The following is a 72089-nucleotide window of genomic DNA, read 5'->3' as shown; positions in this document are numbered from 1 at the left end:
TGAGGCTCATGAATTCAGTTCAAAATTATTCATCATCAACATGCAAAATATAAATATAACTGTCACAAATAGGAAAGGGAGCAGAGAAACTTGCGTTGTCTCCGATATTTAGCGCACTAGTAGAGAAAATTCACCTTTCCGGGTTAAACAATTCCACGGGTATTTCTAAAATAATAAATTACATCAAAATATTTTAGTATAAGTATTTCAAAATACAACCTCTTATAACCCTTAAATTGTATTTTATTTTTATTTCAACTAGCGTACAATTTAGAAAAATAATCACCTTCCCAATATAAGTAGCATTCCATGTCGATTAATTTCTAAGAATAAAATAATCATTCACCCAACTATTTTAGCAGTACTAGAAAATAATTATCATTATTAAATTCATACTATTCTGAATTATGCTTATCTCGTCTGCTAGGATTCCAAAAATGTGCGTAAAGAAATAACAAAATTTTATTCTATTTTTAATCCCCCTTTTGTTACTCACACCCTCATTTTATCTAATTCCAATAGTTATTTAAATAAAATTCACCTAGTATTTTTATTTATTATAATCATATACTCTTTTTAGATTTATTCCAAAATTTACTAATAATACTACACATCTCCACCCCTTTCACTTTATTATTATTATTATTATTATTATTATTATTATTATTATTATTATTATTATTATTATTATTTATCTTTCTTGAATTTACATTTAAAATAAATATTTAATTAGGAAAAGACCATTTTACCCCTCCTTAATCATCTTCCTCCTTCCTTCCCCACCATTAATTCCAGCGAGCCACCGGCCAGATTCCGTCACCGGTGACCGCTCCCAAGCATTCCCCTCCTTCTCTCTCTCTCTCTCTCTCTCTCTCTCTCTCTCTCTCTCTCTCTCTCTCTCTCTCTCTCTCTCTCTCTCACCATTTGGCTCATTTCCCCACCATTTGATTCAATTTTACCATGAAAATGATCCTCTCCTCGAGCCCAATCGATCCCCCTTTCCCCTTCATTCTATCGCGGCCCCCCCTCCCGACCTCCACGTCGCCGGCCGGAAGTATGTGGCAGTGGTTCCGCCATTCTGATGGTTCTCCTCCCTCAATACTTACATCAATCTCATCCTCTCTTCGTCCTTCTTCTTTCTCTACCCATCTCACAATCAATGCTTCGCCAAATCAAAAAACCAAAATTATGGGTTCAAACCCTAATTTAATTGGGTCAAAATTACGCAACGTCAACCCATTGCAAATACCCATCTTCTTAACATTTACAACTATTATTACCCATTTTGTCTTAATTCTATACCAAAATATTGATTATATCTTAAACTAAATAATACTAATATTCTTACCCAAATTAAAAATAGCAATTAACAATACAATACAACACAATTGTCATTCATTTAATTAATTAATTCAAAGAATAAATGATCAAAATCATTATCTAATAAGTAGTAAAAATGGTTCCTTTTTGGTAAGTTTGAAAATGACTTGATCAACACCTTAAAATATAGGTAATTAGTGCTCCTCTTATTCGATATGTAATGTAGAATCTAAAATCCAAACTTGATTAACCACCAAAAATCATCTCCTGATTATAGATATTAATTAGGTATTTACGGGTTACAGATTTTGGGAGAAACTTTAGTAAAGTGAGAACGAACTCTAATTCTCAATTTAAGATATTTATACCCCTAAAATCCTACTTTTGCTAATAAGGACCCTTACTTACTTTATTTAAGGGTACAAGTATAGTTACATATTTAATTTTAAGGACTAATCTTGTCTAAGAAGCATCTTCTCCCTTATAAGATAATAAAAATATATTTAAAGAAAATACCTTATTCTTTTTGGAAATAATATTAATACAAAAAAAAATCGCTCAAATTATTTTACGAGGTTAAAAGCATTTACTCTTCAAACATTCAAAACCTTTTTAAGAGGATAAAATTTATTTATATACATTATTTTAATGAAAAATTCGGTTCCACCGAATTAAATAATAAAATGAAAATAATAATTAAAATAAACAAGGCCCGCAAGGGTTGGCTCAGTTGGTTAAAGAGAGAAAAATTATCCTCTTGGTCACAAGTTTGAATCCCACGGGAGGAGAATTTATGATTATGCCTCCTGAGCCAGAGCCTGTCGCTTAAATGCGGTTTATCTTGGTTCACGTGGTTTGCAGGCTATTGCGTGAGCCCGTAGGATTTACCCAGATAGCGGCCGCGGGTTACCTACAATAAAAAAAAGAAATAAAAATATTAATTGAAATTAAATGAAATAATAATTAAAATAAAATTAACTAAAATCAACATTATTAATCTCTGAAATCATTTTGACTACTTCATCAAATATTAATCAAATAGCGATATTATCCAAATAATTTATTTACAGGATACGAGAAAAATAATAATAGTAGATTACGAGAAACTAACATTACTTTAAACTCGTCTTTCGGTCAATTTTTAATTATCTAAAAGAAGAATTATTCACGTATCCTTATTCAATTTACTCCATTACAAAATCTTCCCCTTGACTCGCTAAAATTAATACTAATACCATAACGAGTAACCAAATAATAAAATAATGAAAGAAATCATATCTTATAACTAAATTAGTCACACGCGCACTATAATTTATCAAAAATAATAGGAGTAGTAAGTAATTATATCGAAACAAAAGAAAATAGATCATACTCGTATTCTCAGAATTTAATAGGGGTTTACCCTCTACATATTTAAATATCAAGTATCTAGACCTGGCAATTCGGATAACTGGTTCAGTTTCGGATCGGTTCAATCTCAGATCGGATTTACTTTCGGATTATGATATATTTGAAGATCATTCGGATCAGATCGGATGTGATTCGGTTCGGGTCTAATTCAGATTAAAATCGGATAAAATTTGGATTAAGATCGGACAAAATTTTGTTCGGATTAAATTCGATTCAGATATTTTCGGAACCTAACTTATTTATTTTTTCAAATTTTGAGATTTAAAAAATATTTTTATTTAATTTAGTATTTTTAATATAATATAATGTACTTTTACAAAAGAATATGATAAAAAAAGTATGTTATCATAAACTTAAAAGTGTTTAAAGTATAAATTTTGCTTATTTCGCGCATATTCAGTTCAGGTAATATATTATTCAGTTTTATTCGGTTCCAAGTTATAATCGGATCTTGTATTTCGGATCATTTTCGGTTAAATTTTCATTCAGGTATTTTTCCGATCGGTTTAAATCGGTTTTCGGATAATTATCGGATTGTATGATTCAGATCTCAGATCAGATCTCGGTGTCAAGAATTTCGGTTCTGTTGGTCGGATCTAGACCCATTTTTCCAGGCCTATTAGTGTACGAACAGTTTTTTCAAAAGAATATTCGTATTTAATTAAAAACCTTCATAATTTTTTAATAGGGGAAATTCAAAAAAATTATAAGGCAATTCAAAGTTTCATAATTTTCAAAAAAAAATAATACCTAAAATGTATTTAAAAACATTGAAACGAGTCCTTAAATTTATAAAACAATTATGCAAAAACAAAGACTAGCCAAATAGTTTAGTAAATCATCATTTCCAAATATATAAACTTTAAAACAACTAAAAGATTTTCGTTATAATAAAATAGTGAAAAAGTTTGAATAAAAAAAAATATGTACTTGAAAGAACCATAAAAAAATTGTCGTACAAAGTATCTCAAAATTAATTTTTTTATGAGAGTTATGGTTTTGTCATACCAAAATAAATGCATTGCAAACATCATTTAATATCTATTTTTAATTATATTAACAACTTTAAAAAGGGATTACAATACTAACAAAAACTCAAAATATGAAAATAATTATTTTACTTATAATATATATTAAAAAAATGTGTACCGTACATACGTTGCAACTGTTAAATATAAATTTAAACGGTTTTGATGATATACATATTACTCAGAAATTAAGTTAAAATTTATATATTTTTAAAATTTAATGCAATAAACAAAAAATTAAATTTTTATGTAATATATTGTTAATGGATTGAACAAATGTATTCTTATTTTACATAACAATAACTTGAATATTTTATACGATTTATGCTAAGTACATGTTACATAAATTAATATATAGTATTAACTTAACCTCCCTCGAACTAGATTACTAGACCTAAATAAAAAAAATTGTTTTAGAATTTATAAAAGACATTAAGGAATCCATCATTTTAAAAATATACAAAAATAAAGCATGAATAACCGTTGACCATGTGCTTTAATGTATTTATAAAAGCTCATAAACAAATTCTAATAAAACGGTTTTTAAAAAGGAAACTACCCACAATGTGCTCCATTGGCGTCGATTATTGTGTCCATTTAATTACATTGTCTGTATAACAAATTTGTCAACTAACTACTTACCCTTTTTTGAATCTTCAAAGAGAACATATACAGACGAGTCTGTCGAAAGCAACCACAAGATGTGTGATTTGGTTTCAGCATCGATGAAGACAACTAGAAGCTTAACTACCAAGAAACGCCTATTAGGTGACACATACTCCATTCTTTTTCTTAGTTTTTATATAATTCATCATGTTATTTTCAATTGTTCTTCTAATTAAACTATTGGAATTTATACAATTTTGGAGTTCTTGTATTTCTATTTACGGTTATTATGCATAAGTATTGTAATGCATAGGTTTGGGGTTTCTTCTAATTATTCTAGTAGATTTTGATTGTCAATGAAAGTCTAGCCCAAATCTTTCTGATTTGCATGAACTATAATTTGCATGAACTATGCTACATGTCCTAAAATGGTAGTAATAGTCTTTAATTACATTTTTTTTCTAACGAATACTGACTTGCATGTAGCAATTAAGCTATATCCATGATTTTAATTCTTTAAATTGATTGGTTCTTTAATCAATTTTACCCAGATATTGCTGATCCATAAAAGTTTTGTGATGTCCAACTACTGTTTTACATCAGGTACAAGGAGCTGAACAAATAATGCTTTATGGTTAGCAATCAACGGGCTCATTTGTCAATGTTTGTATTTCTATAATTCGTGGTTGTATATGACATATAAAATAATATATATTTCTGATTCTATCAGGAGAATGTGGCATGTTCTTCCGAGTAAAATTAAAAGTTATTGTATATATGTTGATCCATCATGGTCAAAAATGTTTTAAGCCAATGAAGATAAAAGAGAAAAAGTTATCGGCTGGTTTCAAAGATTTGACATGAGGAATGTGAAGTATGCATTCTTTCCCCTCTGCTTGTGGTAAGTGACTAATCATCAAAGTAAAACATCAAATGTAAGACTTTTATGTAACATTTTCTTTAATTCCGCCAACAAACATGAACCATTTGGTGTTGGTTGTTGTCTGTAATAAAAGATTATATACAAGAAGCAATAAAGAACAACTCACTATGACATATTTGGTCTCCTTAAATGGTTTTGTTAAAGCGTACGTCGAAAAATTCATGTAAAAGGTAGAAAATTATAACTTGTACATTATTAAATTGATATATATGCAGTTTTTTTTTAATATTTTTTTAAATATTACTGATTTCTTTATTTTTTCACAACAATAGTGTTCTTCGCATGTTGTACAAGGGGACAATGCCTCCCGATGTTAAATTTGCAACCCCACCGGTATGCTTGTATATACTTATTACATAATTAGTCGTAGTTGTCAACCTCTTCACATAAATAATGGTTCTGTGACCAAACAATCCCCAGGTGTCAGGTCAAGTGGATAACAAAAAATGTGGTTTTTTTGTACTCTATTATATGACTCTGTTCTTGAAAATGTTGCCAGAAAACTTCAGTTATGTTCTTGGATATCCACTATATGTAAGTTTACGCTTGATATCATGTCTTTGTTGTTTTAACATATAATTTATTGTTATAGTGTATAATATATAATATAGATAAACAAGAAATGGTTTACAATGATTGAGCTAGACGGCTTCCGAAATAATCTGATGAATATATTGAAAAAAGCTACAATTTTTCATTTGTGTTTACTATATGCTTTTTCTACTAAAATCTCCTTATAACTTTAAATTTTTCCGTATATAGATGATTTTACAATTCCAAACAGAATAGGGAATCAAATTAATGGTTTTGATGTTGATTTGGAGACAATTAAACTCATACGCCAGTGCCTGGGATTAAAAGGTCATTTATTTTAACACATATACAATACATTTTGGAAAAAAAATAATATTAGGACTGACATTTCAAGTATCGTAATGAAACCAGATTCGGTAGATGATGAAGATGTTCTTCAAAACATCGAGGAGAGTGAAACAGAAGAATTATGTGGGGTATGGTTATTAATTCTTTGCAATTTAAAGTTACTGTCTTATCTGATGGACATTGTTTTTAATTGTTTTAAAAAAATTAATCTGTAGGGGATTGAGATTTTAAAAATCAAGAGTGTTTCTGAACAAGATGAAGATGAAGATGAAGATGAAGCAGATATTTCTGGAGATGAGATTTCTGGCGATGAAGCAGATGTTATTGGAAATACATCATCGAAGAAAATGAAATTCACATATCCATATTTGAGGATGAAATTTAAACAAGATTTCCTAACCATGGTTTCGGATAATCCTACCTCGAGCAAGAGAAAGTGGGTTATTGCGACTGGACTGGAAAATTTACTTTACTATCGGATTGATACGTATCCTCTTATTCTCGGCTATAAACTGGTAGATAACCTACAGAAGGAAAAAGGTATACTCATTATCTATTAATGGTGATCGTGTCATTATCACTGAAGATAATGTTCATACAATACTTGGCCTTCCAAAAGGTCCAAAGAAATTTAGGTTTAAAAGGAATGCGGACATAATCAAGCCATGGAGGAGGCAATACCATGATACAGATAAATTCTTTAGGGTTCAGGTTGGTTCTGTTGTGGAGAACCTTATTGCTAACAAGATTGATGACTTGAATTTCAAGTTGAACTTTCCCTATTTGTTTATAACATGCTTAATTGAGTACCCTGTTAATTCTTATGTCAGAAGTAAACATATACGTTTTACCGGTGATAGAGACCACATGGAGAATTACAATTGGTGTGCCTTTCCGATAGATTGTCTGAAGAATGCAAAAGAACGGTGGTCTCATGATCCATCCACGGTTCACTACTCGAGATCATTATCATTCCTTGTGGTATGCACTCTGTACTAGATTGTTTACATAATTTTGAAAAAATTAATGTGTTTACTCTTCAATAATTATTATTTTTGTTGATGCAGTATTCTTTTCTCTACTTTTTGAAAAATTACAGTGTTGGCTCTTCAATAATTATTATTTTTAGTGGTGCAGTATTTCTTTCTTGAGAAATCAATAACCAATCAAACTTTCCAGCGACACGCCACGCCAAAATATGTTTCCTGGTTAGGCTACTCTTTACCCAAAATACAGGCTTATCTTGTTAAAATAGATGCTCCTGAGGAATCTGGTCTGGCCACCAGGAATGCAGATTCAAAAGAATTTATGTCATGTATATTAGAGGTAAAAGTGTAATATATAATAACTATTAAATTTCAGATAATCTCATGTATTATAAAACTGATAAAAAACTATGTGGTCTCGTAAAACTAAACAGGTTTCTAAAGATGAGGAAGAAGAAGTAATTAATGTTAAATTCAATAATGATGCAAACGGGATGACAAGAAAATGTTCTACTAGAGGAAAGGTAACGATTCTATATTTTAATTTTTTGAAAATTTAGAATATAAAAATCAATGCTACAATCTAATTAGTTATTTTGTTCTATGTTTTTGCTGGATTAGTTGATTTTTATTACATATTATTTTTCTTATTAGTTTTTTAAACTTATAATACAACCTACACAAATAAATGAGTTGTATTTGTCAATCTAAAAAATGAGTTAATGAAATATAAGACAACATCTTTCTATTTTAAGTTATTTATAAATTTGTCGTATACTTGTAGGTTATGACATGTACATTTGAGATTAATGAAACCAATATTGTTGTACAGAAAGATATATGTCCAAATACAAGATCCACCGATATAAATAAAGAGGTGTATAAAGATTAATTGTTATCTCGGATTAAAATGTATTAAGTGGTCAACTGAAATACACTTTCAATTAATTTATGAATTTCTTCTTAATTACAGGTTATTAGTGACACAAATGAAATTAATGCAGAGTATACCGTCAACGAGAGATCCAAAATTTTAATTTCAAAAATTAATTTTGATTGTCGTTAATACAGAGGTACATAAACAATACAAAACTTAGTAAAAAGATTTAGCAGTCATTATTTATTAATTTTTGAATAGTTATTCAAATGTGTAAGTGATTGTACAATTATATTATAAAACTCTTTTACGTAATTTGCAGCCTATCAAGGATATGACAATCATGAATGCAACTTTCAATGAAGCAGTGAATAATGCAAATATAAGTTCAGACACAATTGTTGGAAACCGAGAGGTACAAAAAATGAACTTTAAAAATATATACATGCATAAGAGAATTATTAGCAGAATTATAAAAGATTATAATGCACCTGAGTAATATAATAAAACTGTGCTATAATAGCCAGATGTAGTATTTATTATTAATGTACCTTATGTTATAGATATGAATATGACAAAAAAAGAAAATGATGACAAGATTCTAAACATTTAATAAAATATACTTATAGAATCCTAAAATGTCTAGATTAGTGTGAAACTACTTTACGACGTGATAATTATCTAAGCGAATCCACAAATATTAGGTTATTCAAATTAATATAGGAATCTTATCTTAATAGAATCCAATTAGTAGTACAATGTTGTAAGTTATCAAAGTTGGAATCATATAGTTGTAGGGAATCTAAGTAATATATATCAATGGATCCAGTTTAAATAAAACAATCCAAATTTATACGTGAGTATAGAGTAGAATGTTAATTAGTACCTACCAACGTTTGAAAAATAAATGGATAACATAAAGTTAACTAATTTCAAATAAAGATTAATAACATTAACAAGTTTGACCAAATGTATTTGTCGTAATCATGATTTAGTAATAGATAATTTGAGAATCCATATGTTTAAGTGAATATGTAATTATTTATCAATTTTCAATCAACCGAATCCAAATATATATGAACAGGGGAATCTCACTGTATAAAGCAATCTATCTTAGTTTATAGTATTGACCTTAAGCATCATAGTGTATCACTATAATAACGAACTTAATCAGTTGGGGATCATTTTGTACAATCTTTTAGCAGTCATAATTTAGTTTAGACGTAATTTTTGGAAATGAGAGGTACAAAAAATGAAATATAAAAATGTATATTGCATAAGAGAAATATTGGAAGAACAAAGAATTTAGAAAATACTTTAAAGTTAATAAAGTGTATATATGCATAAGAGAATAATAATGTTTATAGTTTAGTGAGACAATATTTTACGACATAATCATAATCAAAGTAAATCAAAATTTATTAATTAACTAAACTTTTTTTAAAGAATCTGAGTTTAATAGAATTCAATTATGAAAGTTTTTAATGCAGCTGCGTAACATAATAGAACTGTGTTATAACCGGATGTAATTTTATTTATTAGTGTACCTTATGTTATAGATATGAATAAGATAATTATTAACAGAATATATGACAAAAAATGAAAACGATGAAAAGATTCAAAACCTTTTATAAAGTATATTTATAGAATCCTAAAGTGTCTAGTTTGGTTTGAGTCTACTTAACGACGTGATAATTAGCTAAGCGAATCCACAGATATAAAGTTATTTAAATTAATAAAGGAATCTTATTTTAATAGAATGCAATTATTACTAAAATACTGTAAGTTAACAATATGGGAATCTTATAATTGTAGGGAATCTAATTAATATATATCAATGGATCCAGTTTAAGTAAAACAATTCAACTTCATACGGAGTATACATATGAATGTTAATTATTACGTACCAATGTTTGAAAAATAAATGGATAAAATAAATTTAACTAAGTTCAAATCAAGATTAACAACTCTAACACGTTTGACCAGATCTGATTGTAGCAATTATGATTTAGTAATGGATAATTTGAGAATCCAGATGTTTAGGTGAATATGTAATTATATACCAATTTTGAATCAACAGAATCCAATTATATATTAATAGGGGAATCTCATTGTATAAAGGAATCTATTTTAGATAATAATATTAACCTTAAACATCAGGGTGTATCACTATGATAACGAACTTAATCAGTAGGGGATCATTTAGTACAATCTTTTAACAGTCATACTTTAGTTTAGACGCAATTGTTGGAAATCGGTAGGTAAAAAAATGAACTGTAAAAATGTATTGCATATGAGAAATATTGGAAGAATAAAGAACTTAGACAATACTTTAAAGTTAATAAATTGTATATATACATAAGAGAATCATAATGTTTATAGTTTAGTGAGACAATACTTTACGACATGATTATAATCAAAGCAAATCCAAATTTATTAGTTAAACTTTTTTTAAAGAATATGAGTTTAATATAATCCAATTATGAAAGATTTTAATGCAGCTGCGTAACATAATAAAATTGTGTTATAATAGCCGAATGTAGTATTATTTATTAGTGTACCTTATGTTATAGATATGAATAAGATAATTATTAACAGAACATATGTTAAAAAATGAAAATGATGACAAAAATCAAAACCTTTTTATAAAGTATAATAATAGAATCCTAAAGTGTCCAGTATGGTGCGAAACTACTTTACGACGTGATAATTAGCTAAGAAAATCCACATATATAAGGTTATTTAAATTAATGAAGGAATTTTATTTTAATATAATCCAATTATTACTACAATGCTATAAGTTACCAATATTGGAATCTTATAGTTGCAGGGAATCTAATTAGTATATATTGATGGATCCAGCTTAAGCAAAAAAATCCAAATTTATAAGTGAGTATACAATAGAATGTTAATTAGTAGGTACCAACATTTGAAAAAGAAATGGATAAAATAAATTTAACTAAGTTTAAATCAAGATTAACAACTTTAACACGTTTGACAAGATCTGATTATAAAAATCATGATTTAGGTGAATATATAATTATATACTAATATTTAATCAACATAATCCAATTATATATTAACAGGGGAATCTCACTGCATAAAAGAATCTATTTTTATATATAGTATCGACCTTAACCATCAGGGAGTATCACTATGATAATAAACTTAATCAGTAGCAGATCATTTAGTACAATCTCTTATGTAAAGTATTGTTTCACTAAACTAAAAACATTAACAGAGCAATGAATTTAGACAATACTTTAAAGTTAATTGTTACGACTGACATTTTGTGTAATATTAATTGTGAACTCCGTATAATATTAGAGTCGATTATAAATATACTTATTGATTTTACATTTGTGTGAATGGAATTTGCTGCATTATAAATTGCTATATTTAAAATATGAATTTTTTTTCAAAGCGAATGTTTTATTAATTGCTCTTTTATTTTACTTATAAAGAGTATTTTTTACCATGGAAAAATTATCTTTTAAAAATTATTTCATTCACAAATCACAAAATTGATCTCATTAAATTTCTAAAAATCCAAGTTATTTTATGGTACAATTTTTATAATTTTTGAATTTTTATTTTATTTTATAAAAGTGAATCTTTGGAAATTAGTTGTTTAGTAATTAGCAATTTACATGAATACCCTTATATGAAAATACCCACCAATTCAACTTAAAGGGCTAAAAAGACAATTCCAACCCCACTAACTCTCATTTTACTAGCCAAATTACCTCTTTGTCCTTGCATGCAAATTTACCCAACTTTTGCTAGAAGGTTACTCTTGTCAATTACTAATTCCACTCACATTTAGTCTAATCAAAAGCATAAAAACAAGCACAAGTATAATGATCACTTCATTTTCACTCCACCACTTCACCCTCCCCTTTTCTCCTCCCTCACCTTCTCGGCTCCTCCCTCTCGGCCTTCCCATAGCTGAAGCCCCACCCCCTCTTTTTCTTCATTTTTAATTCAAGCATCTATCTTCCATTCAAGTAAATATTACTTCCTATATCTTGATCTTTCATAATCCAAAAAGTTTAGAGTGAAAAACCTATGTTTTGACCTTGCATGGTGGTGTTTTGTTAAACTCAAAGTGAACACCTTTGATTCTTGTGAATCTAAGGTTTTCACCATGAGTTATATTATCATAGGGATGAGAATGGCTAGACATGAGTGTGTCACACTTATGTAAATGTTGTTTTCACCCTAATCCATCCGGCCATGACTTGTTAGGAGCCGAATGGATGGTGTTTTGTTGCCTTGTTCAATTTTTGTGTGTTTTTGTGATAATATCATGAATTTTGTAGTAAAAACTTGATAAAACCCTTTTCATGCTAAGTGATTATTTAGTTATAGCCTATGTTAGGCTTTCATGTTGATTTTATGATAAAATTTATTATGGAAATCATATGATTTTGACTAGTAAAATTCGAAGGCATGCATGCATGGAATAAACTCATGATTTTTGAAAGTTCTTGATCATTTGGATTGATAATTGTTAATAGGCTTTAATTTCAGTTGAGTTAAGATATTGATTTTGGATTTGTGCTCCTTGATATGTAATTCTAATTCGAATATATATATAAAGGATATAAGTTGTTGTTTTCAAAAATTTGATGACTTGTAATTAGTGTAGTGTGTTAACTTTTGTTTTTGCTATGTTGCACCTTAGGTAAGGATGATCTCCACTAAGACAATATTGAGTGTATGAGAGTTAGTTTAGTAGATCCTGTTGGTTGAGGTTTGGTTTGGGTTTTTGGTTAATGTATGATTGAGTTTGTCAAGTGAGAATCATGGTGAAAGGAGAGCATTAGATTCTGCAGAAAATCAATTTGGTACCATGAGATTTAGAGTGAGATTTGACCTTGTCATTGTTGTGCACTTTGAGGCCCAAGGCACCAGAAGCTAGAATTAGGAATATACATTAGGTTTTACGTGTTTGTTAGAGGTTTGTAAGTCGTTTGGTTAGGTGCACAAGTGGAAACACAAAATCTTTCCAGCAGGGGACAACTTTGTTACAACTTATAAATGGGAAGTTTTGACCATGTCATAGGTAGGCCCTCATTAGGCCCTATTGGGCCTTAGTTAGAAGGAGTGTCAGAGGAGTTTTTCCAGCCATAGTTCATAGGATTTGAATTAGAATCATGTGTCATAAGATAATTCAAATCAGAACCCTTTTCTGCCCAGAAAACAGGGGAAATGTGGACTTTAAGCTTAGGCCTAGGGAGGCCCAAGATAGGTTTTTGAGCCAAACTAAGTTTGGGAGTTGACTTATGATCAGAATAGTCTAGTGTAGAAGTTTTAGAGGAAACTTGAAGTGTAAGAGTGTCATAAGCACCCAAGAAATCATAGATGTCATCCTGAAATATACTATAATGAGCACATTCACTTATCACATAGTTTTAGAACACTTATGAGTGAAGATTTGGTTGACCACCATAGTTGAAAGTAGCTTAAAGCCAGTAAAGTGAAAGGCCCAAGTTAGGGTCAATAGGAATTGGATGGTTTAGTAAAGGCACTTCGAGTTAGGAGGCCAAAATTTGGAGTTTTATCTAGTTTAGCGACCAAGAGACTTAGGTAAGTGGAGTGAGATCATCTAAGCTTAGTGATGCAATATAGTATGTGTTATAGTATTTTGTATTTAAATATGGTATATGAGCATAAGTGGCTATGTGTATTAATATACTTATAAGGTGTTTGTAAATATGTGTGTATATAGGCCTAAGTGCCATTGTGTTTAATTTTGGTTTGCAAATAGGTTGAGTTTGTGAGAACATATTATAATGAGGTTATTATTAATCGTGTAGGATCTCGAGACGAGGGTAAACTTGCCATTAAAGTTAAGTAAAGCTTCCGGTTGCTCCCACCTGCCAGTCAAGTCAAGCCTTTCTCAAGGCAAGTGATTCAACCTATCTTTTGTTTACACTGCAAGTGTGCGATAACTAGTTCTTATATATGATGCGAGTATTCTAATTCACCTTGATATACATGAACCAAGTGGTTTCAAATCTATCTTTGTATTATATGAAAATGACATGAACCCTCTAGTATTTATTGCAAGTAGTTAAACTTTACTTGAAGATTGCTATGCAAGTAAATCGAAAGTCATACCATGCTAGTATACAAAAGTAATTATGATGTTGAACCATGTGCAAGTTATACCCAGTAACCTTGTCTTGATACCTCAAAGTCAGTTGTTCCTTAACGATTGTTCATAATTATTTGATAACCCTATCCTTACCCTAAAGCATGATACTCTGTTGTACCTTGAGCTGATGCTCACTTTCTCTATATTTTTATACCTAAATCTTATCTGGAACCATTAATGATCACCTTCTTTATATTTTAATACCTATGTCTTATCTGGAACCATTACCTTGGACCAAGTTTGACTTTGTTCCTTCATACTATCCGATAACCTTGCTAAATCTCCTTGTCAAAATCCTTGTATATATAAACCTTGCAATTCTCTTGATAAAGTATAGTCTAGTTCATCATGGCCTTAAAATTTAGTGGACCTATTCCCTGTGCTTCAAAGTTGATCTAGAACCCTTGATAAAAATGCTTACTGTTTAAGAAATTAACCGTCACTTGGCATCAGTTTTTAATAAAATAAAAAGTTAAAATTTGATTTTCAGTCCCAAAGGGGGACAAATAATTTTCTTTAGATAGTGGATCTGGACTGAGACGCAAGTCCTTTCCGCTCTTAATTTGTAGGCTTAAAAGTTGCCTAGGGATCCCATTAATGTTCTAGAACCCAGCGAGGTTCGGGATTACTTCGCGGTTGATCACCGGCTGTAATCCGTAGCGTCATAAAATGATTTTTGATAAAGAAATGGTTTTGAATGGTTTTATTACAAATAAATGATGCCATCACCCAAAAGTTTATCCCTTGTTATTATTAGCTCTTCCTTCACATTGTTAATTCCTTTATATTGATCTGTGTATTATTTTGTATAGCACTTGTTGAGCATTTGGCTCACTACTTGCTTTCACCCTAATATTACAGCTAGCAGATATGGTTAGATTCAAGCAGACAGCGCGTAAGACTTGTGATGCCGATGCGTATGTTCGAGCTCAGGTAGATTAACTGATCGGTTTGTGTGAGGACTCGATATTAAAAATCGGGTTGTAATAGTTAATAGTGTTGGGCTGTTCCAAACCCTAAACTGTAAGATCTTGGATTCAGATGTATTTACTTTCTTTTGTTAGCTATTATAATAATTTGTATAATATATATTGTTAAGTCGGGGTGTGACAGGTTTTGGTATCAGAGCTACGGTTTAGAGTCCCTGGACAGCCCAAATAGGTTATAGGATATATGTATAAGTTATAGGATATTATGCGAGAGAGTAGGTTAAGTGGATCTATCATTAATACTCCTCTTATATATATATATATATATATATATATATATATATGTATTGTCTGTCAGCAAAGGGCGCATTCCTCATCATCCTCTGGGCCGACTGACACAATTGCTTTCTCTGTGTATGCTGAGTTGAGGCGCGAGTTCGACATGCTTCAGGGAAAGTACGACCGACTATTAGACCGATTGAAGAACGTGTATCCGGACAGCCGAAACTATGAAGGAAAGCCTAAGGAGCTGATGACTGTGAGACTTGAGACTTTGGTTCAGTAAGTCAACGCTAAGCTTGATGAGATGCCATCACACCGAGACCGTACCAGCCAGTATATCATCTAGATGGTTGCAGATGAGCTCCAGAGTATTGTGAAGATGCTTCGAGAGGATAAGACTACCAAACCCCGTTCTGACGGAGTGGATCCTTAGTTCTTTCCATTATCTACCTCTCATATTGTTGTATTATTGGACTTTGTAGAATTCCCTGTTGTTTCCTTTAAATAAGCATGTTATTCCTAGATTCAGACTTTATTCTAATCTTGATATACCTTGACCTTAAAATTTCAATTATTATGCACTATCGTTTTATTTGCTTTCAATTGTTTTTACACCTTTATATGCATCACCCTTATTGTTTAATTTGAAACCCGACCTCATATGTGAACAAGAATGCCATGTGACACCCTACCCTCGAATTTTCTTATTGTCCATACCTGTTTTGATATAACTTTTATGCCACCCAAAAAGAAGAACCTAACAACCACATCTACCACAGATCCTAATATTCTTCGATTACTGGAAAACTTACAACAGAAAACAAATGATATAGCTCAACAACAAAGAACTCTTCAACAATAATTTGAAAACCAAGATAACCGGGATTCACACCAACCACCTGATCCACCAGTGCCACCTCGACAAGTTGTCACTTTCAAGGCTTTTATGAATGTGAATCCACCTGCATTTCATGATACCACTGACCCAATAATAGCTAACACATGGATTAATGAAATGGAAAGAGCTTTTGAATTGGTATAGTTAGGGGACGATCAGAAGACACCATATGCTACTTACTTCCTGAAGGGAGAAGTCATTTATTGGTGGGATTCAGTGAAAGCTATGGAGGAAAATCAGCAAGTTTCTTGGGAAAGGTTTAAGAAGTTATTTCTGGAAAGTATTACCCTAAGTACATGCAGAAACAGATGGAGCTTAAATTTCTTGAATTGAAGCAAGGGAGTATGACTATACCAGAGTATGAGAAGAAGTTTACAGAGCTGTCAAGGTTTGTGACAAAGTATACCAACAGTGAGGAGGAAAAAGCAAAGAGATTCCAACAAGGGTTAGAGTCTTGGATCAGAGATAGAGTGGCTATGTTTGAGCTTGATACTTATACAGGAGTAGTACAGAAAGCTGCTCTGATTGAGAGTAATGGGATGCAGTCAAGAAAGGAAAGGAATAACAAGAAGAGGAAGGTTCCATTTTATGGAGAAAAGTCTGAAGCTGGAAGCTCACAAGACAGGAGTGTGAAAAGGATTGGATTCCACAAAGGCGGAAATTTTTAGAAGAAGGGAAATTTGAATAAAAGACAAGAATCAAAGGGGAATAACCAGGCAAACCAAGGGCAAGTTGGAGAAAATAGATTTCAGAGATCAAAATGCAAGCATTATGGAAAAAACACCTCGGAGTGTGTAATAAGCTGAACATGACATGCTATAGATGCAACCAGAAGGGACACTTGGCTAACGAGCGTAAGATGCCGAAGCCGGGAGTCACATGCTACAAGTGTGGAAAGACTGTACACATAGCTAGGGAGTGCAAGTCAACCGGACCAGTCAAAGCTTTGATGAACGTGGCAAGTACAAGTGCAAGCATGCCCGCTGAGGTATTGGCATTACCTCCACCACCTACAACCATTTTGCAAGCAACATCAAGGACATTCAATTTAAAAATGAAGGACGATGTTCAGAATTCTGAGGTGATAGCAGATACACTTTTATTAAATAATGTCGAAGCTAAAATATTGATTGATTCTAGAGCGACGAGATCTTTTATATCAGAAACTTTTGTTGATAAACTTCAATGTGATAAAATGGCTATGAACGAGGTAGTAAATGTGGTAATTGCGAATCAGGAGAAGATTCATGTGAGTCAACTCTGTCCTAAGTGTGAGATTGATATTTCGGGGCATAAATTTTCGGCCGACTTGATACTTTTCAAGTTGGGGGAGTTCGATATAATCTTATGTAACGTCTGGGAAATATTATGTAATTATTTTTCATAATAAATAATTATTATGTGATTTTTATGTGAATTTTGGTGAATTATTTGATGATAGATAATAATATTTGGATGTTTATTTCTGATAAAAGTGAGATATTTTAATTTCCAATTATCCAGAATTCAATCTAGATAATTTTGGTATTTTTCTGGTAATTTTTGGATTATCATATGATTTTATAAGGATTTATACAATTAATAATGATTATTTTACCTAATTATAAAATTAATTTTTAGAATCACAAATTGTCCCACTTCAAATGTTTTTGCGTTTTTACAACCCGAAACTCTTCCGAAAACTCCTTCCTAACCTAATCTGATAATTCTGAACATTTTCCGTGTTTTGACTTTTTCGATCCGGGGTACGGTTTGACCTGTATGAGTCCCGGTGTGAAATTTTCGATACGCAAATCATTTTATATATCCATAAGAATCCATATTCTCAAAAGACAAGACATTATTATCTTATTCTCGTATAAATTATTTTATAGGAAGCTCTGTGTTGATAATTATCCAAATTTGGTATTAAAATCGTATCGTCTTTTCAGTTACTTAGTGGCTAAGTAACCTATTTTCGGATCCGATATGTAAATATAATAATCGAAATATTAAATATATAAAATATGTGATGGTTCAGTCAGTTATGTGTTGCTGTGTTATCAATTGTTTGTGAATTGTTGGACGCAAAGGTTAATTTTATAATTAATTATTGAGCTGTATCAATTTAATTCATTTTAAAATGATTTTATTGAATATTTATTCTCATAAATGCTAAAATTGCTCCTAAAATTATTTTTGTTATTTTATAATTTTATTTATTATTTTTAGAAATTTATAAAATTTGGAAATCAATATTTTGTCAATCATTTTATATATCCATAAGAATCCATATTCTCAAAATACAAGACATTATTATCTTATTTTCGTATAAATTATTTTATAGGAAGCTCTGTGTTGATAATTATCCAAATTTGGTATTAAAATCGTATCGTCTTTTCAGTTACTTAGTGGCTAAGTAACCTATTTTCGGATCCGATATGTAAATATAATAATCGAAATATTAAATAAATAAAATATGTCATGGTTCAGTCAGTTATGTGTTGCTGTATTATCAATTATTTGTGAATTGTTGGACGCAAAGGTTAATTTTATAATTAATTATTGAGCTGTATCAATTTAATTCGTTTTAAAATGATTTTATTGAATATTTATTCTCATAAATGCTAAAATTGCTCCTAAAATTATTTTTGTTATTTTATAATTTTATTTATTATTTTTAGAAATTTATAAAATTTGGAAATCAATATTTTATCAATTATTTATTTTTAAATTATTTTCTGATTACATTTAATTGTAAAATGAGCATTTAATTTCAGAATTCTTCAAAAATTTATGAAAATTTTATTTTACTACTTTTTAATTATGTCGAGAATTTTTAAAATTATTTTATATAGTTAAACTTTATGTTTCCCAATTATTATACAATTTATCAACGTAAATGCAATATTATTGAAGTTCCGGAAAGAAAATTCAGAGGAGGCAAAGGACAATAAAGCCCCTGCCCCCATTCCTTCTCACAACCCAGCAAACCGACCCATTTTTATTTGCCCTTTTTGTTCATCTTTCTCAATCTCTCTTTCTGTCTCCCTGTTCGTCGAATTGCATTCAGCTCTTCTCCTTTCTTTTCCTTCCAATTCGTTCTGTGTGCTTCCTCTTCGGTAAGCTTGTGGCCGTTCTTTTTCTTCCCCGTTTGCTGGCGACTTTCGCCGCCGCCCTATCGCCGCCGTTTCAGTTTTACGGCAGGTGATTGTGTGCGAATTTATGTATGTGCCGTGTGTGTGTGTGTAAGCACCTGTGCGTACGACTGTGTGTGTGGGTTCGATCGTGTGTGTGTGTGTTTGTGTGTGTGTGTTATACGTGTGTGTTTATTCGGGTGTTTGTGATTGGGTTCCTGCGGTTGCCGCCGGTTTTCCGGTGAGGCGACCTCCCTGTGTTGCTGCGCGTAAGCCCGTGATTGTCTGTGTTGGTTGTCTGACTTGTGCTGCCTGGTCCGGATCAATTCAAATCGATTTTCGGTTTTTGGAAAATTTTAATGATTTAATTATTTTATTTTCTGCAGGGAAATGATTTAATTAAAAATTCATGAAATAAAATAATTTGTGCGAATATTATTAACGATTAATAGGTGGAATTTTGCGTTGGAAACCCGAAAATTAATCGGTTACCCGCAAAATTTTACCTCCATCGGCGATGAGCCTCGGCGAGCCGACGGTGGACGATGATGATTATTATCTGAGTCCTACATTTATTAATCAAATAAACTTAGTTGTAACATTAATTTCGAAACGAAAAGAAAAATAAAATATGAATAACAATAATTAATGATTAAATCAGTATCGGTGGTTGGGATTGTTTATTGGATTGTGGATTGTGTTGTGGTTGTGATTTGATGTCGAAATGATACGACGGGCAGGCCGATAAATAGAGGAAACGCTGCCCGATTTTTGGGAAAATTAATTCCAAAAATACGGAAATGTAACCTGTAATTATCGGAAATGTCAAACGAAGATATAATTGAACTTTATGAAACCAATTTGTGTGACGTGACAAGATATTTTGTAAATAATCGATTACCCTATTTTTTAAAATGACAAATATACGTATTTTTCAAAATTATATACCAAACCGAGTTTTGAAGGTGCAAGCCATAACTGTTATGTGTATTTAAATAATACATGTAAGTACGAGTCGGGTTATGAAACCGTATGGGTAGAAGTGATATGGATGTTATGTTGAGCGAGACGATTATCTAAATTAGGGTATTTTAACCCTGTAGGTCTTAGAAGGAAGACCCGAGATGTGACATCGTACTAGGAACGATGTAGAGATTAGACGTCGAGATCAACGAAGTTCCAACTGAAGGGTCTGAATGTTGGGATCGTATCCAGAATAGAATAGTAGTTTGACGATAAAGCCAAACGATCAAAGTCGTACCAAAGTCAATAGCGGCTAAAGCTTATTGAGGCAAGTATTCTTGATTTTTCTTTTTAAATACTGCAAGTATTCTTGATTTTTCTTTTTAAATACTGCAAGTATTCTTGATTTTTCTTTTTAAATACTGCAAGTATTCCTGATTTTTTTCTTTTAAAATACTGCAAGCATTCCTGATTTTCTTTTAAATTACTGCAATTGTTTCTTCGTTCCTATTCTAAGTTCAGAATAGTTAGATGTTTTACATTTCACTACAATTACTCATATTATGCATGTTCTTTTATTCTTGTTCCTGTAATTCAATTGCTCTCCTGAGCAAATACCCATTCTTCCGGGTTATTTGCGAACCCTGAATTGGGATGTGTTAAAATCAAAATGATTTGACATCAAAATACTCTACGGACTGGATGATTATTATATATATATATATATAAGGGCCAGTGATGAGCTGGATCCTATGGGCCGGGAATGGACCGGACCCTTGGGCCATACTGCCTGGGTACCCGACTGGATCTATATATTGAGATATAGATCTACACTATATCCTGACTGATCAGCAAGGTATGAGTGTGAAGGTTATACTAGTGTCCAGTCTAAGTTATCGTTGATCGCCATTAACGGCATTCTCTTTCGAAAGGTTTTCATGATTCCAAAACCGGACAGAACCCTGATTCAGGAGATGAATCGAGAATCGCTTGTCGATTTTAAATTTATAGTTAAAGGCTGGTGACAACCAATGTTTATTCGCTCCACTCATTCAAAATTGAATTGTTTAAAATTGTTTTGAGATTTTGTCCGGAAGTTTTCTTTGATATTAATGTTTGAAACTCAAAATATATACTTGTTGGACATTTTTGGCTCACTCTTGCTTTATCAATTCTTATTTCTGCCAGAAACAGATAAGGGTAAAAATGAATAGCTTAGATAGACAGCAGAAGTTCGGGAAATCTCCGCTGCGAGAGGTTGAAGAAGTTAGAAGAATATGATACGAGCATTAGTTCAAAGGTATTTATATTTGTATTTTAGTTGTTGAAAGTTGTAGAAGGTTAGATTCTTGTTTCATACCATAACCTGTAAACGATCCGGATAAAAAGGGGTTAATTGAATATTCTTTTATTTTATGAAAAGATTGTTTCGTGACACCAAATCTTGACCCCGGATTTGGGTTGTTACATCTTAGGCATGGATTGGTTAGGGAAGAATAATGCTCAGATAAATTGTAAGTCCAAGAAGGTGTACTTAAAGACGGAGAGTGGAGAGAAAGTAGTAATTAAGGGACAGAGGCAAGAGCGACTATTTCTTACAATCATCCAGGCTAAGAAATTGCTTAAGAAAGGCTGCGAGTCGTTCCTAGCTTATGTGGTAGATTTAGAAAGAGACAGCCTCAGCATAAAAGATATTTCCGTAGTCAACAAATTTCCAGATGTGTTTTCAGACGAACTACTAGGTTTACCGCCAGATCGACAAATCGAGTTTGACATCAACCTTGCTCCAGCACGGAACCAGTTTCGAAGGCCCCATATAGGATGGCACCAGCAGAAATGAAAGCATTGGTGAGCCAGCTACAAGAATTGTTGGACAAAGGAGTGATACGGCCAAGTACATCGCCATGGGGAGCACATGTTCTGTTCGTAAAGAAGAAAGATGGAAGCATAAGGTTATGTATAGATTATCGGGAGTTGAATAAGATGACGATTAAGAACCGATACCCGCTACCAAGAAAAGATGACCTATTTGATCAGCTGAAAGGAGCAAAATGCTTTTCAAAGATTGACTTAAGATTAGGATACCATCAATTAAAGATCAAAGAAGAAGATATCCCAAATACATCATTCAGGACAAGATACGGGCATTATGAATTCTTAATAATGCCTTTTAGGTTGACTAATGCTCCGGCAGCATTTATGGATCTGATGAACCGAGTATTTAAAAAATATTTGGACAAGTTCGTAGTGGTATTCATTGATGATATTCTTATCTATTCAAAGTTGGAAGAAGAACATAAGCAGCATCCATGGATATCACTAGAGATACTCCGACAAGAGAATTTGTATGCCAAGTTTTCTAAATATGAGTTTTGGTTAAAAGAGGTTCAATTTTTTGGACATGTTATTGGAAATGAAGGAGTTAAAGTAGATCCGGCAAAAATTGAGGCGATTATGAGTTGGGAGAGGACAAAGACACCTACGGAAGTGCAAAGTTTTCTAGGATTGGCGGGATATTATAGAAGATTTGTCAAAGATTTCTCGAAAATCGCCACGCCATTGACTAAGTTGACTAGGAAGAATCAAAAGTTCAAATGGAATGCAGAATGTGAGGATAGCTTTCAAGAGTTGAAGCAGAGGTTGGTTACAGTTCCGGTGTTAGTATTACCAGATGATCAAGGAAACTTTGTGATTTTCAGTGATGCTTCACATAAAGGACTGGATTGTGTGCTAATGCAACATAATAAGGTGATTACGTATGTGTCAAGACAGTTAAAACCACATGAATTAAAGTATCCTACGCATGACTTGGAATTAACAGCCATAATATTTGCACTTAAGATTTGGAGACATTACCATTACGGAGAAAAGTGTGAGATCTACACGGATCACAAGAGTTTAAAGTATATTTTCACTCAGAAGGAGCTCAACATGAGGCAAAGGAGATGGTTGGAATTGATTAAGGACTATGATTGTTCGATAAATTATCATCCGGGAAAGGCAAACGTGGGAGTTGATGCTTTAAGTAGGAAGGAAAGATTGAATATGATAGCAATACCAAAGAAATTGTCTGAAGAGATTAAGAGATTTGAATTGGAACTTTGTGATTGGGGAATAGTTGAAGAAGTTTGTCGTACTATGACTTTCCAGCCAACATTATTGGGGAAGATAAAGAAATGTCAGGAAGAAGTAGTGAAGCAGGGGAGTAATCAGCTAACCGGAGAAGAGATTGGTACTCAAAGGGATGAGCAAGGTATACTAAGGTTCTCCTCAAGAATTTGGATCCCTCATGTACCTGAATTGAAGAATGAGATATTGTAAGAAGCCCACAATTCAAGATTTTCAATCCATCCGGGAAGAACAAAGATGTATCAAGACTAGAAGCAGAACTTTTGGTGGCCAAATATGAAGCGAGAAGTGGCCAAATGGGTTGCGAAGTGTTATACTTGTCAGAAAGTGAAGGCAGAACATCAAAGACCAAGCGGATTAATTCAGCCCCTAAAGATTCCAGAATGGAAATGGGAAAACATTGCTATGGACTTTATAGTGGAACTACCGCGAACAAAATCCGGACATGACGCTATATGGGTTATAGTTGATCGCCTTACGAAATCGGCGCATTTTCTTCCAATTTATGAGAAGTCTTCATTGGACAGATTGGTCCATCTATATGTGCGTGAAATTGTATTAAGACATGGCGTACCCGTATCGATAGTTTCAGACAGAGATCCCCAATTTAACTCGAGATTCTGGAAGCAATTTCAAGAAAGTCTTGGCACGAAGTTAAACATGAGTACGGAGTATCATCCGCAGACAGAAGGTCAAAGCGAAAGGAAAATTCAAACAATCGAAGACATGTTGCGTAGTTGTGCAATTGAATTTGCGGGAAGTTGGGACGACCACCTGCCATTGGTAGAATTCTCCTATAATAACAGCTATCACTCCAGTATTGGCATGCCACCATACTAAGCTTTATACAGACGGAAATGCAGATCACCAACTAATTGGGATGAAGTGGTAGAAGGAAAGATTCTAGGCCCAAAATTGGTACAAGAATTGCATAAGACAGTCAAATTAATTTAGAAGAGGTTACTTGTTGCTCAAGATAGGAAAAAAAGTATGCAGATCCAGCGCGTAAGGATGTCGGATTCCAAGTGGGTGAAGCCGTTTTGCTGAAAGTGTCACCGAGGAAAGGATTATCTGAATTTGGTAAGAAAGGGAAGTTAGCGCCTAGATATATTGGTCCTTTTGAAATTTTGAGTCAAGTGGGGAAGGTGGCTTATGAGTTAGCCTTACCGCCTCAGTATCAGCATGTGCATAATGTGTTTCATATGTCATTACTTAAGAAGTACAATCCTGATGATAACCATGTGATAGAATATGAACCTATAGAAATTCAGGCAGACCTGTCATTTGTGGAGCAACCTGTCAAAAGACTCTACTGGCAAGCAAAGAGTCTTAGAAATAAGTCGGTGAAGTTAGTAAAAGTACTTTGGAGGAACCCCAAGGTCGAAGAGTCAACTTGGGAGTTAGAGTCTGATATGCGTTACCGGTATCCTCATTTGTTCCCTTACATTCTGAGGATAGAATCCTTTACGGGGGAGAGGATGTTACGACCGACATTTTGTGTAATATTAATTGTGAACTCTGTATAATATTAGAGTCGATTATAAATATACTTATTGATTGTACATTTGCGTGAATGGAATTTGCTGCATTATAAATTGCTTTATTTAAAATATGAATTTTTTTTTCAAAGTGAAAGTTTTATTAATTGCTCTTATTTTTGACTTATAAAGAATATTCTTTACCATGGAAAATTATCTTTTAAAAATTATTTCGTTCACAAATCACAAAATTGATCTCATAAAATTTCTAAAAATCCAAGTTATTTTATGGTACAATTTTTATAATTTTTGAATTTTTATTTTATTTTATAAAAGTAAATCTTTGAAAATTAGTTGTTTATTAATTAACAATTTACATGAATAACCTTGCATGTAAATACCCACCAATTCAACTTAAAGGGCTAAAAAGACAATTCCAACCCCACTAACTCTCATTTTACTAGCCAAATTACCTCTTTGTCCTTGCATGCAAATTTACCCAACTTTTGCTAGAAGGTTACTCTTGTCAATTACTAATTACACTCATATTTAGTCAAATCAAAAGCATAAAAACAAGCACAAGTATCATGATCACTTCATTTTCACTCCACCACTTCACCCTCCCCTTTTCTCCTCCCTCCCCTTCTCGGCTCCTCCCTCTCGGCCTTCCCATAGCTGAAGCCCCACCCCCTCTTTTTCTTCATTTTTCATTCAAGCATCTATCTTCCATTCAAGTAAATGTTACTTCCTATATCTTGATCTTTCATAATCCAAAAAGTTTAGAGTGAAAAACCTATGTTTTGACCTTGCATGGTGGTGTTTTGTTAAACTCAAAGTGAACACCTTTGATTCTTGTGAATCTAAGGTTTTCACCATGAGTTATATTATCATAGGGATGAGAATGGCTAGACATGAGTGTGTTACACTTATGCAAATGTTGTTTTCACCCTAATCCATCCGGCCATGACTTGTTAGAAGCCGAATGGATGGTGTTTTGTTGCCTTGTTCAATTTTTGTGTGTTTTTATGATAATAACATGAATTTTGTAGTAAAAACTTGATAAAACCCTTTGCATGCTAAGTGATTATTTAGTTATAGTCTATGTTAGTCTTGCATGTTGATTTTATGATAAAATTTATTATGGAAATCATATGATTTTGGCTTGTAAAATTCGAAGGCATGCATGCATGGAATCAACTCATGATTTTTGAAAGTTCTTGATCATTTGGATTGATAATTGTTAATAGGATTTAATTTAAGTTGAGTTAAGATATTGATTTTGTATTTGTGCTCCTTGATATGTGATTTTAATTCGAATATATATATAAAGGATATAAGTTGTTGTTTTCGAAAATTTGATGACTTGTAATTAGTGTAGTGTGTTAACTTTTGTTTTTGCTATATTGCACCTTAGGTAAGGGTGATCTCCACTAAGCCAAAATTGAGTGTAGGAGAGTTAGTTTAGTAGATCCCCTTGGTTGAGGTTTGGTTTGGGTTTTTAGTTAATGTTTGGTTGAGTTCGTCAAATAAGAATCATGGTGAAAGGAGAGCATTAGATTCTGCAGAAAATCAGTTTGGTACCATGAGGTTTAGAGTGAGCTTTGACCTTGTCATTGTTGTGCACTTTGAGGCCCAAGACACCAGAAGCTAGCACTAGGAGTATACATTAGGTTTTAGGTGTTTGTTAGAGGTTTGTAAGTCATTTGGTTAGGTGCACAAGTGGAAACACAAAATCTGTCCAGCAGGGGACATCTTTGTTACAACTTAGAAATGGGAAGTTTTGACCATGTCATAGGTAGGCCCTCATTAGGCCCTGTTGGACCTTAGTTAGAGGGAGTGTCAGAGGAGTTTTTCCAGCCATAGTTCATAGGATTTGAATTAAAATCATGTGTCATAAGATAGTTCAAATCAGAACCCTTTTCTGCCCAGAAAATAGGGGAAATATGGACTTTAAGCTTAGGCCTAGGGAGGCCCAAGCTAGGCTTTTGAGCAAAACTAAGTTTGGGAGTTGACTTATGATCAGAATAGTCTAGTGTAGAAGTTTTAGAGGAAACTTGAAGTGTAAAAGTGTCATAAGCAGCCAAGAAATCATAGATGTCATCCTGAAATATACTATAATGAGCACATTCACGTATCACTTAGTTTTAGAACACATATGAGTGAAGATTTGGTTGACCACCATAGCTGAAATATAGCTTAAAGCCAGTAGAGTGAAAGGCCCAAGTCAGGGTTAATAGGAATTGGAGAACATATTATAATGAGGTTATTATTAATCGTGTAGGATCTCGAGACGAGGGTAAACCTGCCATTAAAGTTGAGTAAAGCTTCCAGTTGCTTCTACCTTCCAGTCAAGTCAAGCCTTTCTCAAGGCAAGTGATTCAACCTCTCTTTTTGTTTACACTGCAAGTGTGCGATAACTAGTTCTTATATATAATGTGAGTATTCTAATTCACCTTGATATACATGAACCAAGTGGTTTCAAATCTATCTTTGTATTATATGAAAATGACATGAACCCTCTAGTATTTGTTGCAAGTAGTTAAACTTTACTTGAAGATTGCTATGCAAGTAAATCGAAAGTCATACCATGCTAATATACCAAAGTAATTATGATGTTGAACCAGGTGCAAGTTATACCCAGTAACCTTGTCTTGATACCTAAAAGTCAGTTGTTCCTTAACGATTGTTCATAATTCTTCGATAACCCTATCCTTACCCTAAAGCATGATACTCTGTTGTAACTTGAGCTGATGCTCACTTTCTCTATATTTTAATACCTAAATCTTATCTGGAACCATTAATGATCACCTTCTTTATATTTTAATACCTATGTCTTATCTGGAACCATTGCCTTAGACTTAGTTTGACTTTGTTCCTTCATACTATCCAATAACCTTGCTAAATCTCCTTGTCGAAATCCTTGTATATATAAACCTTGCGATTCCCTTGATAAAGTATAGTCTAGTTGATCATGGCCTTGAAATTTAGTGGAACTATTCCCTGTCCTTCAAGGTTGATCTAGAACCCTTGATAAAGATGCTCACTATTTAAGAAATTAACCGTCATTTAGCATCAGTGTTTAATAAAATAAAAGTTAGAATTTGATTTTCAGTCCCAAAGGGGGACATATAATTTTCTTTAGATATTGGATCTGGACTGAGACGCAAGTCCTTTCCACTCTTAATTTGTAGGCTTAAAAGTTATCTAGGGATCCCATTAATGTTCCAGAACCCAGCGAGGTTCGGGATTACTTCGCGGCTGATCACCGGCTGTAATCCGTAGCGCCATAAAATGGTTTTTGATAAAGAAATGGTTTTGAATGGTTTTGTTACAAATAAATGATGCCTTCACCCAAAAGTTTATCCCTTGTTATTATTAGCTCTTCCTTCACATTGTTAATTCCTTTATGTTGATCTGTGTATTGTTTTGTATAGAACTTGTTGAGCATTTGGCTCACTACTTGCTTTCACCCTGATATTACAGCTAGCAGATATGGTTAGATTCAAGCAGACAGTGCGTAAAACTTGTGACGCCGATGCGTATGTTCGAGCTCAGGTAGATTAAGTGATCGGTTTGTGTGAGGACTCGATATTAAAAATCAGGTTGTAATAGTTAATAGTGTTGGGCTGTTCCAAACCCTAAACTGTAAGATCTTGGATTCAGATGTATTTAGTTTCTTTTGTTAGCTATTGTAATAATTTGTATAATATATATTGTTAAGTCGGGGCGTGACATTAATAAAGTGTATATATGTATAAGAGAATCCTATTGTTTATAGTTTAGTGAAACAATACTTTACGACATGATGATAAGCAAAGCAGATCCAAATATGAAAGATTATAATATAGTTGCGTAGCATAATAAAATTGTGTTATTATAGTCAGATGCAATATAATTTATTAATTTACCTTATGTTATTAATATGAATAAGATAATTATTAACACAACATAGGTCAAATAGAGTAAGATGGTAATATTTTAAAATTTTAATAAAGTATAATTAAAGAATCCTAAAGTGCCTAGTTTTTTACAAAATTACTTTACAACGTGATAATTATGAGGTTACTCAAACTTATAAAGGGATCTGATCTTAATAGAATTCAATTTTGACTAGCAATAATGAAGTTATCAATGTGGGAATCACATAGTTGTAGAATCTAATTAGTATGTACCCTTAAATATAAGGATCCAAATTTATACGTGATTATATAATAGAATGTTAATTAGTACATACCAATGTTTGAAAAGGTAATGGATAAAATAAAGTTATATAAGTTCAAATCAAGATTAACAAATTTAACAAATTTGACGAGATGTGATTGTAGCAATCATGATTTAGTAAAGGATAATTTTAGAATGCAGATTTGTAAGTGAATATGTAATTATATACAAATTTTAAATCAACATAAAACACCTATATATTATCATGGGAATCTCACTGAATAAAGAATCCACTCTAATATGCAATATTTCCCTTAAGCACCAGGGAGTATGACAATGTATAAGGGAATCCATTTTAGTATATCATATTGAATACCACCTTTTGAACAGATATGGTTGTCGTTGTAGCAGACTCAGTTTAGTTAGATACTAGTTGACATGCAGACTATCAAAGCGAAACAATTTTTTAAGGTAAATTAAAAAATATTTACAATAATACGAGCTTAAGGGAATCCAATTATGACTACAATGATGTAAGTTATCATTTGTGGAATTATATAGTTAAATGGATTTCAAAAATTAGTATATATCAAAATCAGTATTAAACAAAAGAATACAAGGTATAAGTAAACATACAATTACATACAAATCATAGATAACTACAATATTAATTAAAACATACCAGTTTTTAAGAAGAAATAAATTAAAAAAGTTAAGTTACAAAAAATTAATATTAACAAATGTAACACGTTTGACTGTTAGTGATTGTATAGTCATATGAGCAAGAATGTGACAATGATTATGATAATGAAATTTCCCATTCCGCCGATAAATAATTCCAAGGGAATCAAAATTCGTCTTTATTAATGTATAAGATCTTTGTAAAATACATTGATTGATAAAGATTATAGAATCCATACACGTCACATAATCCAATAATTATATACCTTATGATTATCAACTATATCTTTTATTCTATAACTTCTATTATATACTAAACAAATGTAACACGTTTGACTAGATATGATTGTAGCATTCATTATTTAGAAAAGTTTATTTAGAGAATCCAAATGTGTAAATGAAATTACAATGATATACCAAATGAACATTAAGAGAATCCAAAAAAATGTATATACAAGTGTAATCTAAAAATTAGAGAACGTGAATATGATTAGTATAATGAAATGATCCATTACGGGGATACTTGATTATTAGAGAATCCAAATTAGTATTTAATAATGAATCCGACCTTATTCAATAAGTAAATTAATATTGGCTTATACTAATCAATCCCACCTTAAATCTTTATTTTATAAATGTAGCTTATTAGTGATAAACATTTTATCAATATCAATTTAATAGAATACAATCAAGTAAAAGAACACGGTTTACATTAATATGCCAAATAACGTAACAGAATCTAATCACAAAATATAAACCAATTGTGTCTGAGACATGCTTGTATGTTTAAGAGACATACCTTTAAAACAAATTAATACTTACTATATCTTCTATTCTATAAATGCATAATATAATTATCAATCCTACCTATATATGGAAGATGACATTTTAAAAAAAAAATAGCACTTTTAAACTTTTTAAAAACATATGACATGTAAATGTATATTATAATTTTTTTCTTAATATGCAGCTTATCATGGATATAACATTCATCAACGCAACTTTCAAATGATGCAGTAAATTTCTCATGTTTAAAATTGGTTTCAATAATATGTCAACTTCTCTCACGCAGGCTGAGTTACACTCACTGATGAATACATTTAATAAATTTGACTCACTACGTGACAAGATGACTGAAGAGCTGTGTGGTGCAAGTACTAAATACAAAGACGATGATCGCTTTCTTGATAAAGAACAAATTTGTGGACCTGAACAATGTCGCAAATTGGATGATAAAATCAACTTGTGACGATCCAGCTGCTGATTTGTACAACTTCATATTGGACAAGTCAGTGGAGTCTAGGCATAATAAACAATCGAAGTGTTAATATCAGAGTATTTGTTAGGACGAAAACACGCGTTAATATTCACGCAAGTATACGTGTTCGCAAATAATATAGAATTAATTCTAGTTCATTCCCACAGAGACTGATTTAAGTTAATTTCAATTAATATGCTTATGCAACGATGGTATGGTTATTATTCAATGCTAAGATGATAATAAGTTGAGATTGTTTATAACTAAGATTATTAACTAACATGCAATTAACTAAGAGATTAAAAGGTTGATTTACTTATATAACACACAAACATGTGATTCTAACTTCATTATTACTTCATTCAATAGCCTTTTTATTCTTATCATTAGCATGCAATGGTGATGACACTAATCAGACAACACGAAACTAGTAAGCTCCAACTTTCGTTGTACGAATACCCTACTATCATACATCCAAAAACGAGATAAAAGCTGAATAGATACCAATTATGTTGAGACCCTATATGTCTATAGAATTTGACAACATAACGGTTTAATGCACAAGTTATCTATTGTGGTTACACAGAGCAAGTAAGATGGTTAAAATTACCTACGAATCATGCATATCAAATACATGAACCTATGCTAGCATGGCAAGTTCTAAACCACTATATTCAATTCGCTTTAATAGAGATTAACACGCTATCTTATAAGTTTGTGACACTCATAAGACCAATAAGCACAACCAATACTAGGATATCATACAATCACCACACACTTAGGTATCAAAACATATTAACTATTGAAATCCATAAGTAAATCCGCTAGAACCCCATGATAACGATTAGCCCATAACCGAACTTATCATCACCGTGGGTTCCGATGAAAGCATGGTATAATAAACTAAGTCTTTATAAAACTGAATAATTAATCAAAGTACGTTAAACAAGAGTATAGGTTCAACAAACAAGAAAACTAGCATCCAAGATTACAACATAAAACAAAAAATCACAAGAATAACTAGATCCTCTTTGCCTTGGTTGTATTTATGCTCCTAGGTCTTCTCGCCACATTCTCCTTGTTATGGATAAAAAAAACTAAGGTTATTATTTGCTGTATTTATTACTAAGATTCGGGAGCTCAAGGCCTTTAATGGCTGCTCTCGTGTTTCGTAGCTTAATTCTGCCTTTACGAGATGCCTGCGTATCTCTGTGAATTAGAGAATCAAGCCAAAAACGTAGTTCTGATCTGTGGGGTGAAGCCCCTTATATAGGTGTGAGAGTCCTTGAATTGGACTTGGCATAGGAGACTTAGTGGCCAAGTCTCCGAATTAGGATAGACTTAGGAGTCCTAGGAAGTAGGAAGCTGACTCCTTATCTCATGAGGTTCCTTGGAGGCCAATCTACAAGGATTTATATTCCCACTAGGACTTATCTTAATAGCTGTTTTCCTCCCTTATTTATTAATTACGAAATTAATAAATAATCAGGGCTTTTGGGCCTTCTTTGTTCCATCAGGCCTGATCTGGTCCATCAGGTCTGATCAATGTGTTGACCTTTTTGGTCTGAATGTCATACATCTTCTTATTGGGCCTAGCAGCCCACACCTTACAATATTTAATTATACAATCAGGATTTATTTATCCCTATCATTTGCCCCCCAACTTTTGGGAAACATTGATTAAGTTTCGCAGAAGTTAAGTCTATTCATTCCCTTACAGGGTTTCATTTCTGCGTAAAGTGTGGAGCGACCTACACGTTTACAACGATTGTTCCTTTTATTCAGGAATTTCCAGGAATTTTTCCCTTAATTTTCTAGAATTTGTCCTTAATTTTCTTAATTTCTGGGATTTATCCTTAATTTTCTGGATTTTTTCCTTAATTTTCTGGATTTTTCCCTTAATTTTCTGGATTTTTCCCTTAATTTCTGGGATTTATCCTTAATTTTCTGGATTTTTCCCTTAATTTCTGGGATTTATCCTTAATTTTCTGGATTTTCCCTTAATTTCTGGGATTTATCCTTAATTTTCTGGATTTTTCCCTTAATTTCTGGGATTTATCCTTAATTTTCTGGAATTTTCCCTTAATTTCTGGGATTTATCCTTAATTTTCTAGATTTTTCCCTTAATTTCTGGATTTTTTCCTTAATTTTCTGGATTTTTCCCTTAATTTTCTGGATTTTTCCCTTAATTTCTGGGATTTATCCTTAATTTTTTGGATTTTTGCCTTAACTTCTGGGTTTTTTCCTTAATTTTCTCTATTTGGCCCATTTTTCTAATTAAATAATCAGAAAAATAGAACTTTTGATGCTCAATACATCCTAGGCGTTGTTGATCCATGCCTAGGAGACAGTTTCCTAACAACGTCTAGGAAACTTGCGTCCTGGGCGTTGTTGGAGGCTGATGCTTCCTGGGCGTTGTTGATCCACGCCTAGGAGACAATTTCCTAACAACGTCTAGGAAACTTGCGTCCTGGGCGTTGTTGGAGGCTGATGCTTCCTGGGCGTTGTTGATCCACGCCTAGGAGCCATACTTCTAACAATGGCTCGGGACAATGCACCCTAGGCGTTGTTGAAGGCTGATGCGTTCATAGATCCTAGGCGTTGTGCACCCACGCCTAGGAGACAGGTTTAGCACCACGCCTAGGAGACATACACTCTGGGCGTTGTTAAAGGCTAATGCTTCCTGGGCGTTGTTGATCCACGCCTAGGAACCATACTTCTAACAATGGCTCGGGACAATGCACCCTGGGCGTTGTTGAAGACTGATGCTTCCTGGGCGTTGTTGAGCCACGCCTAGGAGCCATACTTCTAACAATGGCTCGAGACAATGCACCCTGGGCGTTGTTGAAGACTGATGCTTCCTGGGCGTTGTTGATCCACGCCTAGGAGCCATACTTCTAACAATGGCTCGGGACAATGCACCCTAGGCGTTGTTGAGGCTTTTCGAGCCTTGAATCATTCAATGAACTTTGATTTTTGATTACAACTCTTTTCAAAATTCAAATTTTATGGGCTTCCCGCTTTTCTTAGGCCCATTTCTTTAGGTCCAGACACGTTTGTGCATCCTTAAGCTCTCCTATTTAAGAGGAGGAGTGTGAGTTCATTTCTCACACTTCACTTTCACAATTTTTTTTTCACTTCTACTCTGCAATTATTCTCTCAAGAATCGCCACCTCAAAGCGATTTCCGGCTTTCTAGTCCGCCGCTTTCTGGGCTTATTTTGAAGATTCCGTTTGAATCTTCATCTTCTTCACTTACCTTCAAGAGCTTCCTGGGTTTTTGTCTTCATCCATGGCGGATTCTGATTCATCTCACTCACATGTCCCCCAAGCTGTTGCCCGTCCCTCTAGGGCCAGCCGAGGTAAAAAATCTCTTGTACATTCCTCAGTTATTTCTCTTAGGGATCTTTTAACCGAATTCGGGCAAGCCTTTCCTAACATGTTACACTTAGATGCATATAATTATCCTTCTAGATTTGGTCCAGATCAAGTAGGTACCATAGCCCGCCTTTTTGGCATTTTACACCCTTATAGGGCCGAGGCTCCAGGCCCAAATGATAGGGCCTGCTACCCAAAGCCTGGGGCCATTCGGGTCTATAAGGAAACCTTTTATGCTGGTTTTCGCCTTCCTCCTCATCCTTTTGTTTTTCGCCTTTTGGCTGAAGCCCGAGTCTGTCTGACCCAACTTACACCCAATTCTTGGCGTTTTATTCACTGTTATATGGCCCAATCTCGTAAACACGGTTTTGAGCCAAATGTTTGTGTCTTTTGTTATTTATTTAAATTTGTAAATGCTTCTGAGGACCAAGGATGGGTCAAAATAGTTCATAGATCCTTGGCCCGCTCCTGCTTTATTTCTGGCACCAACCCCGACTCGTATCCAACATGGAAGAGTGAGTGGTTTTATGTGTTTCTGGATTCCGAGGAGGGTTGGGACCATTTTTTCAAGCCCGACTTCTCAAAAAGTATAGACGGGTCCTTAAGAGACCTAAAATTGGGGATAGATGAGGATGCGGCCATCAAGGCCATCACTTCTGATAACTTGCATCATTGCGCTCTCATCCTTTCAGAGGGTAATTTGCAAGGTTTAGGTCTAAGTGACCTTGGTCCTGAGGGTATTTCTTTCCCCTTTTTGTTCCATTTTCTTAATTCCTTATTTGTCCTTCTTCTTATGTGCCTGTATCTGCCTGCAGTTAGGGCAGCTTTGGACACGATCTTCAAGAAGTGGGAGGCCCGTGCTTCCAAGGGCTCTGCTATTGAGACCCACCGCGACAAGCGGGTTAGGGTTGGTGACGGCCCTTCAGTCACAGTTCAGGAGGCCGTCCCTACCTTTTTATCCCAGAGGCCTCTTAGCCTTGACGAGGATACCTCTCCTTTCACCGTCACTTGGGGCCTTCAGAGGAGGGACACGGTGGTAGGAAGTTCCGAGGCTGCCGCCGTTTGGTCTGAGAGTGTGATTACGCCTCGTGACAGGGCTGAGATTGTAGAGTCTTCTGATGACCTACAGATTGAGCGTCTGGGTGCTCAGGCCGTGGCTTCTGTAAGCCTCTTCCTCGTCTCCTTTTTTAACTGTTTTTGTATTAACTCTTTCATACTTACTTACTGTACTTGGATATGCTCGTGTAGATGAATACCTATCTCCAGGCTGCCCTTCACAATTTGAAGGATGTGAGGACTAGCCTAACTATTGCTGAGAGAGATAGGGATAGGTACCTCAAGGCTTCTGAGGCCAACTTCACCCGTTTCCGTGAGGTAGAGAAGGAGCTGGCGGATGAAAAGGAGAAAGTTCGTAAGCTGGAGCTGGATGCTCAAAGGGCCCGAGCTGAGGTGATAGCTGAGTATAAGGCATCTCAGGACTTTCAAGATGTCCTAAATGCTGAGTACGATGCTAACTTCCCGGAGACCTTTTCTAGCTGTTGGGAGCAGATAGTAGAGGAGATTGGGAAGAAGATTCCGGAGGTGACTCTCACTGCCTATCCAGTCCCTGTTATTCCTGGGAAAGAGCCTCTTCTTGATGATATTCCTCTTTCTCCTACTCTTACTACTTCTGCTGAGCCCGCAACTGTTTCTCCTCGAGATGCTGATCCTGTGCCAGTTCCTTCTTCTACTGCCGATGAAGGAAACATTGATGATGACTTTTTCAAAGATCTTTGAGTATTTTGTTTTTCTTGTTTGGCCCACTGTGGCTTTCTATGTATTGACTTAATCGTATTCAGAACTTATTACCCTTCGGGGTTTATTATACTATTTTAAGTTATTTGTTTGCTTTTCTACTATCCTTTTCAATTACTTGTACTGTTAGCTTGCTAGCCTTTTAAAAGCTATCTCCTATTTTCCTCGTACTTGTACTAAAATAGATAAGCAAACTTAATAATAGTATGAACCAAGTAGTTCTATGAACTAAAAAATTGTAAAACAAGTTTTACGGCAACTTTTGGGATTCATCCCTTACACCATTCCTAAAAACAAAGCTAAAACATGTAAATCCTAAGCAATCAAAGCTTCAAGGTGCTTTTCAACCTACTTGTCACCTTGACAAGTGAGAATCATGTTTAATGGCTTTACACATAGTAAACCTTCAGGTTTTGTGCATGCCAAGTTCTCAGGACTTCATCACCATCCATAGTCTCCAGCTTGTAGGTTCCTCTACCTTGTACACTCTTGACCTTATATGGCCCTTCCCAATTTGGGGCAAGTTTCCCTTTCTGCCCTACACCAGAAGCTTCCACCTTCCTCAAGACTAGGTCACCCTGTTTGAAGAACCTTTCTTTAACCCTTAGGTTGTAGTAGAACGAAGCCTTTTTCTGATACTCTACTATCTTTGCATGTGCCTCATCTCGCACTTCATCAATTAAGTCCAGAGGCAACCTTTGTCCCTCCTCATTTTCCCCTGCATTAAAAGCTTGAATCCTTGGAGAAGAATGTGATATCTCCACGGGAACAACTGCTTCTGCCCCATATGTCAACATGAAGGGAGTTGCTCCAGTCGTGACTCTACAGGTAGTCCTATAGGCCCATAATATTGGAAGTATCTCATCCACCCAGTTATTCCTTGATTTCTCGATCCTCTTCTTTAGTCCATCCAGGATTATTCGATTTGCTACTTCTACTTGCCCATTGGCTTGTGGGTGAGCCACGGAGGTGAACCGTAACTCAATTTCATTTTCTTCACAATACTTCTTGAATTCCTTGTTGTTAAACTGCGTTCCATTGTCGGTGACTAGGACACGGGGAATTCCATATCGGCACATAATGTTTTCCCACAGGAATTGTGCAACTTGCTTAGTTGTGATTTTGGCCAAGGGTTTGGCTTCAATCCACTTAGTGAAATAATCAATGGCTACAATCAGAACTTCCTTTGTGCCGTGGCCATAGGGAAATGCCCTAGAATATCCATCCCCCACATAGCAAAGGGAATAGGCGAGTTGATAGATGTCAGCATCTCGGGAGGTTGTCTAACAACAGGTGCATGCTTCTGACAGCGGTTGCACTTCTTCACATATTCTTTGGCATCAGCCATCATTTCCGGCCAATAAAAGCCTAGATGAGTTATCTTATGAGCCAAGGCCCTGCCCCCCAAGTGTTGTCCACAAATACCTTCATGCACTTCTTCAAGAGCCAAGCGTGCCTCATCGGGCCTGAGACACCTCAAGTAGGGAACCACGAAAGATCTTTTGTAAAGAATCCCATCTATCAAAGAGTACCTTAGTGCTCGAACAGTTAACTTTCGTGCCTCAGTTGCATCACTTGGCAACCAACCGGTTTGAATGTGAGCCTTGATAGGATCAATCCATGACGTCCCCAGGCCTATGGGAGCCACAAGCTTAACATCTATGCTTCGTGTCTTCAAAATACGGAAGTACACACTTCCCAAACTTTCTTCTATCTCAGATGAAGCAAACTTTGATAGCGCATCTGCCTTAGCATTTTCTTCCCTTGGAATGTGTTCAACACGACATTCATTAAATTGGGTCATCACAGCCCTTACTAGGCGGACATACTTAGCCATCGTATCATCCCTTGCCTCAAATTCTCCCTTTACCTGGGATATGATTAGCTTCGAGTCTCCACGGACCTTTAAGTTTTTGACTCTAAGTGTCCCAGCTAGACCAAGGCCAGCAATCAGGGCTTCATACTCTGCCTCATTGTTTGTGGTTGGGAAGTCTAGCTTCATAGCATACTCAATTAAGAATCCATCAGGGCTTTGCAAAACCAACCCTGCTCCACTGGAATTTGTTTTTGATGCTCCATCAAAATAGAGAACCCAATATCCTTTTTCCTTATCATCCTTCTCTCTGTCCCCATTATCGACTCCCTTGTCTTGAGGTATGGTATCTTCCTGCCCCCCGACTTCTTGGTTGGGTATGGTACATTCCACCACGAAGTCAGCTAGTGCCTGGGCTTTTATGGCCGTACGTGGCTTATACTTGAGATCGAACTCTCCCAATTCTATTGCCCACTTAATCAATCTCCCACTTGCCTTGGGACTGTGAATGATATTTCTCAGTGGCTGATTCGTTAGCACCTCAATCTGATGAGCCTGAAAGTTAGGACGCAGTTTTCTCGAAGCCATTACCAAGGCTAGAGCAAATTTCTCAATAGTTGAATAATTTAATTCAGCACCATGCAGAATTTTGCTGACATAATATACGGGTTTCTGGACTTTTAGCTCCCTTTTACCCAACACCGCGCTCAAGGCGCTCTCTGAAACGGCCAAGTATAAGAATAAAACTTCATTCAAAGATGGTTTGGCCAACAACGGGGCCTGAGCCATATACTTCTTTAACTCTTCGAATGCCTTCTGGCTTTCCTCATTCCATATAAAGTCTTTGATATTCTTAAGTGACTTGAAGAATGACAAGCACTTGTCTCCTGACTTGGAGATGAATCGTCCTAGTGCAGCGACCCTTCCTGTGAACTTCGGAACATCCTTGACAGTTTTTGGTGGTTCCATGTCCAGGATTGCCTTTATTTTATCGGGGTTAGCCTCAATTCCTCTCTTTGAGACCATTAATCCCAAGAATTTTCCAGATCCTACTCCGAAAGCGCACTTCGTAGGATTCAACATTATCTTGTGGTTCCTCAGGATCTCAAAAGTTTCCCTCAAATGGGTTATATGATCAGTCTTTACTAGACTCTTGAATAACATGTCATCAACATAGACTTCCATAGTCTTACCAATAAGATCCTTAAAAATTTTATTTACCAACCTTTGATAGGTGGCTCCCGCATTCTTAAGACCAAACGCCATAACAAGATAACAATAAACACCAAAGTCAGTGATAAATGATACCTTTGGAATGTCATCCTTGTGCATCTTAATCTGATTATATCCGCTAAATCCATCCATGAAACTCAGCATCTCATTCCCAGCAGTGGCATCAATCAAAGTATCAATCCTTGGCAATGGAAAACAGTCTTTAGGGCATGCATCATTCAGATCAGTGAAGTCTATACACATCCTCCACTTTCCATTAGCCTTCTTTACCATTACAGGGTTTGCTAACCACTCCGGAAATTGAATCTCCTCAATGAAACCGGCCTCTAGGAGCTTCTCTACTTCCTGTTTTATAGCCTCTTGTCTTTCCGGGGCAAAATTTCTTTTCTTTTGTTTCACTGTCTTCCGGCTTGGATCCACGTTTAGCTTGTGAGTAATCAACTCCGGGTCTATGCCTGGCATATCAGCTGCTGACCATGCAAATACATCACTATTTTCTTGCAAAAATTTCACCAACTTCCCTCTAAGGGGCTCCTCTAGTGTGGCTCCAATGAAAGTCATCCTCTCAGGATTCTCGGGGTCTAAAGGAACCGAAACCAAGTCTTCTGCTGGCTTTCCTCTCTTCTCATCATTTTCTCGGACATCCATATCTTCAATAGGAAGAACCTGCCCCCCGACTCCATCTGCCCTCAAAGAGGCCACATAACAGCTTCTAGCCATTTTTTGATCTCCTTTCTCTTCTCCAATCCCGTTTCAGGTGGGAAACTTCATAACTGAATGGTAGGAAGAGGGGACTGCCTTAAAGGCATGTATCCCTGTTCTCCCCATAATAGCATTATAAGTTGAACTAGCCTTTACTACCACGAAATCCAACATATGCGTTGCTTGTCTTGGTTCCGTACCTATGGTGGTTGGCAGTTTGATTATTCCTTCCACAGGACATTCTACTCCAGCAAATCCATATATCGGCATGTCGGTTGGTCTCAACTGGGAATCGTTATACCCCATCCTTAGGAAGGCGTCGTGGAGAAATATATCCACAAAAGCACCATTATCCACAAGAACCCTCTTAACCGGGCTATTTCCTATTATTGGTGTTATGACCAACGGGTCGTCATGAGGAAACTTTACGCCCTCTAGGTCAGAATCATCAAAAGCCAATGTTACTTCTGTCCTGGCCCTCTTTGGGGCTTCTCCAACAATATGCATAACCTCCCTAGTATATGCCTTTCTTGAATTTTTGGACAATCCAGCAGCAGTCGGACCTCCAAAGATCGTGTTTATCACAGGTCCTCGAGGGCGTCGTGGTCCTCCAAAAAATGCATTTATAACCGGCCCTCTAGGTTGGGGATTCCGCCCCTAATCGTCTTGGTCCCTCCTACGATCTTCAAAATTCTTTCTTCCACTATTATATCTGTCCCCTCCATCTCCAGAATACTTGTTCAATCTTCCTTTTCGAATCAAAAACTCAATTTCGTCTTTCAATTGCCTACACTCATCGGTGTCATGGCCAACATCCTTGTGAAACCTGCAATACTTGCTTTTATCTAGCTTGGCGGGATCAACCTTCAAGGGCTTAGGCCAACGAATATCTCTATCTTTCTCAATCTCCATCAAAATCTGACTTCTAGGAGCATTCAGCTTAGCGTATTCAGTGAACTTTTGCCCAGGTCCTCCCTTCTTGGGGGTTGAATCAGGGTTTTGTTCGGTTCTAGGATATTTGTCCTTTGCAATATATTCTAAATCAGTTTTCCGCTTCCTGCCTCCAGTGGGCTCATTACTTACTACGGTCTTCCTCATACTTTCTTCAACCTTGATATACTTCCCTGCCCTCTCTTGGAGCTGCAACATGCTTTCAGGGGGACGTTTGGCCAAGGACATCTTGAAAAACTCGTCCCTGGTTCCTTGTTGCAGTGCTATCATGGCTACTTTATCATCAAGGTCCGGGACTTTTAAAGCCTCCTTTGTGAAACGATTTAGGTAATCTCTCAAGGATTCTTTAGCTCCCTGTACAAGACTCATAAGAGATGCTGAACTTTTCTCATGGACTCTTTCACTGATGAATTGCTTAATAAAAGCCTGACTTAACTCTCTGAACGATCCAATAGAGTTTGGGGGTAAGCGACTGTACCATCTTTGAGCCACACCCGACAGGGTTTGAGGGAAGGCCCGACACTTAATAGCGTCATTCACGGGTTGCAGCAGCAGTGCATTAGAGAATGTCCTAACATGATTAGCGGGGTCTCCCGTGCCATCATAGGCTTTGATAGTGGGCATCTTGAATTTCCTTGAGATGTGGGCATTCATTATCTCTTCTGTGAAGGGTGGAGTTGGATCATCAGGATCTCCAAGGGGAAGGAGATTGCTTGGATCAGTTCTTGGGACGACAACCCTTCTTCGTACCGAACCATCCAGGTCTATGACAGGAGGAGGATTTCTCCCCCTAGGAGGTATCTGGGGTCTGGTGGCCTGGTGAGCCTCCAAATCACGCCTCAGCCTTTGGATCTCAGCCTCATGAGCCCTGATCCTTTCCTGCACTTCTTGGGGATTCGCCCCTTGGGTGCTTTGAGGGCGTTGCCTTCCATCGGTCATTGGCTCTTTGCCAGGACGCCTCCTTCTCGGGGCCACTTCATCATCCGAAGATTCAGAGTCTCTCTCAGTGTAAGGACCAGAAAATTCTCGATCCTCGGGGATAGGAGCCAAACCTCGTATATAGGGGGCGATTGCCCTCGTGCTTCACTTCGTCCAGCATATCCACTTCCTCCAACCTCGGGGGGAAGGGGCATCCCATAAGGGGGGTTAGTAGTAACAATAGTTGAATATTCATATCCGACGGGTCGAGAATTCACAGGTATATGTACTTGTTGAACTTGAGGATTCGTACCTTGAATAGTCGGGGGAGTCGTCCCTTGTGGCTGAGGTTGAGTTACCCCTATCTGGGTTTCCACCTGAGTAGATGCATAAGTCGAATGGGGAGGTATCTCCATGGTGGACGAAATCATCTGGGTTGTTCCCGATGGTGTTCCTTCCTCCAGAGCACTAGTTGTTCTCCGTGTTCTCGCCATGGTTGTTGTTATTCTTCCCACAGACGGCGCCAAATGTTATGGATAAAAAAACTAAGGTTATTATTTGCTGTATTTATTACTAAGATTCGGGAGCTCAAGGCCTGAAATGGCTGCTCTCGTGTTTCGTAGCTTAATTCTGCCTTTACGAGATGCCTACATATCTCTGTGAATTAGAGAATCAAGCCAAAAACGTAGTTCTGATCTGTAGGGTGAAGCCCCTTATATAGGTGTGAGAGTCCTTGAATTGGACTTGGCATAGGAGACTTGGTGGTCAAGTTTCTGAATTAGGATAGACTTAGGAGTCCTAGGAAGTAGGAAGCTGACTCCTTATCTCATGAGGTTCCTTGGAGGCCAATCTACAAGGATTTATATTCCCACTAGGACTTATCTTAATAGTTGTTTTCCTCCCTTATTTATTAATTACGAAATTAATAAATAATCAGGGCTTTTGGGCCTTCTTTGTTCCATCAGGCCTGATCTGGTCCATCAGGCCTGATCAATGTGTTGACCTTTTTGGTCTGAATGTCATACATCTTCTTATTGGGCCTAGCAGCCCACACCTTACAATATTTAATTATACAATCAGGATTTATTTATCCCTATCACTCCTTTAGATATGTTATGAAAAACGTCTTTAAGTTGTCTTCATATAGCATCCCAATCAGAAGAGAAGTCCAGAAAATCACTCTTGTACTTGAAACAGGATTCTCAGCTTTCGACCCAGCGCGGCCGCACGCTTCACTAGCGCGGGCACGCTGTCCATTTGCTTCTCTGGCACGGCTGCGTGTTAGCACAACGCGAGCGCGCTGACGTTTTGGAAAAATCGATTTGCTTTCTTTTAATTGCTGGTTTTTGATGGCATTCTAAGAGAAAACTCCCAGGACACCTTTCTAACACAAATTTAGCACAAAAGCAATGCTAAATCTTCTTTATCCCGTATTTATGCCTGAAATGCAAAATACTACAAAAATAAATCAAATACACAAAATACTTGAGTATAAAACACCAATCCGAGCCTTTATAGAGCATTCTAAGTGGACATAAATGCCACTTAACACACCCCCAAACTTGAACTGATGCTTGTCCTCAAGCATAAACAGACTCAAAGAACAAGAAATAAAAATGCATGAATGCAACTACATGAATACAACGATCCCCTCAGAATAACTAAACCAACCGATGAGCAACATCTCAACAAATGCAGTTATTCGCAAAAAAATAATCAAATCCCACAAATCAACTTACAAGCCAGAAACGTGCGTGTGTGCAAATGCTGAACAGATCTACTATCGCCACTAGATCAATAATCATGACTACTACTCATCAAGGTAATCACAAGGTTATAAATAGAATAAACGCTAGACTCAAAATGATTGACAACACTTCAATTTTTATATCCGAGTTATTACACGGATTCATGCTTTTATTCACAACACATAAATAATCACAAATATGCTTATTTGATCATGCAATGAGTGAGGTCCACAAAAGACTTATGTAATAATACCCATGTAGCGAGCTAGGTTAGTGGATCCCAGACTATAAGAGATTTAGGTCACTAGGCACAAAGTCCCCTAAGAACTTAATAACTCGAGTATTAAAGAGCTCACTCATGATCAATTATACATCAACATATATATGTATTTTTATTTTTCTTTTCTTTTCCTTTTTCTTTTTTTTTCTTTTTCTTTTTACATGATTTCTGAACGAGTGCGTTTCGCTCCATCTCACTCAACCCTAGATTACTCATATAAAATGAGCCGGCTACTAGCCATTTGACATCTAGCCACAACAACTAGCAATGACATCCAATGTTTATCTCCAATTTTTTTTAAAAAAATATCCATGTTATGTTGTCATTAAGAGATGATCCTAAATTTAAAATATAAACAAGCGATTGAACTTCGACAAACAAATAAGACATGATCATGATCTAGCACTCAAGCAACCTATAAGACTTGGTGAATTTTTTATTGCCTCTAGCATGCAAATCAACTCGAAAGGACTTAACATCACTATATACGACATCACTACACTTGCATCAATATCACAAATTAATCGGAAAAGCAAACTTAAGGGATCATGTTATAATACAAATGCATGAAACTCTATACAATATACTAACATGCAAAATATATAAAAAACTACATGACAAATATACAACTATATGAACTAAACTATCATGAATATGCAAACTATATGAACACACACAACATATATTCCTTAACTACCACCCCCAAACTTAAAATATTGACTGTCCCGAGTGAAGGTAATAGTAAGGAATCAGGCATACCTACTCGGAACCAGGATCATCACCCTCAATGGGTAGAGTGTCAGGAGTGTTAGGAGTGTCTGGAGGCGGGTACACAGAGTCCTCACCGAATACTGGCCATTGGATATCAACTCATGTGGCTCTGAATGCAGTCCCCAATGCCTGGGTAAGATTATGTGCAAACCTACTATGGATGTCATGCATCGCATCCATCCTCCTCATCAAGCGCCTATATTGTGCTGAACCCAAACTAGCACTATCCTCAACATCCTGCTGCTGCTGCGACCGCGAAGGACCTGCATCACCCAACTGAGCTCTCCTAGCAGCCCTGCTCACCTGAGTCATCCCTCCAGCATATTTCTGAGGTGCTGGCCGTCCACCCGGCAAGTGATCATATGAGTAACCAAGCCCCTTCAGATCAGGCTTCCCATCGTACCACTCCTGCATGCTTAAAAGTGCAGAACTATCAATAAGAGCACTAAGAAGCTGAAGCTGCTCGTGTGCGGGCCAATGAACTCCAACCGCCATACACAGCTTCGTCACAATAGACGCATAGGGAATAGAGCCCGTAGTGCTGCCTCGCAGAAACCTCAAAATACCCTGATAAATCACCGATCCGAGATCCACATAATCTCCCTGAAGAATCCTCCATAATAACTGTGCACGCTCCACAGTAACATCATGCAGATGAGAAGATGGCATGATGTTGGCACAAATAAAAGAATTTTATGCACGTGCAAACCTGTTCATGCACGAGGCATGGAAAGTGGCATACTCCTTCGTGTTCTCTTGAACTTCCAATGAGTCTCAGAAACACACGAGATAGCAACAATCAAATCCAAGTTAAAATCACCCCCATCTTAGCATTCCAATCCTCCTGTTCTGGCCTCCTCTCGGGCTGGTTGATCACCCTCCGAATAGAATCAGCACTATAATCCACCGTCAACCCCCTCACCACAGTAAAACCATTCTTGTCTACTTTCGCATTAGCGTAAAACTCGTGAACCACACTCATGGGCACAACAATGGGTGTCTCGTAAAAAGTAACCCAACCCATCTCCAGAATCATCTCAAGCAACTTACCATCCCTCCCCGATGGTAGAAATTCTCTATCCTTGGCTATCAGCTTCGGCAGCAACCTCGTATACTCCGCTTCAGCCTCCGGAGTAGAAAACCTAGGCCTCACACCGCCTACACTCGAAGAATCGGTGGTGTTGCTGCTAACTTGGGTTCATTGTCTCTTGGATGCCATTGAATTTGAATAAGAGAGAAAAGAGAAGTGTGTAAGAAAGATTTGTGTGTTTGAGAATTGAGGAGTGATGGAGAAGATTATGTATAAGAGTATGTATATATAGTGAATTGGAAATTAGATATAGAAAAGAAGTGAGAATTGATCATGGGAATAATGGGAATAATGAGGTGATTGAAACTGATTTGGAGAGGGAAATATGGAAGGTGGGAGAGGAAAATTCGGCTGGAATTGATTTTGTGTTTGAAATTTCCATTTTTCTAATTTTTTTCAGGTCCAAGGAACCAGCGCGGGCGCGTCGTGCTACTGGAATTCCAGCATGACCGCCTCGCATATCAGCGCGGGCGCGCCGTGCTACTGGAGAAACAGCGCGGCTGCCCCGCTTGTCAACGCGGGGCACGCAGTGCTACTGTAGTTGGCACTGAAATTTTTCTTTTTTCTGATGTTTTTGTATTTTTCTCCTTGTTTTCTTCTTCCTCTATCTACTAATGTACAACAAACTTGGGTTGCCTCCCAAAAATGCTTAGTTTAGGTCTCTAGCTTGACGTAGAATTCCCGAGATCAAGTGGACAATAAAACGGCACTAACCACCTCACGGGTTGCCATATCCCCATAGTAATGCTTCAAACGTTGTCCATTTACCTTGAACACTTGGCCTAAATCATTCTCAAAAATCTCCACCGCTCCGTGTGGAAACACAGTTTTGATAACAAACGGCCCTGTCCACCTCGACTTTAACTTTCCAGGAAAAAGACGGAGACGAGAGTTGAACAAAAGAACTTGTTGCCCCGGCATAAATGATTTGAGCACTAGACCTCTATCGTGCCACCTCTTGACTTTCTTCTTATATATTTTGTTTTTCTCATACGCTTGAAGCCGAAACTCGTCGAGTTCATTCAATTGAAGCATCCTTTTCTTTCCATCTGCATCCATATCAAGGTTCAACTTCTTCAAAGCCCAATATGCTTTATGCTCGAGCTCCACAGGTAAATGACATCCTTTTCCATAAACCAACTGAAACGGCGACATGCCTAGCAGAGTCTTGTATGCTGTTCGATACGCCTAAACAACTTTATCCAGCTTCAAAGATCAATCCTTCCTTGATGGACACACAACTTTCTCTAAAATACACTTGATCTATCTGTTAAATACCTCAGCTTGACCATTAGTTTGAGGATGGTAGGTTGTAGAAATGTGATGATCACATTATATTGCTACATCATAGCAGTGAACTTGCGATTACAGAAATGCGATCCCTCATCACTGATTATGACTTTTGGAGTCCCAAACCTTGTGAATATCTGCCTGTGTAGAAAATTAAGCACTACCTTTGCATCATTTATCGGCAAAACCTTGACTTCTACCCATTTCGAGACATAATCAACCGCCAACAAGATATACTGATTATTGCAAGATGAGACAAATAGCCCCATAAAGTCAATTCTTCAAACATCGAAGACCTCAACCTCGAGAAGCATATTAAGAGGAATCTCATCGCTCATGGACATATTACCAACACGCTGGCATTGATCACACTTCAAAATAAACTGATGCACATCCTTAAACAATGTAGGCCAGAAGAATCTTGCTTGAAGGATACGAGCTGATGTCTTTTCTCCACCATAGTGGCCTCCATAAACAGTCGAATGACAGTCTCGCAAGATCCCCCCCACCATTTCGCTGTACGGAATACATCTCCTGATGATTTGGTCAGCTCCTTGCCAAAACAAGAATGGCTCATCCCACATATACCACTTCACCTCATAAAGAAACTTCTTTCTTTGAGCAGATATGGAGGCATAATATTACTCACAAGGTAGTTCACAATGTCTGCGAACCACGGTTCTTCCTCTTACACCCCAAACAGCTGCTCATCGGGAAAAGACTCATTTATCAATGTCTTATCATATGAAGTTGCACTCGGATCTTCTAACCGAGAGAGATAATCAGTGACTTGATTCTCAGTACCTTTGATGTCCTTGATCTCTAACTCAAATTCCTGAAGTAAAAGAACCTATCGAATCAGTCTAGGTTTCGAATCCTTCTTCAAGACGAGATAGTGAATCACAGCGTGATCAGTGAAAACTGTCACCTTCATCCCAAGCAAATAAGATCGAAACTTCTCAAAACCATAGACAATAGCCAATAGCTCCTTCTTACTAGTAGTATATTTCAGTTGCGCACCATTGAGGGTCTTACTAACATAGTAAACCACATGAAATATATTGTTCTTCCTTTTTCCAAGAACTGCTCCAACTGTATAGTCACTTACATCACACATCATTTCAAAAGGTTCATCCCAATTAGGTGTAGTTATGACCGGTGTCGTGATCAAGCTCTTTTTTAAGCTCTTAAAAGCATCTAGGCACTCATCATCAAACTTGAACGAGACGTCTTTCTCTAAAAGATTGCACAACGGTTTAGAGATTTTAGAGAAGTCCTTGATGAAACGCCGATAGAAACCCGCATGACCAAGAAAGTCGCAGACTCCCTTAACTGAAATTGGCGGGGGAAGGTTTTCAATGACCTCCGCCTTGGCTTTTTCCACCTCAAGACCCTTATTAGAGACCTTGTGCCCAAGAATGATGCCCTGTTGCACCATAAAGTGATATTTCTCCCAGTTGAGAACCAGATTGATCTCAATACACCTTTTAAGAACAGCGCCAAGATTTTGCAAGCACTCGTCAAAAGAATCACCAAACACAGATAAATCGTCCATAAACACCTCCACATTCTGACCAATCATGTCAGAGAAAATAGCCATCATACATCTCTGAAATGTGGCAGGTGCACCACACAACCCAAAAAAACTCTTCTGAAGGCAAAAGTACCAAACGGACAAGTGAAGGTAGTCTTTTCCTGATCTTCTGGAGAGATGCAAATCTGATTATAGCCCGAATAGTCATCCAGAAGACAATAGTATTCATGCCCAGCCAACCTATCAAACATCTGATCAATAAAAGGAAGAGGGAAGTGATCATTCCTCGTGGATTTATTTAGCTTCCTATAATCTTTGCAAACTCTCCACCCCGTGACTGTTCGAGTAGGAATGAGTTCATTCTTTTCATTAGCTACCACGGTGATGCCTCCTTTCTTCGGCACACGCTGAACGGGACTCACCCAAGTGTTAGGGTTTTGAGCACATAAACGCAACAGAAACAGTAATTAAAAATGTAAAAAATCAGAATTATCGAAACTCATCGCAGGATCCATGCAAAAAACATATAGTTAATTCGTAGATCAGATGGTTTTCCTTAAGAAGCTTTACCAATTGGTTGACTAATGGAAATCCAAAGCTTGTTCAATCACCACGCATCCCGACCTCGCGCTCTACGCTCTATCGGTATCCACACGAATATTTGAACTCAAGGATTGGATGTGTAACGCCCCCAAATCCGGGGTCAGAGGACTTGGTCGTCACTATGAAATCTCAATCCAAATTAACCTGTTTAATCAGTAAATAAATGCCAGCGGAAGATATTTATCATAAATGACCCCAACTAATCCAAGATCTTTTAAGGTTACAGTTCTAGAAACAAGAAATCCAAATTCCATAAATAAATTTTTCACTTTCTTTTAAAACTCTTTTCAATAAATTCCAACTCAAAACTAAACCCACTAGTATAACTTCGAAATGAAGTATACTAGGCCCAAATATAATACATAACTATAATATAATATAATATGAACAACTTTACACAATAAAACTTACACTAGCCCGCAAACCCTGGATCAACCACCTTCCAAGAGCTTCTTCTTTGCTTCCTCGAATTTTGCAGCTAAATAGCGCAAACTAATCCTCACTGGAGGTTAAATTTGAAAACAGACAAGTATGAGCGGAAGAAATGCTCAGCAACATCATTATAGTAAATATCGGGTCATTTTGATAAAATCGACATCTACAATAGCGCAGAACATTTAAAACCATAATTGCTGAATCATAAGATTTTAGTTGAGGAACCCCAGAATTGATTCCTTAATTGTATTCAAAAAACATTTTGGTATTTTTGAGCGAAATGCTTCAGCAATACTTTGAATCTTAACGAGAATAAAACTCGTAAAATAGTGTTCACGGAAATATCGTAAACAATAATAACAAGAAGCAATGATTATGGAATGAATCATAAACTTTACTCAAAACCGAACTCTTGATATTAATACTTATTTTATTGTCATATTAAATTAAATATCAATATGAACTTTGATGCTCACAACATTCCATACTGAAGTCAACATCAATCATTTATACTAATACCACCTTTGATATTTAACAACAACGTAAGTATCAGCATAAATCAGAATCTGAATCAAAACTGCATTTCATTTTTAATCCAAAACAGAAATAGTAGATAAATCATTTATTCTATGCTTATCAAAATAATAAAGAAATTTACATATCAATTTAGATTGGAACCAATTATATTTCATGTTGTTTCTGATGATCAGTCGCGAAACAACACCGGTATCCCGTAGCCATACCGTAAGTATAGGTACTACCCGTATTGTAACACTCCCAAATCTGGGGTCAGGATTGGGTGTCACTACACAACTTTACATAATAATAAAACCTGTATATTAAAATAAATATACAGATAACCCCTCATATTCAGGATCGCTTACAGGTTATAGTATGAAACAAGAATCTAACCTTCTAAAATTTACATTGTCTAAATACAATTTCATTACCTCACTATTAATTTCCTTGTATTGATCACTCCAACATCTCCAAATTTCTTCAGCTGAAATCTCACCACCTTTGCTGTCTATTAAAACTATTCACTTTGCCCTCATTTTATACTGAAAGAAATGAGAGTTCACAAAGTAAGAGTGAGCCAAATATGTCCAGCAAGTATCATAAATGGTTTCCAGGTTTCAGATCAGAAAACTCCTGGAAATGATTGTTGAATGATTTAAAAACGTCTTTATATATTTAAATAGTTGAGCGCACAAAACATTGGCCTTCACTGGCCTTTAATAATAAATCACATTTTTCTGTAAAAGAACAGTGATCATTTTAATGTTTCACCTTTTTGAATCAACTCTTTGTTTGATTTGTAATTATGAGTTATTCGGGAAGAAATGCCGTTAGTGGCGATCAACAATAAATTAGAGTGGACACTAGAAACCAATATATGCACTATAACCTGCTGATCAGTCAGGATACAATGCGGATCTATACCCAACTGCATAGACCCAACCAAAATATGGGGCACCCAGGCAACTATGGCCTAAAGGGGTCCGGTTCATCCCTGACCCATAGGATCCAGCTTATCACTGGTCCTAATAGTAACCGTCCAGCCTGTAGAGTATTTTGATATCAAATCATTTTGATTTTAAAACATCCCAAATTAGAGTTCGCAAATAACCCGAACGAATGGGTATTTACTCAAGAGAGCCATCGAATTATAGGAACAATAATGAAAAGAATTGGCATAATAAGAGTAATTGCAGCAAAATATAAAACAGTTAACTATTCTGAACTTAGAATAGGAGCGAATAAATATTTGCAGTATTTAAGGAGAAAGGTTAGGAATGCTTGCAGTATTTAAGAGAAAATCAAGAATACTTACCTCAATTGAGAATCCCTCTGATCTCTAATTAGCTGCCACATCACTCAGTCCTGTCGCATATGTACTACCCTTGACGGGCTACTTGACCTTTCTTATCATTTACCCTCTTAGGTTTATCTTTATTCTGAATCCACTCGTTTCAGTACTACACGCAATAAGGCTTTACTTCTATAATCTCTATCTGGCTTTGAACGTCTCGCACTATGCGGATCTATCACAAATAATACTATTCAATGAACTGACAATATATAATTGACTAGTCTATACACTTATCCCTATCGTCTACCCGCCCGATAATAATAGATAAGAATCACATCTCATCCAGATAACGTTTAAAAGACATGCTGACTCATTATTCATATAATACGTACACATAGGGCAGGTAATCATATTATCCACATAACACTTAATCACGTAATTCATGTAGCACATAAGTTGAATCATCAAAAGATAGGTCTCGATATGTTTAGAGTTGAAATTGGGTCAAAAAGAATATTTTATCAGTCAATTATTGACTCGGAATGATCCATAAAACAAACGTCCTTTAGATATAAAGGAATTTAGGTTTGAAAATATTTTTAATAAAAGCAAAATATTTTTCTGAGTCTAGAGGCGTTCGTTTTGTATTAAACGGACGAACAGTTGATTTATTATGAATTTTTGAACATTTTTCAGAATTAAAAAGGTCTCCGATGTTACAACCGGCATTTGTGTGTAATATTAATTGTGAATTTGGTGTAATTATAAAGCCGAATGCCAATATATTCAACTATTGTATGCTTGTGTGAATGAGAATTTCCGCGTCTTAAATTTTCATTATGTGGTATATGATTTTTCAAAGCAAAAGTTTATTTATTTCTTTTATTTTTGATTTATAAGGAATATTTTAAACCTTGAGTAAATTTCTTTTTAAAAGTTATTTTGCTCACAAAATTCAAAAGTGGTTTTATAAAATTTCCAAAAATCCAAGTTATTTTACAGTATAAATTTTATAATTTTTGAACTTGTGTTTTATTTTATAAAAATAAATCTTTATAAATATTAATTGTTATAATTAGCAAATTACATAGTTATCCTTGCATGCAAATCCCTTCTATTCAATCCAAAAGGGCTAAAGAGTCAATAACCACCCCACTAACTCTTATTTCCTAAGCCAAATACCTTCTTTACCCTTGCATGCAAATTGAACCAAGTTCAAGTGGAAGGCTAATCATGTCAATTCTTAATTCCACTCACTTTTGGCAACACAAAAACCATAAAACAAGCAAAGACATGATCATTCACTCCACTTACCACCACACTTTCTCCTCCCTCCTTCCTCCCTCTCTCACCCTCGGCCCTCCTCCCCCTTCACTCTCGGCTTTTAGCCGAAACCCCCTCCCCATTTTTTTCTTCAATCCTCAACCAAGATTCCACTCTCTATACAAGTAAATGTTACTTCCCATACCATGATCACTCATATTTCAAAGAGTTTTGAGTAGAAAGTTTAAGTTTAAAGGTTGCATGTAAAGGTTTTCGTTGGAACTCAAAGTACAATCTTGATTCTTATGGATTTAAGGGTGTTTTTGAGAGGACTACAAGGAATGGAGAAGTGCCAAGTCTTGAGGGGAAACTCTTGATGAATAAATGGCCATTCTCTTCCATTTCATTCGGCCATGACCATATGGGAGCCGAATGAATGGTCCTTAAGACTATTCTTGTTGCTTAATTCGATTTTTGCATGTTTATGTGATAATGGCTTGAATTTTATGGTGAATATTTGATAAAACTCTTTGCATGCTAAGTGATCATCTAGGTATATCTTATGCTAGGCTTGCATGTCAATTTTATGATAGAACATATGTAGAAAATATGTTGTTTTGATTTGCAAAACCCGAAGACATGCATGCATGTGGATTTCTCTTAGAATGTTATAAGATTTTGATCATTTGGAAAGATTTTGTTAGTGAGCTTCAATCTCAGTAGAAATAAGGTGTTAATATTGATTAATGCTCCTCGATGCATGGTAATAATTCTGGTTATCTTTTATAAAAATGTATATCTTGTTGTTTCAAAAACTTGATGATTTGTGAGAAGTGTAGTTTCTTTTATTTTGCCATAATTGCACCTTAGGTAAAGGATGATCTCCACCCAAAGTTATTTTGAGAATAAGGGAGTTAGTTCAGTAGATTACCATGTTTAAGTCTTGGTTTGAGTATTGGGTTGTTGGTAGTTGAGTTTGTCAAGTCAAGACTTTGGAGAAAGGAGAGTTATAGTTTCTGCAGAAAATCAGTTTAGTACCCTGAGGTTTAGAGTGAGTTTTTACCATGTCATTAATGTGCACTTTGAGGCCCAAGCCACCAGAAGTTAGTATTGGGAGTATATAAAAGGTTTTAGGTGTTGGTTGGAGGTTTGCATGTCATTTTGTTAGGTGCACAAGTAGAATAACAAAATCTGTCCAGCATGGGACAGTTTTGTTGCAACTTAGAAATAGGGAGATTTCACCATGTCATGGGTAGGCCCTCATTAGGCCCTGTTAGGACTTAGTTAGAGGGAATGTCAGAGAAGTTTTTCCAACCATAGTTTATAGGATATGAGTTAGAACCATGTGTCACAAGTTAGTTCAAGTCAGGGCGTTTTCTGCCCAGAAAAACAGGGGAACCTTGGACTTTTTGCTTAGGCCCAAGAAGGCCCAAGCTAGGCCCTTGAGCCACATCAAGTTTGTGAGATGCCCTTAGGTTAGGAGAGTCTTGTGTAAAAGTTTTGAAGGAAAACATGTAGTTTAAGAGTGTCCAATGCACTCAAGAAACTATAGTTGTCATTCTGAAATTTGCACCAGTGAGCACTTTCACTTATCACATAGTTTTAGAACACTTAGGAGTGAGTATTATGTCGACCACCATAGTTGTAAGATAGTATAAGGTCAGAAGAATAAAAGGCACAAGTGAGGGTCAATAGGTTTTGGATAATTTAGTAAAGGCACATCGAGTTAGGAAGCCAAAATTAGAAGACTTTGTCTAGTTTAGCGACCAAGTGACTTAAGTTGTGAGTCGAGATCATCCAAGCCTGGTGTTGCATTATGGTATATATGGTGTTATTTGGTATTAATATATGATATGTGATTATGTGGCTATGTGTGAACAGTTGTAATTTAAAAGTGAATATAAAATTAAGTGCATATAGGCCTAAGTGCCATCTGTGTTAAATTTCGGGTTGTAAATAGGTTAAGTTGGTGAGAATATATTATAATGAGGATTATTATTATTATTGTAGGATCTCGAGTCGAGGGAAAACTTACCATAAAGGTCGAGTGAAGCTCCAGTTGTTGCTCCTACCACTCAGACCAGACCAGCCTTTCTCAAGGCAAGTGATTCAACATGTCTTTCGAATTCACTGTAAATAGTTCATATATATCGATGCAATTATCCTGAGTCATTTTGATATATTTAAATCAAGCGTATCTTTTGTTTATCTTTGAGTTATATAGAGATGCCATGAACCCTCGAGTACGTATTGCAAGTAGTTCAAAAGTCTTTTCATGATAGTTGAATGCCATGATAAAATGAAGAGTTGTTATATTACTTGATTGATCCTCTTGATTAACATGCTGATGATTCCTAAGTATTGATATCTCATCCTGATACTTGAATCCCTATAGAAACTTACCTTGAATCCTGAAAGCCAGATATTTATCAAAGTGATTCCTCATTGATTGATACCCCTCTTTCTTATCCTAAAGCTTGACAATCCTGATATATCCTGAGCTAAAGATCATTTCTTCATACCTTAACACCCTTAGTATTCATGAAGCTTATCTTCTTGATGATCCAACACCTGTACCTTAACGTGAAACCATTGCTTTAAGCCCAGTTTGGCAGTACCCCTTCATATTATCCATTAGCCTCACTAAATTTCCTTGTCCAAGTTTTGACATATGAAAACCTTTTAGTTACCCTAATAGAGTAAAGTTTTGTGAATCATGGCCCTGAGATTTAGTACCATATTTCCCGTGTTTCGAGTTAATCTATAATCCCTTGATAAAAATGTTTACTGTTAAAAGAGATTTTGTTATAATTCGGCATTAGTTTTTGAAATAAATAAAATGTGGGTTTTCAGTCCCAAAGGGGGATAAATGTTTTCTTTGAATAGTGGATCTGGACTGAGACGTGAGTCCTTTCCATACTTATATTAGGCTTAAAAGTTTCCTAGGGATTCCCATTAATGTTTTAGAACCCAGCGAGGTTCGGGATTACTTCGTGGCTGATCATCGGCTGTAATCCGTAGCGTCATAAAATGATTTTGATTAAGACATGATTTTGAAATTGTTTTGCTACAAGTAAAATGATGCCATCTCACATAGTTTTATCTCTCGTTATCATTGGTTATGTCTTTCCATTGTTATTCTTTAATGTATATCTCGATTTATGTTTTGTATCGTACTGTTAGCACTTGTTGAGCATTTGGCTCACTCCTTGCTTTACCCTGATATTACAGCTAGCGGCTATGGTTAGATTCAAGCAGACTGCCCGTAAGACCTGTGATGCTGATGCTTATGTTCAAGCTCAGGTAGAATAAGTGATAGTAGTTTGTGTGAGGACTCGGTATTTAAAATCAGATATAATAGTTGGTAGTGTTGGGCTGTTCCAAACCCTAAACTGTAAGATCTTGGATTTGGTTGTGTTATTTCTGTTAAAATTTTGTAATAGCTATATTTAATTTGCTGTTTAAGTTGGGGGCCTGACAGGTTTTGGTATCAGAGCTACGGTTTAGAGTCCCTGGACAGCCCAAATAGGTTATAGGATATGTGTGTAGGTTATAGATAATATGCGAGAGAGTAGGTTAAGTAAATTTATTATTAATACTCCTCTTATTGGTTGTCAGCAAAGGGCGCATTCCTCGTCATCCTCTGGGTCGGACGACACTATTGCTTTCACTGTGTATGCTGAGTTGATGCGCGAGTTCGACATGCTTCAGGGCAAGTACGACCGACTGATAGACCGACTGAAGAACGTGTATCTGGACAGCCGAAACTACGAAGGGAAGCCCAAGGAGCAGATGACTGCGAGACTTGAGACCTTGGTTCAGTACATCAACACTAAGCTTGAGGAGATGCCAGCGCACCGGGACTGCACCAGCCAGTATGTCATTCAGATGGTGGCGGATGAGCTCCAGAGCATTGTGAAGACGCTTCGAGAGGAAAAGACTACCAAGCCCCGTTCAGATGGAGTGTAACCTTAGTTCTTTCCGTTTACCTTTCATGTTGTTGTACTATCAGACTCTGTGGAACCCCCGGTTATTTCCGTTGTTTCCTTTAAATAAGCCTGTTATTCCTGGAATCAGACTTTGTCCTAATCCTATGTATTGTGACCTTTAAAATTTCAATAATTATGTTCGATTTTCCATTTGCTCTCAATTGTTATTTTACGTTTTTATATGCATCACCATATCAGCTTAATTTGGAAACTTGACCCCATATGTAAACAAGAATGCCATGCGATACCCTCGAATCATTTTATCATTCATATCTGTTTTGACATAACTCTTATTTCAGGATCATTCCTCCCAAAAAGAAGAACCCAACAACCACATCCACCACAGACCCAAACATTCTTCGACTACTGGAAACTTTGCAACAGCAAACCAATGCTATAGCTCAACAACAACTAACTCTTCAACAACGAATTGAAAACCAAGATAACCGTGAACCACACCAACCACCTGAACCACCAGTACCACCTAGACAAGTTGTCACTTTCAAGGCTTTTCAGAACGTGAACCCACCTGTATTTCATGATACCACTGATCCAGTGATAGCTAACACATGGATCAAGGAGATGGAAAGGGCTTTTGAGTTGGTACAGTTAGGAGACGATCAGAAGACGCCGTATGCTACTTACTTCTTGAAGGGTGAAGTCATCTATTGGTGGGAATCAGTAAAAGCTATGGAAGTCACTCAGCAGGTTTCTTGGGAGAGATTTAAGAAATTATTTCTGGACAAGTATTACCCTAAGTACATGCGGAATCAGATGGAACTTAAATTTCTTGAGTTGAAGCAAGGGAACATGACTGTACTAGAGTATGAGAAGAAGTTTACTGAGTTGTCAAGGTTTGTGACGAAGTATACCAGCACTGAGGAGGAAAACACAAAGAAATTTCAACAAGGATTGGAGCCTTGGATCAGAGATAGAGTGGCTATGTTTGAGCTTGAAACTTACGCGGGAGTAGTACAGAAAGCTGCTCTGATTGAGAATAATGGGACGCAGTCAAGGAAGGAAAGGGATAACAAGAAGAGGAAGGTTCCATTTTATGGAGAAAAGTCTGAAGTGGGAAGTTCACAAGATCGGAATATAAAGAGGATTGGATTGCAGAAGGGCGGAAATTTTCAAAAGAAAGGAAATTTGGGTAAAAGGCAAGAATCGAAGGGGAACAATCAGGCAAGCCAAGGGCAAGTTGGAGAAAACAGGTTCCAGAGACCGGAATGCAAGCACTGTGGAAGAAGGCACCCTGGATTATGTAATAAGTTGAGCATGACATGTTATAGGTGCAACCAGAAGGGACATTTGGCAAATGAGTGCAAGATGTCGAAGCCAGGAGTTACGTGTTACAAGTGTGGGAAGACTGGACACATGGCTAGGGAATGCAAGGCAACCAGACCACTCAAAGCTTTAATGAACGTGGCAAGTACCAGTGCAAGCATGCCAGCTGAGGTATTGGCATTACCTCCACCACCTACACCAACCCCGCAAGCAACAGCAAGGACATTTGATATGAAGATGAAGGATGCTGTTCAGAATTCGGAGGTGATAGCAGGTACACTTTTACTCAATAATGTCAAAGCTAAAGTATTGATCGATTCGGGAGCAACAAGATCTTTCATATCAGAATCTTTTGTTGATAAGCTTCAATGTGACAAAATGATTATGAGTGAGGTAGTAAATGTGGTAATTGCAAACCAAGAAAAGATTCCTGTGAATCAACTTTGTCCAAAGTGTGAGATTGATATTTCGGGGTATAAGTTTTTAGCCGACTTGATACTCTTCAAGTTGGGAGAGTTTGATATAATTTTAGGAATGGATTGGTTAGGGGAAAATAGCGCTCAGATTAATTGTAAGACCAAGAAGGTGTATTTAAAGACGAAGAATGGAAAGAAGGTAGTATTCAAGGGGCAGAGACAAGAGCAACTATTTCTTACAATTGTTCAGGCCAAGAAGCTACTTAGAAAAGGTTGTGAGTCGTTCCTAGCGTATGTAGTGGATTCAGAAAAAGGTAGCTCTAGCTTAGAAGATATTCCTGTAGTTAACGAGTTTCCCGATGTGTTTCCCGACGAACTACCAGGCTTACCACCAGATCGACAAATCGAGTTCGAGATCAACCTTGCTCCAGGCACGGAACCAGTTTCAAAGGCCCTATATAGGATGGCACCAGCAGAAATGAAAGAGTTGGCGAGCCAGCTACAAGAATTGTTGGATAAGGGAGTGGTACGGTCAAGTACGTCGCCGTGGGGAGCACCTGTTTTGTTTGTAAAAAAGAAAGATGGGAGTATGCGACTATGCATAGATTATCGAGAGTTGAATAAGGCAACGATCAAGAACCGCTACCCGCTACCAAGTATAGATGACCTTTTTGACCAGTTGAAGGGAGCAAAATGCTTTTCGAAGATTGATTTGAGATCGGGATACCATCAATTATAGATCAAGGAAGAAGATATTCCCAAGACCGCATTTAGGACCAGATATGGGCATTATGAATTCCTAGTAATGCCGTTTGGATTGACCAACGCTCCGGCTGCATTTATGGATCTGATGAATCGGGTATTTAAGAAGTATTTGGACAAATTTGTCATGGTATTCATTGATGATATCCTTATTTATTCTAAGTCGGAAGAAGAACATAAGCAGCACCTCTGGATAGCATTGGAAATACTTCGTCAAGAGAAGTTGTATGCCAAGTTTACAAAATGTGAGTTTTGGTTAAAAGAAGTTCAATTTTTGGGGCATGTCATTGGAAATGAAGGAGTTAAAGTGGATCCGGAAAAGATTGAGGCAATTATGAGTTGGGAGAGGCCAAAGACTCCTACGGAAGTGCGAAGTTTTCTAGGATTGGCAGGATACTACAGAAGGTTTGTCAAGGATTTTTCGAAAATCTCCACGCCATTGACCAAGTTAACCAGAAAGAATCAAAAGTTTGAATGGAGTGCAGAATGTGAGGATAACCTTCAAGAGTTGAAGCAGAAATTGGTAACAGCTCCGGTGTTAGTACTTCCAGACGATCAAGGGAACTTTGTAATATTCAGCGACGCTTCACATAAGGGTTTGGGTTGTGTGTTGATGCAACACAGTCAAGTGATCGCATATGCGTCAAGACAGTTGAAACCGCATGAGTTAAAGTACCCGACGCATGACTTGGAACTAGCCGCCATAGTGTTCGCACTTAAGATTTGGAGACATTACCTCTACAGAGAGAAGTGTGAAATCTACACGGATCACAAGAGTTTAAAGTACATTTTTACTCAGAAAGAGCTCAATATGAGGCAGAAGAGATGGCTGGAATTGATCAAGGACTATGACTGTTCGATAAATTGCCATCCTGGAAAGGCGAATGTTGTGGCCGATGCTCTGAGTAGGAAGGAGAGATTGAATAAGATGACAACACCAAAGGAGTTATCTGAAGAAATCAAGAGATTTGAACTGGAACTTTGTGATTATGGAAAAGTTGAGGAAGTTTATCGCGCAATGACTTTTCAGCCAACACTAGTGGACAAGATAAAGAAATGTCAAGAAGAAGTAATGGAGAAAGAGAAGAATCAGTTATCTGGAGAGGAGATTAATACTCAAAGGGATGAGAAAGGGATACTAAGGTTCTTTTCCAAAATATAGATTCCTCATGTACCTGAATTAAAGAATGAGATCCTCCATGAAGCCCACAATTCGAAATTTTCAATCCACCCGGGAAGTACCAAGATGTATCGAGACTTAAAGAAGAACTTTTGGTGGCCAAATATGAAGCGAGACGTGGAAGAATGGGTTGCGAAGTGTTATACTTGTCAGAAAGTGAAGACAGAACATCAACGACCAAGCGGATTAATTCAGCCCCTGAAGATTCCAGAATGGAAATGGGAAAATATCGCTATGGACTTTATAGTAGGACTACCGCGAACGAAATCCGGGCATGACGCAATATGGGTTATAGTTGATCGCCTTACGAAGTCAGTGCATTTCCTTCCAATTAACGAGAAGTCGTCACTGGAAAAGTTGGTTCATCTATATGTGCGCGAAATCGTACTGAGGCATGGAGTACCCGTATCAATAGTTTCAGACAGAGATCCCCGATTTAACTCGAGATTCTGGAAGCAATTTCAGGAATGTCTTGGCACGAAATTGAATATGAGCATGGCGTACCACCCGCAGACTGATGGACAAAGCGAAAGGATAATCCAAATAATTGAAGACATGTTGCGCAGTTGTGCAATCGATTTTGCAGGAAGCTGGGACGATCACTTGCCGTTGATTGAATTCTCTTACAACAACACCTATCATTCCAGTATCGGCATGCCACCATACGAAGCTTTGTACGGGCGAAAATGTAGATCACCAACAAGTTGGGATGAAGTAGGAGAAGGAAGAATTCTCGGCTCGGAATTGGTACAACAGTTACATGATTCAGTCAAGTTAATTCAGAATAGGTTGCTTGTTGCTCTAGATAGACAGAGGAAGTATGCGGATCCAGCGCGTAAGGATGTTCAGTTCCAAATTGGCGAAGCTGTTTTGTTGAAGGTGTCACCCAGAAAAGGATTGATGAGATTTGGAAAGAAAGGGAAGTTAGCACCTAGATATATAGGTCCTTTTGAAATTTTGAATCAAGTAGGGAAGGTGGCCTACGAGTTGGCCTTACCACCTCAGTATCAACATGTGCATAATGTGTTCCATGTGTCGTTGCTTAAGAAGTATAATCCTGACGCTAGCCATATAATAGAATATGAACCTGTAGAAATTCAGGCAGACCTGTCATTTGTGGAGCAACCGGTTAAAATACTCGATTGGCAAGAGAAGAGCCTTAGAAATAAGTCAGTAAAGCTAGTGAAAGTACTTTGGAGGAACCCTAAGGTCGAAGAATCGACTTGGGAGTTAGAGTCTGATATGCGTTCCCGGTATCCTCATCTGTTCTCTTAGATTCTGGGGACAGAATCCCTTAAGGAGGAGAGGATGTTACAACCGGCATTTTTGTGTAATATTAATTATGAATTTGGTGTAATTATAAAGCCGAATGCCAATATATTCAACTATTGTATGCTTGTATGAATGAGAATTTCTGCGTCTTAAATTTTCATTATGTGGTATATGATTTTTCAAAGCAAAATTTTATTTATTTCTTTTATTTTTGATTTATAAGGAATATTTTAAACCTTGAGTAAATTTCTTTTTAAAAGTTATTTTGCTCACAAAATTCAAAAGTGGTTTTATAAAATTTCCAAAAATCCAAGTTATTTTACGGTATAAATTTTTATAATTTTTGAACTTGAGTTTTATTTTATAAAAATAAATCTTTATAAATGTTAATTGTTATAATTAGCAAATTATATAGTTATCCTTGCATGCAAATCCCTTCTATTCAATCCAAAAGGCCTAAAGAGTCAATAACCACCCCACTAACTCTTATTTCCTAAGCCAAATACCTTCTTTACCCTTACATGCAAATTGAACCAAGTTCAAGTGGAAGGCTAATCATGTTAATTCTTAATTCCACTCACTTTTGGCAACACAAAAACCATAAAACAAGCAAAGACATGATCATTCACTCCACTCACCACCACACTTTCTCCTCCCTCCCTCCTCCCTCTCTCACCCTCGGCCCTCCTCCCCCTTCACTCTCGGCTTTTAGCCGAAACCCCCTCCCCATTTTTTTCTTCAATCCTCAACCAAGCTTCCACTCTCTATACAAGTAAATATTACTTCCCATACCATGATCACTCATATTTCAAAGAGTTTTGAGTAGAAAGTTTAAGTTTAAAGGTTGCATGTAAAGGTTTTAGTTGGAACTCAAAGTACAATCTTGATTCTTATGGATTTAAGGTTGTTTTTGAGAGGACTACAAGGAATGGAGAAGTGCCAAGTCTTGAGGGGAAACTCTTGATGAATAAATGGCCATTCTCTTCCATTTCATTCGGCCATGACCATATGGGAGCCGAATGAATGGTCCTTAAGACTATTCTTGTTGCTTAATTCGATTTTTGCATGTTTATGTGATAATGGCTTGAATTTTATGGTGAATATTTGATAAAACTCTTTGCATGCTAAGTGATCATCTAGGTATATCTTATGCTAGGCTTTCATGTCAATTTTATGATAGAATATATGTAGAAAATATATTATTTTGATTTGCAAAACCCGAAGACATGCATGCATGTGGATTTCTCTTAGAATGTTATAAGATTTTGATCATTTGGAAAGATTTTGTTAGTGAGCTTCAATCTCAGTAGAAATAAGGTGTTAATATTGATTAATGCTCCTTGATGCATGGTAATAATTCGTGATTATCTTTTATAAAAATGCATATCTTGTTGTTTCAAAAACTTGATGATTTGTGAGAAGTGTAGTTTCTTTTGTTTTGCCATAATTGCACCTTAGGTAAAGGATGATCTCCACCCAAAGTTATTTTGAGAATAAGGGAGTTAGTTCAGTATATTACCATGTTTAAGTCTTGGTTTGAGTATTGGGTTGTTGGTAGTTGAGTTTGTCAAGTCAAGACTTTGGAGAAAGGAGAGTTATAGTTTCTGCAGAAAATCAGTTTAGTACCCTGAGGTTTAGAGTGAGTTTTGACCATGTCATTAATGTGCACTTTGAAGCCCAAGCCACCAGAAGTTAGTATTGGCAGTATATAAAAGGTTTTAGCTGTTGGTTGGAGGTTTACATGTCATTTTGTTAGGTGCACAAGTAGAATAACAAAATCTGTCCAGCAGGGGACAGTTTTGTTGCAACTTAGAAATAGGGAGATTTGACCATGTCATGGGTAGGCCTCATTAGGCCCTTTTAGGCCTTAGTTAGAGGGAGTGTCAGAGAATTTTTTCCAACCAAAATTCATAGGATATGGGTTAGAACCATGTGTCACAAGTTAGTTCAAGTCAGGGCGTTTTCTGCCCAGAAAAACAGGGGAACCTTGGACTTTTAGCTTAGGCCCAAGAAGGCCCAAGCCAGGCCCTTGAGCCACATCAAGTTTGTGAGATGTCCTAAGGTCAGGAGAGTCTTGTGTAAAAGTTTTGAAGGAAAACTTGTAGTGTAAGAGTGTCTGATGCACTCAAGAAACTATAGTTGTCATTCTGAAATTTGCACCAGTGAGCACTTTCACTTATCACATAGTTTTAGAACACTTAGGAGTAAGTATTAGGTCGACCACCATAGTTGTAAGATAGTATAAGGTCAGAAGAATAAAAGGCACAAGTGAGGGTCAATAGTTTTTGGATAGTTTAGTAAAGGCACATCGAGTTATGAAGCCAAAATTAGAAGACTTTGTCTAGTTTAGCGACCAAGTGACTTAAGTTGTGAGTCGAGATCATCCAAGCCTAGTGTTGCATTATGGTATATATGGTGTTATTTGGTATTAATATATGATATGTGATTATGTGGCTATGTGTGAACAGTTGTAATTTAAAAGTGTATATAAAATTAAGTGCATATAGGCCTAAGTGTCATCCGTTTTAAATTTCGTGTTGTAAATAGGTTAAGTTGGTGAGAATATTTTATAATGAGGATTATTATTATTATCGTAGGATCTCGAGTCGAGGGAAAACTTGCCATAAAGGTCGAGTGAAGCTCCAGTTGTTGCTCCTACCAGTCAGACCAGACCAGCCTTTCTCAAGGCAAGTGATTCAACCTGTCTTTCGAATTCACTGTAAATAGTTCATATATATCGATGCAATTATCCTGAGTCATTTTGATATATTTAAATCAAGCGTATCTTTTGTTTATCTTTGAGTTATATAGAGATACCATAAACCCTCGAGTACGTATTGCAAGTAGTTCAAAAGTCTTTTCATGATAGTTGAATGCCATGATAAAATGAAGAGTTGTTATATTACTTGATTGATCATCTTGATTAACATGCTGATGATTCCTAAGTGTTGATATCTCATCCTGATACTTGAATCCCTATAGAAACTTACCTTGAATCCTGAAAGCCAGATATTTATCAAAGTGATTCCTCATTGATTGATACCCCTCTTTCTTATCCTAAAGCTTGACAATCCTAATATATCCTGAGCTAAAGATCATTTCTTCATACCTTAACACCCTTAGTATTCATGAAGCTTATCTTCTTGATGATCCAACACCTGTACCTTAACGAGAAACCATTGCTTTAAGCCCAGTTTGGCATTACCCCTTCATATTATCCATTAGCCTCACTAAATTTCCTTGTCCAAGTTTTGATATATGAAAACCTTTTAGTTACCCTAATAGAGTAAAGTTTTGTGAATCATGGCCCTGGGATTTAGTACCATATTTCCCGTGTTTTGAGTTGATCTATAATCCCTTGATAAAAAATGTTTACTGTTAAAGAGATTTTGTTATAATTCGGCATCAGTTTTTGAAATAAATAAAATGTGAGTTTTCAGTCCCAAAGGGGGATAAATGTTTTCTTTGAATAGTGGATCTGGACTGAGACGCGAGTCCTTTCCACACTTATATTAGGCTTAAAAGTTGCCTAGGGATTCCGATTAATGTTTTAGAACCCAGCGAGGTTCGGGATTACTTCGCGGCTGATCACCGGCTGTAATCCGTAGCGTCATAAAATAATTTTGATTAAGACATGATTTTGAAATTGTTTTGATACAAGCAAAATGATGCCATCTCACATAGTTTTATCTCTCTTTATCATTGGTTATGTCTTTCCATTGTCATTCTTTAATGTATATCTCGATTTATGTTTTGTATCGTATTGTTAGCACTTGTTGAGCATTTGGCTCACTCCTTGCTTTACCCTGATATTACAGCTAGCAGCTATGGTTAGATTCAAGCAGACTGCCCGTAAGACCTATGATGCTGATGCTTATGTTCGAGCTCAGGTAGAATAAGTGATAGTAGTTTGTGTGAGGACTCGGTATTTAAAATCAGATATAATAGTTGGTAGTGTTGGGTTGTTCCAAACCCTAAACTGTAAGATCTTGGACTTGGTTGTGTTATTTCTGTTAAAATTTTGTAATAACTATATTTAATTTATTGTTTAAGTTGGGGGCGTGACATCCGAATCATTTAATAATTAAATAATAAGGTTCGAATACCTAAATATGACTTTAAAATTATTTTATAATAATTATCGAGCCTTGAAAATAATTTTAAATAATATTTTAAAGCTCGAAACTATTTTTCATAAATTTTAAATCAATTTTAAATAATTTAATCCAATTAAAATTATCAATTATAATTAATTAATAACTAATTAAAGTAATTAATCAATTAATATTTAAATTAATTGACTAATTAAATAATTAATTATCAACTAAATTAATTAATTAAATAATTAAGATTTATTTTAGAATTAAAAAAATAATTTTAAGAAATAAATAATAAATTAAAAATTAAAATTTTAAAATTAATAATAGATTTTCATTTATTTTTAAAATTCTAAATCCAGAAACAAATTCTTAGAATCTGAATTGGGTAGAACATAATTAAAACCGGGTATTTTTCAGGTCGGGATTCGGGTTAATCGGGTCGGAGTTCGACCCATACGTGTCATGAAGAACACCAAGAATCCGGCGGCATTTCTGCAGATTCCGGCGGACGGCCGTATTTCTGGCCAAGCTCCATCGAGCTTAAAACGATCCTGTTTATCTCTGTTTTAAGTGCAGCCAAAACACACATCGATCCCCTAACCCAGGCCAATCCATATCAACAATATTCATCTCTGAATTCATCGATTCCGGCAAAAATGCCATGGATTCCGATGAGCTTCGCCAAAAACCGGCAAAACGACGACTTGACTGATTCTTAACTAAATTCAACGTTCTATGAACGGAATCAAAGCTTACGATACAACAAATTCATTCACATCGATCCAAACAACAACAAATACATCAATAATTCAGAAAATTAGTGACAAAAATTGACTCGAACCCAAGAATTCGAATAACCCGATTTAGAACTACAACATCAAAAATAGTTATATGAATCGATGGCTACCAACCTCACAAAGCAAATTTTATCATTAAAACAAACCAAAAATCATTCAATCATAAACCCCCAAATTTCGAGTATAAACCCTAAATATTGAAATCAAAATTCACCTATCGTTTGATGATTCTGATAAGGGATTATGAAAGAACAGATGGAGGGCTTCGTTTTGGTTACTAGAACATCGAAATCTAAAGTCGGCATCACCTTCAAATTCGAGTTTGATTCTCAAGAACACCAAGAACACTTTTTCAAAGAATTTTCAGAAAAATCAAACCTCAATTTCTATATGTTATTGAACTCGGTTTTTGACATATAATATATCAAATTGACCAGAAAAATATTATCTACACGATGGAATCATCAAATCATATCAACAACATTAAGAACAAATTTTCATAATTTAATCATCAAATATTTCGAATATAAATAAATAAAGAAGGAAATTACCTTAATTGTTGCACTAAAATGGTTGATTGATTCAGAAAGTACTTTTCGAGAGCTTCGTTTTGATATATTATACGCTTAAATCGGAGTTCGGTAACGCCTTCGTTCGTGCGTTTGATTCTCAGGAACATATCGGTTTCTAAGGTTTTTCTCTATAATTACTGTATTTTTTACTGGTTGTAAATGAATAAACGAATAAAATGAAATAAAAAATATGCTATTTATATTTACGGAAAATTGGTTCATTCCGGATCGTTAAATTAGTTGCTTAGGCGCTAAGTAACTGCAATAACGATCCGATTTGATATTAGTTTTGGATAATTATCCCAACCGGGCTTTTTATAAAACACTTTATATGAAAATAATGTAATATTGTCCCGTCTTTTGAGAATACGGGTTTTGTTGATTTACCGAAATGATTATCATATCGAAAATCTTGCGCCGGGCCGCGCACGGGTCAAACCATAATCCGGATTGAAAAAGTCAAACACGGAAAATGTCCGGAATCACCAGATTAGGTTAGGAAGGAGTTTTCGGAAGAGTTTCGGGTTGTAAAAACGTAAAAATGGTTGAAGTCGGACGATTCCCGGCACAATAAAATAATTTTATAATTATTCAGAAAATAATTAATAAATTAATAAATCATTATAAAATCATATAACACTCCAAAAATTACCAGAAAATACCTTAATTATCTATATTTTATTCTGGACATATTAAAATTAACATACTCGCATTTTATTATATATAAACATCCAAATATTATTATCAACCATCAGATAATTCACCAAAAATTCATATAATTTTCACATAATAATCATATATTGATACAAATAATTACACGATATTTCCCGGATGTTACACCCTTCCCCCCTTAAAAGGATTTTGTCCTCAGAATCACGCTATGGAATAATACTGATACTTTTTAAGTATATCACTTTCATTCTCTCAGGTGAATCTTTCAACCTTATAATTTTCATAACTTTAACGCATAATATCAATCTTTTCTTAATAGTCTTCCGCTAATAACATATTCTATTTGTTGCTTATATATCTCAATTCAAATCTCCATTTTTTTATATAATGGAGCTAACTTACTCTTTCTGCTATACGGGTAGCGGTGAAGCCAACTCACTTCTATTTATCCGGCCTATTTTATTATCTAGGGAGGACCAGCATAACCCATCTCAATTCTTTTTTTTCTTTTTTTTTCTAATTCTAGTAACTCATGCTTGTGCGTGTTTCCAACTGTTACTCGGTGTTAACCTCGTCCTCATATGTTTCTTCGTTCAAATAACCTAATTTGTAATCGCTTTCCATCGCATTCGAGGCTCTTTAACCGTTCATGTAATCTTCTTCTTTATTTGTAGGCGTATTTACTTTCTGTCGTTGATTATGATATTTTTCAAGTATCTTTCCTATAATTTCCTCGGGTCTCATTATTTTAATCACAATTCAACGGTCTTTCACCGACATTAATTATGTCAGTTACTCACGTAACCCAAATCACCCTCTATTTTGTACGTAAGGAGCTAAATTACCTTTCTTAGCCATATACTTTTGAACACCTTATGAACTTGTTATGCCTGTAACAACAAGGCTAACTCATTCTGAATCGTTCTATCTATCTCATTGTCTCAATAGATTAACTAAATTTATACTAATCTGATTTTCTTTCTAATTTTAATAATTTGTGTCATGCACCTTCTATTTTCCTGACTGTTCTACTTTACTTCTCGCGTCTCCTTAGGTTCGGTTAGTCTGGTCTATAATCATTTTCAATCGTATTCGAGAACCTTTAGCTGGTCTCTTGTACTTTCAATCCGTTTGCGCCCGATATACTGAGCTTATGGTGTCTGATGCTTCGAAATGTTCTGAATCTATTCAAGACTAAAAAAATAAAAGACAATCTTGACAATCGCATTTAACCCACCACTTTGTAGTATTTTTTTTTCAATTTCTTTTCAATCACTATCAAGTATATTCACTGAGCGAGAATACTTTACTATCAGAAAGGAAATATTAATTTGACATAGAATGAACCATAACTTTATTCAAAGCCGAACTCTTGGTACTAATACTAATTTTGTTGTCATATCAAATTAGATATCAATATGAACTTTGATGCTCACAACATTCCATACTGAAGTCAATATCAATCATCTATATTAATACCACCTTTGATATCTAACAACAAAGTAAGTATCAGTATACTCCAGAAGTTGGATCAAAACCTGTTCTCAATTCTTAACTTTTACAATTCCTTTATCCCTTCTCCAGCAATCTTAGTGATGTTCACTCTTTCTTTTCTACTCAAGACATCTGTCTCTGAATGGATCTTGCTTGGTTGGTAATTAACCATACTTCCGTAGCTCATAAGTAATTATAGCCAGAGTCCATACTTTTGTAGTTTAGAACGCAATTGCTAATCTTTTACCCTTCGCATGCATATCTCCAGGTGTTCAACTTGGTCTTCCTTAATTCTTTGATGGGCGAGGATGTTATTAATAAATACAATCACACTATCCAATTACTCCTCATACACTATGTTCATTTAATCTTCAGACTTGCAATTTCCGATAATCGATGCGTTACTTCATACCTCCCTTCTCTTTTCTCCATGATCACTTTTGTGTATAGTGCGAAGTATCCCTTTATTTCATTATTCTTACATTCCACATTTCAGAAGCTTTCCTTCACTCAATATCTCATTTCTACTGGGTTATACGATACAAGGCTTTTAACACCAGCTCAACTCGTACAATAACTGATGGAAATTCTTACCTCATTTCCCGAGGTAACCTTGGTAAGTCATTCGTTAGCATCTTCGGGACTTCACTTTAATTATGGAGAACTCTGATATGAGATTCATTGTATCTTTCTTCTCTAACAGTTTGCCACGAATACTGTTATTTAATCTTCCCTGCTTACGCGCATTCTTTGAATGAAATTCTTGTCTTCAATTACCGATATTTTACTTCATTCCCCTATTAGTTCTGGCATATCTGATGTTCATAACATATATCCTGTATTATTTTATAACATTTCTTTATCATCCTTTTGATTCCACTTCTTTTCTTATTTAGTTCTTCATTCTCATTACTCATTAACTCTTCTAACATAAGAAATGTCTTTTTCTTGATAATATTATTATGTGCGTTATTAGATAAACCACTCCTGTAGTTAATAAAAGGCTTTTATATATAGTATTTAAGTTCTTATTGACAGAATTATCAAATTCATCGATGGTCACTTTCTTAGCCTTACTTAAATCATCACGGTTCGCGTATTTGACTTTCCCTCAATTGATCAACATTTCTTCTTCCCAAATTCACATGTGTACTTCGTTAGTCTTCGTCGTACATCGGATACTTGGATTTACGAGCTTTCAAAAACTTTTATTCAATCACCATTCGATAAGGTTATATTTTCAAGTCCTTCCTCGAATGCTATTACAGATGATAGAATCTCTTTGCTTTATCTTGAACTTTCAGTTTTTGAAAATTTCCTTCTTACTAGCATGTACCAATTACTTTCTGTGCCTCTTTTTTATTGAAAAGAGCGTATTCAACTAGATAAAGTCTCGCACATGTCCATGGTAACATCTCGCTAATTCTACTAAACTTTCGATTCCTGCTAATGCCATTGCTTCCTTTAACTTGCTAACCGCTTTGATTTTGGATTTGAAAATCAGGTTAGAGCTTAACTCAATCTAATTGGAATCGATCTCTATTTAACTAACCATTAGTTGGTAAAGTTGATCTATTAACTCTTTTAACCGATCACTTAAACCAAGTGAAGACTAGCTAACTAGAATCAAAGACCAATTACATAAAGTCAATTCGATCATAACATTCTTTCTCAAGAACCGAAATCACAACCATTCAGGGTACAACTGGGAGTGAGAATATACTTCTTTATCTTTACATGTAGGGTAATTTCTAAAAATTTGGGCAGCACCACTCTTATACCATCGACTACCAGTCGGACTCAAGCCGACACCATAAATCTACCAAATCAGCTACGATCACATCCATCCACTTCCATCAATAGAATTCATCCATCCATCATAGCTTGAACTATATTATTCTAATTAATATAGGTATAATTAACTGGCATAACATATATCTTTTGAAATGAGACTTAAGGTCTTAAACCAACAATTAATATAACCACTCCCTTCCCAGCTCTTTCAGCATATTACCAAATTTTATCAATAAGCTTTAGAATTTAACTCGTGTCTCAAAATTTTATTTCGCGAGTAGCTAACCATTCATTTCACATCAAAATCCTCTGATTCGATGTGCGTCATGTTACCGCAATCTATCGTACTGATGAGATCCTCATAACACGAACAACGGTCTAACTTGATGTCTTCGCCACGTTCATGTTATTGATGAATTTCTTCTTCCTTACCCACAGATGTCTACCATTTATCGGTTTGCAGTCATATCTATGTTTGTTGTATGATTCCACGTGCCACACTATTTTATTTCTTTTGAAATCGTCAAAGAACAGACTTTACGCAAAAGGAGAGTCTGCGAATATGATTTCGATTGAAAACTGAATAAGGAATAACAATACCACAAATGATTGTGAGGATTTGTAATTTAGTAAATTGAAGGAAGAAGAATGGGTGATAATTTAGATGCGAATGAGACAACCATATTCGTACTCAAGATGGCCAGTCTTTCATACTATATGGCATACAGTACATGATTAGGTGGCGTCCCACCCGACTCTTCATCATTTTGACAAAGCGTCATACCATAACACTGGTTATCTAAATCAGAAATTAGTGATTTGAGGAGAGAAACAACTTAGAAGGAATACAACAAATTTTCTTTCGTCTTCACCTCATATGATTTATCCACAGAAGAAACTTATACGTATCCAAGAATCAAGAAGAACACATGCTATCGTGTTAAGAAGAGGAATTTCGATGTTGATCACCTTCCACGCTTCACCTAATTATGCCTTCATAACCATTTGAATAAAAGATTCACAATTTAGGTC

Source organism: Apium graveolens, chromosome 4 (assembly GCF_009905375.1).
Source record: "Apium graveolens cultivar Ventura chromosome 4, ASM990537v1, whole genome shotgun sequence".
Taxonomy (NCBI): Eukaryota; Viridiplantae; Streptophyta; class Magnoliopsida; order Apiales; family Apiaceae; genus Apium; species Apium graveolens.
The sequence above is the reverse complement of the archived record's forward strand: the minus strand, read 5'-3'. Positions refer to the sequence as shown.